Here is a 72,089-nt window from a genome sequence, read left to right as displayed (position 1 = left end):
TTTATTTACTTTTAATTACAATTATAGCTTTTTATTTGCTAATGTTTGTTTACTTATATAGGAGAATTCATATTTAAAGATCGAAAAGGGTTGAAGATTAAGAGGATACGTGAAGCTTGTGTAATTAAGCAAAAAAATATTTTGTAATAAAAGTAGATAAATAGTGTAAAACTCTTCACATTTTGTTATTAATCAAAATACATTGTACTTGAGCTCATTACTTGTCAATAAAATTAAATTTAGGAAATTTTTGAATGTATTGAAAGATTCATGTTTTTTATTTACAGGTTAAATAAATTTATTTATTTATAGTAGGAAAAATAAAAATAAAAATTTAATTTAATTAATGAACAAATTTAGAGGTGGTTATAACCACCTCTAAAAGTATGAACATGTTAGAAAAATAATAGTTTTAAGAGGGGTTATAAACACCTCTAAAACTATTAAGTAAGATCAAATTTATTAGCTATAGAGGCGGTTATAACCGCCTCTAAAAAACTATTAGTGGGAAAAAGAAGAAATTATTAGCTATGGAGGCGGTTATAACCACCTCTAAAATTATTTACTATTGAAGAGGAATAAGAAATTATTAGCTATAGAAGCGGTTATAACCGCCTCTAAAACTATTAAAGAGGAATAAGAAATTATTAGCTATAGAAGCGGTTATAACCACCTCTACTCTTGTTATTAAAAACCGCTTCTATAAACAAAACTTACCCAACGGTTGGTACAAACGGCTCTAAAGTGTAGAGCCGGCTTGATACGAGGCGGTTTAGAGACGGGTAAAAAAACAACACTATAGCTATAGAGGCGGTTAAAACCGCCTCTATAGGACTCGAAAACCGCCTCTAAAACATTCTTTTGGTGTAGTGTGGTACTCCGTCTAAACATCACCACAAAAAACCATTTGAATGGGCAAGGTTGTTACCTTTGACTACATCCTAGAGATCTATCATTTCAATCTGTGATAATGGGGCCTCTATCACATCTCTTCCAAAAGATATTATTCTCCCATAATTGGTAATATTTGGTTGATGATTTGCATTCTCTACCTTGACATCTTGAGAAACAATAGAATCATTACTTCTTTTCCTTTTACAAATATAGCTGTAGCATTCGCAAAGTTTGTAAGCAAGAAAATCATAATCTAAGACACCAGGTGCAATGGCTATGGTGACAGCAACATCTTTGGCCTTTGTAGAGAAAAGTCCAGTAACTTGTCTATGAGGTCTCTTGCATCGTGTGAAACATATTCAGGGAATTCAAGGTTCCTTGCTATGATTCGCTGAAAAATAAGCCACTCGCTAGCATCTTTAAAGGGAGAACATCTGGAAAGCATTTGATATATGGTGCATCCAAGAGCCTATAAATCATTTCCAAAAGTTGCTGGAGATGAATTGGGAACTTCAGGTGGAACATATGCGGCTGTTCCAACGAAGGAACAAGCCTTTTTGTTTACACCATTTGGGGGAACAATGATTTGACTATGTTGGCTTCACAATGCCGAAATCAGCAAGCTTGATGTGCTTGTCAAAGGTGAGTAGCAGGTTCTCCGGCTTGACATCTTGATGGATTAATCCAACACCATGCATGTATTCCAAAACATCAATGACTTCTGCAGCATAAAATCGAGCTTGGTCTCTGATGAAGACATCGCCTTTCTCGCAGGTCGACGGCCTTAACTCCGGGGCTTGCACCATGAGCAGACTCTTATATTTGGTGATGACCCGTGGGAAGCAGCTGTTGGGTATGTGGAGCTCGATTGTGTGGCACTCTCGGGGAGGTGCGAGAGCATCGATTTGAGGTTGGAGGTGCGGGGATAACTCCTCGCAAAAGAGGGATACTAAGGGTAATTTATATATGGTTAGGATTATAGTTTGATAATCTTGTAAATTGTATCCTGATAGGATTTGTATCCAGATAGATTTAGGATCTGGATAAATTTAGGATCCAGATAGGGTTAGGATCCAGATATGATTTACCCTCTTCCAGATATGCCTAAGAGTTCTAATCTAGGTATGCCCCAGAGTTCCAATCTAGGTATGCCTCAAAGTCATAATCCGGATATACCTCGATTTTTTTCTATATATAGGTAGTCCCTTTGTAAGATGTATCGTGTCTTGGATATTGAAATAAAACCCTAGTGCGGTCGTGGGACGTAGAGCAATCTTGCACGAACCACGTAAATCTTGTACTCGCTCTTTCTTGTGATTGTTTTCTACTTTTATTTTTCTCTCGATCTTCGGTGGGAATCTGAATTCCCAACAATTGGTATCAGAGCCTAGATTTGAGAAGAAGAGTGGGAGCAATGATGGAAAAAGGAAAGGTTCGAATTGAGAAATGCGATGGCGTGAACTTCGGATTCTGGAAGATGCGAGATAGAGGACTATCTCTACCGGAGGAAGTCGCATGAACCGCTGCATCGTGGGAAGAAGCCAGAGAGGATGGAGCAAGCGGTCTGGGATCTGCTTGATCACCAGGTGCTTGGAGTGGTTCGTTTGACATTGACGAGGAACGTGGCTTCAACATCGCTCAAATAGAGACAGCAAAGTGGATCTAATGGAAGGCGCTATCAAATATGTACGAGAAACCATCTGCCTCGAACAAGGTGTATTTGATGCGTCATATGTTTAACTTGAAGATGGTAGAAGGTGTATCTGTTACAGATCACATTAATGAGTTCAATGTGATTACGACTCAATTGAGTTCTGTGGAGATCACGTTTGAGGATGAGGTAAAGGCACTTATTTTGCTATCATCCTTACTAGAGAGTTGGTCTACGACAGTAACTGCGGTGAGCAGTTTGTCAGGAAGTGCGAAATTGAAGATGGAGGATATCCGAGATTTGATTCTGAGCGAGGATATTCACAGAAAAGAATCAGGAGAATCGTCGGGATTAGCTTTGAGCATACAAAGCAGAGGAAGGAGTCAACAGAAGGGTTAGAAAAAGGATCACAAAGATATTATCTGTTGGAATTACGAAAAGAAGGGCCACTTTAGTAGTCAGTGTAAGGTACCAAAGAAGAATAAGAAGAATCAATCAGAAGATGAGGATTCTGCAAATTCAGCTAGCGAAGATGTTGAGGATGCTCTTGTTTGCTGTGTTGACAGTCCTATTGGGTCGTGGATTCTAGACTCAGGTGCGTCATTTCACTCAACACACTGTAGAGATTTGCTACATAATTATACTGCAGAAAAATATAGAAAGGTATATCTTGATAATAATGAACCTTTGGAGATTGCGGAAAAGGGTGAAGTTCACATAAGGACGCGCCAATGGAACACGATGGAAGCTACAAGAAGTCAGGTATGTCCCAGGCCTGAAAAAGAAACTTGATTTCCATGAGTCGGATTGATAGTGCCGGATACACTACCATGTTTGGAGGAGGATCGTGGAAAGTAACCAAGGGTGCAAGGATTGTGGTGCAGGGGCAAGAAGATGGGAACATTATACATGACTTCAAAAGAGCGAGAGATGCAGATATCGACTATGGATTCTTCATTTGATTCAAAGTTATGGCATCGAAGACTTGGGGGACATGAGCGAGAAAGGGATGAAACTGTTAGCATCAAGAGGAAAGCTGCCAAATTTGAAGGTTAATGTAGGTCTTTGTAAAGACTGTATTTATGGGAAGCATAAAAAAGTCAGTTTCTCAAAGTCTGCAAGAGTATCAATGCGTAGAAAAACTACGATTGGTGTCTGATGATGTATAGGGGCCAGTTCCAGTAAGATCTCTTGGAGGTTCTCGCTACTATGTCAACTTCGTTGATGATTCCGCTCGAAAGAGTCTGAGAATAGACAATGGTGGTGAGCCAAAGTACTATACAGAAGCTATGCAAATGGAAGATTCTGTGAAGTGGGAGTTAGCCATGAAAAAGGAGATGAACTCCCTAGAGACGAATCAGACTTGGGTGTTGACTAAGCTGCCAGAAGGAAAAAAAGCCTCACAGAACAAATGGGTGTACCGTGTCAAGGAAGAGCATGATGACAAGAAAATGTGCAAGGTCAGATTTGTGGTGAAGGGCTTTCAGTGGTTAATTGAGGATGAGACACTAGCACTGAAGAAGATACTTAGTGCAGAGAATCCAACAGACATGTTGACAAAGAGTGTAACCATCCAGAAACTGAGGCTATGCATGGCCTCAGTTGGCCTCCAAGTTGCTTGATGAAGAGGAGGTGCCGCACTAGGAGCATCATCCAAGCTACAGAGATAAGGGCTATAAGAGAGTTGCTTATATTAGAAAATCAGTCTCCAAGTGGGAGATTGTTGGGTATGTGGAGCCTGATTGTGTGACACCCCGGGAGGTGCGGGAGAGCATCGGTTTAGGTTGGAGGTGCGGGGAGAACTCCCCGCAGTAGGATACAAGGGTAATTTATATATGGTTAGGATTATAATTTGATAATCTTGTAAATTGTACCCAGATAGGATTTGTATCCAGATAGGTTTATGATCTGGATAAATTTAGGATCCAGATAGGGTTAGGATCCAGATATGATTTACCCTCTTCCAGATATGCCTCAGAGTTCTAATCTAGGTATGCCTCAGAGTTCCAATCCAGGTATGCCTCAAAGCTGTAATCCAGATATACCTCAGATTCCATCTATATATAGGCAGCCCCTTGTAAGATGTATGTGTGCTTCAGATATTGAAATAAAACCCTAGTGCGGCTGTGAACGTTGGTAATCTTGCCGAACCACGTAAATCTTGTCATGTCTTTCTTGTGATTGTTTTCTACTTTATTTTTGTCTCTCGATCATCGGTGGGAATCCGAATTCCCAACAGATAGATCAAGCTCTTTCTCCTCCTTACTGGCTTCATTATCCGACACCTCTCACTCCTTGAAAGGAATACCACAAGAATGGCGGCCAAGAGATTGGAAGAGATTTGAAGAAAGATGCAAGTCTAGGGTTTTGGTCTTAGAAAGCAGAAAAGTGGGAGGCAATGAAGGCCGGCAAGTAATGACTACAGCAACAATAAAGAACGTGAGATGGTTTAGAACTAAGGATGGAGGCAATTGGTAGGCGAAGATCAGAAGCACCACGAGCAGCGGCTTGGATGAGAGAGGAACCGGAAGCGAATGCTCTCTCTCTTTCTCTATCTCCCTTGGGTGATCGCAGATAGTAACGCCTCTTGTTTTGGATCCTTCTGGTATCTTCGGGGACTGGCGCCAGCTTCCTCAGCAAGTCTTTTTTTTGGTGGCGACATCAGCCCTTCTCTCTTTCTGCAGGTGGTATTGCCTCTTGTGCTGGGTCCTCATGGTGCCTTCAAGGACTGGCGCTAGCTTCCTCAACAGTTCTTTCTCCTGTGACGATAGCGGCAGCAACAACGACAGCAGAGACAATGGTGTCAAGCTGCTTTGGCGGCATTATCTCAGCCACTCAAGCAACAACGGCGATAGTGTCGGTGACTGTGACAGGCAACGACGCACAAAGATAGCAGCATCAATTCTGAGCAGCAGTAACGATGTCAAGCTGCTTGGCGGCATTATCTCAGCCACTTAGGCAGCAGCGGCGATAGTGTTGGTGATGGCGACAGGTGACGGCGAGCGGGCAGAGCTGCAAGCGCAACCATTTCTTTTTTATGTATTATCGATATATATATATATATATGAATATAAATTGAGAGAAAAAGAAACCTTCTTCTTTTCTCATCTTTTTCTCTATAAATTCCTTTTTTAAAAACTTCCTCCACTCGTCCTTGCCAGTTCCCCTTTTAAAAACAAAACCTTATCCTCTCCTCCGTCAAATCATAACCAAGTCAAGATGAGGATAAAACCAAAAAAAATTAAAATTAAAATTTAAAAATTTTAATTAAATTTTTGAAATTTAATTAAATTAATAAAAATTCAATTTCCTTTGGGATATGTGTTTAGGTGCCTCGGGATTTGCATTTTCTAAGGTTGCCTCGAGATCTGTTCTCAGGCTACATGAAATTTAGGATTGCCTCGGGATATGTATTTGGGCTATCCTTAGATTTAAAATTGCCTCGAGATATGTGTTCTCAAGGGCAATCCTGTAATTTGCATTTTGCCTCGAGATACAATCTCAGGGGCAATTTTGTAATTTGCATTTTGTATTTGCCTCGAGATATGATCTCAGGGGCAACTTTGTAATTTGCATCGAGATATGATCTCAGGGGCAACTTTGTCATTTGTATTTTGTATTTACCTCGGGATTTGCATTCTAGTCCAAGACATCCAAATAATCAATCAAGATTAAGATTAGGATGTTTAAATTTAATTCTAAACATATCCATGGTTTAAATTTTATTTAATTTAGGATTTGAGTTCGATTAGGACATATGTTACATTATTTATATATAAACAAAAACAACCTCAAAAAACATAAACTTTTATTAGGTATATTCAAATTATAATTGTTATCTATACGATGCATGCTACTAAGAGGAGATAACTGAATATGATGAGTTTGAATTTTTTGAAAATGTTGTAGAATTGTCTCATTGTTAATAGTTGCAAAAACGTTTTTTCTCGATATAGACAATCATAGTATTGTTCATCCACTCATCTCCCATCTTGTTGCGCAAGTCAGTTCTCAGAACATTCATCACTGAAAATGCCCTTTCAACACTAGCTGGATCGACTGGTAAAACCAATGCCAACTCAAGTATTCAAAGAATAATAGGAAGTTTAAAGTTTGAGATGGATGGATGAGATTTCATCATTTCAATTTGTGTTTTAAGTTCAAGAGAGGTTGTGTTGAATAAAATGAGTTCGGTTTGAGATGGATGGATGAGATTTCATCATCATCTCAATTTGTGTTTAAGTTCAAGGCGAGTGTAATTATGTAGATGGTGGATTGAGTCAACATATATTAAAGTGAGTTTGAGGTATGAGATGGATGGATTAAATATTACTCTTCATCGTCTTCTTCATCCTTTCTTCATGGTCTCCTCCATGTCCAACTCCAAGCTTGACCTTGTCATCAATGGTGACGCTAAAATAGGGGCGTGGAACTGGTGACGCTAAAATAGGGACTAGTTCCACGCCATCCCTATCATTGCTTGCTTGGGGATTTTTGTTTTGGGAGGAGGGGTGTGTTTGTGTGTGGGGAGGTTGTCGGTTGAGGGCCTAGAACTTTTTATTGAGAAAAAGCTAGTTTTGCACCAGTCGGATAAAAAGTTTACATGAGCTAAGAGGGGCTGAAGCCCCTGCTAACCCCCCTTGGTTCTGTCTTGCACATAGATAACATACCCTCATATAAAAAATAAATTTTATAAAAATATAAAAATATGAATTTGAAAAATGATTAAAAATCATAATAATTTTGTGCTAAATAAACGTGTTTTTGTTTTCAGCTTTTTATAATACACAACATTTAGTGTATCCAAACATGTTTTGGTTTTCAAAAAATTGGCAACAAAACAAAAGCAAGGAAAAAAAAATCCAAAACAAAGACAAAAAAATACAAAAACGATGTGAAACAACACCTGTATCAAAACATGCTTTTTTTATTTTTTTAAAAAATTGACAATAAAAACAAAAACACAACAAAAACAAAATAAAAAGTGAAATGGAAACAAAAAAACTATGCCAAATGACCCCTTAGTTTTTTTGTATTTAATGATTTCTTTTTTTATAAAAATGTTTTTATTTAAAAAGCAAAAATTATTGATCCATTATTTATATAATATTTTTTTAAAAATGTAGATAAAACCACATTAGATAAGTGTACATATATGGAGTTCTTTTAATACATTTGTGGTCCTCATAAGGACCTGGTGGACTTAATGGATTGGGACCAATAGACATTGGCTATGCATACAATTTTGTATCATAAAAAATATTATCCATAATTTTGTATAAAGTTTGAGTTATTTTTTTAAATAAATATTTCTTACATTATCTTAAAGATGATTTATTTACAAGGCTTAATGTCTCTTATATTGTAATAGGGATCTCCTATATTCTACCTAGGATGGGCACATGGCGGTGCGGGGACGAGGGATGGGGAGCCTCTCCCACTCACTTCCCTTCCTCAGGGCGAGATTTCCATCCCCGCACGGTTGTGAAACCGGGAGGAGAAAGCCCCTACTCCCCATATATATTATTATATTATATTATATCACACACACACATGGAAATGATTTTGTGAATAGATTAGGTTGATTCTCATTAGATTGGATATTTTGAACTTCTATGACGCCCTTCTTTTGCAGGTCCTGAGTATAAAATTTTTTTGGTGATATATGATTTGTTCTATCACTTTTAATGTAACCTCCTTGTATCTGAGAAATACAAGTACTGTTGTCTTCATAAATTACTGTAGTATTTGTTGTTACTGATGGTAATTTGCATGATAACTTTATATGTCCAATCATAGATCATAGCTACTAGCATTCCTAACTTATTTCATGGAGAGCTAAGATTTCAGCATGATTTGATGAAGTGACAGTGAGAGTTTGCTTTGTAGAACGGCATGAGATATTGGTACCATTATAAAAAAAATATGTACATAGTCTGAGATCACCCTTTGTGAGGATCAGACAGATACCCAGTATCAGCGAAGCCTGTGATGTTGGATGAAGTTTCCTGTGCATAAAATAAGCCTAGATCTGTAGTTCCTCATAAATAACACAACACATCATTTACTCATTTCCAATACCTTTGTGTTAGTGTAAAGTTGTATCTTGCTAGAAGATTTATTGCAAAAGCTATATTTGGTCTTATATTATTTGCAAGATACATTAATGCACCAATTGTACTCATGTATGGAGATTTTGGACCAAAAATAATTTCTCATTTTTTAGGTGGACGAAATGAATCTTTCTGAAATCAACTGTCTAGACGACCATTAGTGTACTTAATGGATAAGCCTTCTCCATATTGAATCTCTTCAGCACCTTTAAAGTATAGGTTGACTTATGTACAAATATTCCTGAGGGTAAGTGCTTGATTTGTATACCAAGACAGAATCTGGTATTTCCCAGATCTTTCATTTAAATTTTTTTTTTGTCAGATATGATGCTGCAATTGCAATTTCATGAGGGGTACCTACAAGATTTAAATCATCTACATATACTGCTATCACAACAAAACTGTTAGTAAAACTTTTCATAAATACACATGGACATATATTATCATTTTGGTATCTTTCTTTTATAAGATAATCACGAAGATGGTTATACCACATCCGTATAGATTGTTTTAATCCATAAATAGATCTCTGTAATTTAATAGAATATAAATGTTGTTGATTTGTAATGTCTGTTATTTTATATCCTTCAGGGATTTTCATATATATGTCATTTCAAGTAATCTATATAGATATGTTGTGACAACATCCATCAACTACATATCTAATTTATTACTTGCTACCATGACAATTAAAAATCGAAAGCACCAGGCATTTGAGAAAAACCTTGAGTAACCAGTCTTGCTTTATACGTTACAATTTTATTATTTTTATTTCTTTTTCTCATGAACATCCATTTATAACCAACAGGGTATATCCCTTTTGGTGTTGGCACTATTGGCCCAAACACATCTGGTTTTGATAGGGAATTTAGCTCAGTTGGATAGCTTCTTTCTATTTTGGTCAATTATTTCTTTGTCGACATTCATTAATAGATCATGGCTCTCAATTATTATATGTACTTATTTCTATATTTGTAGCCACACTGTAGATGAATATGTTATTTATTTCAGTTTTATGCCAATTTATTATTTTACCATCATCTACATAAAAAATTGAATTTTCAGTATTTTCAGAGATATCATTCCCCATTGAGTCTTTTTCATTATCATGCTTTGAGGGTATCATATTTTCCTCTCCCTTCTCACATGGGGGATCCCCCTCTTCATAAGCTTTATTTTTTTGCTTCCCTTTTCTAGGAGCCGAATCTTTGGTGCTTATTGGTCTTCCATGTTTTTGTCATGGTTTATTTTCTATTTGTTTTTATTTTAATGGGGTCTTAGGAATCTCAATTCTTTTAGGAGCATTGGCAGCTGGTATATATGGCTTGGTTACTCTTTTAGTATCAATGAATACATCAGATATTTCATTTGCAATATTTTGCAATTTAATGATCTTTTGAACTTTCAGTTCACATTCATTGGTGTGAGGATCATATGTATGTAATTGTAATACATTCCAATCAATTTCTTTCAACTCATTTTAAGTAATCATTTCTCCCTCTAATGAAGGGAAGATATATTCATCAAAATGGCAATATGCAAATCTTATAGTAAATATATCCCCCCGTTAGTAGTTCTAAATGTCGTATAATTGAAAGGGAATCACAACCAACATATATACCAACCCTATGTTGTGGACCCATTTTTGTACGATTTAGTGGTGCTATTGGCACATATACTACACAACCAAATATTCTTATATCTGAAGATCATGCTCTTTACTAATAACAAGCTGGTGTGGTGAATATGAATTTCATGTAGTGGGTAAGATTCGTATTAAAGCTGCAACATGCAAAATAGCATGACCTCTCACACTTGTAGGCAGTTTGGTCCTTAATAATATTATGCGCGCAATAATCTAGTGTCTTTTAATTAATGGCTTTGCCAACCCATTTTGGGTATGTACATGAGATGTTGGATGCTAAACATGTATTCCGACTGTCATACAATAATCATAAAATGATTTTTATATAAATTCACCAGCATTATCAAGATGAATTATCTTTATGAAATAATATGCAAATTGTGCTTTAAGCCTGATAATTTGTTCCAATAACCTCACAAAAGCTACATTTCTTGTAGGCAAATGTAAGACATGGGACCATCTAGTCCATGCATCGATTAAAACCATAAAATACCTAGATGGTCCGCTTGATGGCTATATTGGTCCACATATGTCTCCTTGTATTCTTTCTAAAAATTTAGGAGATTTACCAACCACCTTTGTTGTACAAGGTTTGGTTATCAGCTTTCCCATTGAGCACGTTGAACATGCATATTCATTATTTGTTGGGATTTTATAATCCTTCACTGGGTGCTCATGAGAGTTACTAATAATGCGGCGCATCATAATAACACCCGGATGTCCAAGTCTTTCATGGCATATTTTAAATATCTCTGGGTCATTAACCTTTCGGTTAAAAACGTACATGGTTCCATCACTTTAATATGTGTAAAATATAATCTTGAGGATATACAAAGAAAGCTTTAAAGTACACATTTTTGGCATGAAATAACTTGTGTAATATAAAGAAATTTTTTTTCCTTTCTTATCAACCATCTCTAAATGTCTCTAAATGATATCCATTGAGACTTATATCTTTAAAGCTGAGAAGGTTGCTCCTAGACTTAGAGAATATAGAGCATTTTTTATCTGCAAAGGTATCCCATTTGGTAACACCAATGGTGCTTTTCCTGAACCTTCAAATTAAGTCTGATGACCCTACTATTGTGGCTATGCATGCCTTTCTCATTGATAAGGAGAAAAAAATATATATATTTCTTGTTAAAATGGTATGCATTGCCCCATGATCAATAATGCATTCATCCATATTTTCTAACAAAAGAAAAGAAAACATAATTTTAACATAATAAATAAAACATACTATATATATAAAGGTAAGTTACAAATTTAGTCAATTAGAAAATCTGATATATCTAAAAATGTATTTTGGGATATATCATTAGTAGAATTATTCTCTGGTTAATTTTTCAGTTAGTCACCCACCTATAACTAATTATCACTTCGGTCACCCAACTTCAAAACGTATCAAAATGGTCACCCAACTAATAATATCTTTCACCGGTCGATCACCAGAGAGAATCCGGCAAATAAAATCCTGTGTGGCAGCCGGAATAGCTGAGTCAGCATTATTTAACCATGTCAGCAGTCTAATTTGGCTTGTCCACGTCAGAGAAACTTGCTAACTCGGCTTAAGACCCTCCACATCATCATCTTTGTTCTTCGTTCTTCGTCCTCAATTCAGAAGGAGCGAGGCGACGATGTCTTGTGCGGAATATAGCATAGTTTTCGGTGATGGCGAAGTCGTGGAGGAAGGATGGCTCACGAACGGAGAAGATGGGAACGTCAGCGAGCTTGTTGCCGTCCTTGTCGAACCGAAAGTAGGTGACGAATGGAGGGATGGGGCCGTAAAGGAAGGCGAAGAGCTCGCCGGTGGTAGGATCTTTCTTGGGATGAGCGGTCATGCCCATGAAGAGTTTGCCGGAGAAGTCTTCACGGCAGAGAATGGAGATGTCGCCATCGTTGGTGGAAAGGTGGAGGGAGTAAGGTGTTGGAGAATGATTTGATCTGGAAATTAACAACAGTTTCAGAGACATAAAGCTGAATACAGTGAAGCATGGGAAATACAAAAGTTTGATTAGTCTTTATTTTGACTGTCTTTGGGACTAGTTAATCGATGTTTTTGTTGTTTATGTTTGATGTTTAAGTATGTCTAAATGATGCTATATGAACTCTATATATTCTAAATTATGTTATGGTATGAAGCATTAAGTAATTAATATCAGTGTGTTCTTTATTCACTGAAACATCTGAGTTCTTGTGCCTTGTTCTTCTTCTGATATTTCTCTTGAGTGTGTTTCAGATCCTATCATAAGGGAGGTCCCGACTCGCTCGAGAGCATAGAGGCGGCCGGCGAAGAAACTTAGAGCGGTGTTAGCTAAGCCGGGTTCCACGAGTCACGCTCATTTGACCCGATGAGGAAGTCGGCGGGCAGTGACGGCATGCCAGCAACTCCGGCATAGTCGGGAGGCCGGGAGAAGGCGTTGGGAAGGGACGGGAGGCGTAGGGTGCGGACAAAGCGGGAGAAGAGAAGAGATGGCGAAGAGGAGGATGAGGAGGAGGGAGTGGAGCATGCTGTCGCCGTCGAAGAGATGGTGAGGGACTGCGAGGGAGATATTGAGGGTTGGGGCGTTGCGGATGTAGAGCAGCCGTCGGCGAGACAAGGTGGTATACGACCGTGAATGATGGGGCATGGGGTCGGGGAGCTCGGGAGACCGGGGCGAGTTAGCCGGAAAAAGATGTTGCGGGGGATCGACGGAGGGCCGGAGGAGAGGTAGGTCAATGAAGTTGTTTATGATATCATCCAAAGCGTTGCAGAAGGTGGCGGCCAGTGAAGGGGATGTTGACGTTCTTAACCCTAGTCGACAGTTTCTCTTTACGTGGACAAGCCAAGTCGAGACTCATCGACATGGTTAAATAATCTTGACTCGACTATTCCGGTTGTCACGCAAGATTTTATTTGCCGGAATCTCTCTGGTGACTGACCGGTGAAAGACATTATTAATTGGGTGACCATTTTGATATGTTTTGAAGTTAGGTGACCGAAGTGATAATTAGTTATAGTTGGGTGACTAACTGAAAAATTAACCCAATTATTCTCAATAGGGTTAATAATAGGGTTGTCAGCAAAATTTATCTCAAAATCTTTATCTTTTTTATTTTGAGTGATTCTTGGTAAAGATGGACAAAATGCTTATTGGTCCTGCAAATTCTAGACCAATGATCTTCCATTGCACAGCGATGGCAGGTATTCCTTTTTGTCTTTGACCCCATGTTGTGGCTTTGTTGTTTTTGTCAATATACATCAATTTTGCTATTACATGGTCCAATATAATTTCAGCCCCCATCATGACAACGTCGTCCTCAACCACGACAATATCTTCATCCACCACAGTATTTATAATCGTTACCATGACCACGCCATTTGCTTTGCCCATAATTAATTTCAGCCACAAGGAGATAAGAAATTAGTTCAGAGAATTTTGTGAAATTATTTTCTCTATATTGCTGTTGCAATATAATATTTCGAGCATGAAATGTTGTAATTGTTTCTTGAACATCATTTGTCTTGTTACTGTTTCTCCACATAGACGTAGCAGCGAGACTATTTTAAATAGCTCGGAGTTATATTCTTGCACGCTCTTAAAATTTTGGAACTTGAGATTTGACCAATATTCATTGCATGCTTTAGGTTTTGACCAAATTTTGTGAACTTTAGATTTTATTCTAAGATATTGATGCAGCGGTATACTTGAACCCGTTGATTCACCTTCGAATGCCAGAAACAAGTTGTCCAAACCCTATTGATTAAAGATAGCCAGGAATTGGGAAGAGTAAAATCTTATTACTCAAGAAAATGATGATCACAAAACTGATTTTCTCTTACCCGTAGGCTTACATTAAATAGGCGAAAATAGCACTAAGAAAGGAGATAATTCAAAAATTTACCAAAAATAGTAAATCCTCAAATTTCAGCAAGAAATAAAAAGATCTAACAAAATAAGGACTATTGCCACAAACGGCTCACAAATCAGAGATTTCTATCCTAAGATATAACGAAATCGATTATTATTAAAAACGACAAAATTAGGGTTTTCGAGGCCTAAACGATGGAATTTGGCCAAATTTGGGTATGACTCACGAGTTTGTGGGACACAAACTGTGACTTTTGTTCCTTGACCCGTTTCCCATCAAATAGACCGGGTCCAACCATAAAATCCCGTCACTCGCCAAATTATTGGATCTCCTCGATAGTGGTCAGCCAATCAAGGAAATCTTCTGCTTGTAGTCCACCATGGAATTCTGAAATATCGACCCGTATACTAGATTCCCAACGCCTATCTTCATCGCGGTAGTGTCGATTGTCACCCCCACTATCTTGCCCTCCTCGTCGCCCTGCCAGGGCAATGTCAACAAAGTAGCCATTGTGTTCCTCAATGGTGCCTTCGCTTCCACTTTCGGAGACACGCCCTTGATTGATGTTACCCATCATGTAGGTAATCCGTTCAGTCAGCTCCTCCATCATCCGCTCCATCCGACGGTCTAAGAGGCGGCCAACTCGTTGCTCAAATCTAGCATCGTCCTCACGATCGTAGATCTCCTCCATCTTTTGCGTAGGGCGACCCGTACCTCGTCCTCTCAGTGGCATGATCGATTTGGCTCTGTTACCAAACTGATGCAACGGTATATTTGAACCCGTTGATTCACCTTCGAATGCCAGAAACAAGTTGTCCAAACCCTATTGATTAAAGATAGCCAGGAATTGGGAAGAGTAAAATCTTATTACTCAAGAAAATGATGATCACAAAACTGATTTTCTCTTACCCGTAGGCTTACATTAAATAGGCGAAAATAGCACTAAGAAAGGAGATAATTCGAAAATTTACAAAAATAGTAAATCCTCAAATTTCAGCAAGAAATAAAAGATCTAACAAAATAAGGACATTTGCCACAAACGGCTCACAAATCAGAGATTTTTATCCTAAGATATAACGAAATCGATTATTACTAAAAACGACAAAATTAGGGTTTTGGAGGCCTAAACGATGGAATTTGGCCAAATTTGGGTATGACTCACGAGTTTGTGGGACACAAACTGTGACTTTTGTTCCTTGACTCATTTCCCATCAAATATACCCGGTCCAACCATAAAATCCCGTCGTCCACCAAATTACCGAAATGCCCTTGCCTCGTACTTCTCCATGTATGCACATGCCACGTTATCTATACGCCCGTTATCAGATATTCAAATCTCTCTTTCGTAAATAACTCATCGTTAGGTCCAAGACTTGGATTGACATTATGTGATAAGCCAATACATGACATGCCAAAGGGAGATGATGTGACAAATGATGACTTGACAAAAAGAAGTGGTGACAAGGATGAGGATGTGGCTAACGTATGGTGACATGGCACATGAAGATATGAGGGATAGAAGATCATGATGGGAGACTATGTTTAGAGAAATTCATCCCAATAGTTCATATAAAAAATAACTAGTTTTTGGAAAGAGCATCAAGATAAAAGGATCTCTCTAAGAGCAAGTTTAGTAACAATATTTTTTTGAATCTATTGAAGATCATTAATTGAAGACCAAACTTGGAGCAAGTTTAGAAGGGAAGATCGGGAGATCTTTGGAGGCCATCTTTGGTGAGATGTTTGAGTGGCTTTAGTAGGTGCGACCCTCGAAGAGGGGCTTCATCAAAATGACGTTAGTAAGAAAGTGGTTGCAAGCGTAAGGAGCTTCGAAGAGTCAACTCGCTATGAAGTGAACTCAAGGAACCTGGGAATGTCGAAGGTGTTGCAGAGTTCGGTTAGAATCAGGGCTAGAACTCAGCCATGTTCAAGAAGGTGGGTAGTATTAGAATCGGGTGTTGCAACATCTAACTTTGGAAGGTGTCCAAATTAGGTAGCTGCGAAGAAGTCTAAAAGAGAAAAATCTATTGGGACGTAGGTGCATTTATATAAGATACCTTTTTTGAAGATTTAGGATGAGCTACGAGTGAGAGAACCTTTGGTGAGGGTAAAGGAGAGTGGGCATTGGGCAATCTTAAGAGGGTGTTGTTTGTTATTGTGTGAGTGCGAGAGTGTGTTGTACTCTTCATTCCTTTGTCTCTTTTAGTGGATTGTTTCTCCAGGCTTGACCCCTCAAATGTTGGCAAGGTTGTGCCGAACTAGGTAACCAACTTGTGTGTCTTCTTTCTCTTGCATGGTTGTTTGTGTGTGTGTTTTTTTTCTTGTGAGATTGAAAGTTTACTTTATACTTATCTACCCCTATGAAACTAACAACTACAATTCCTATTTATCCTCAATGGTCAAATATTCATTTTTCAGACCATCATCAAGATGATGCCATATAAATATTAAGGTTTTTGACTTATTATCATTAGGCTCATTATTATTAGTATCAATGGTTTTGCATAGGTTCCTTGCTTTTAAATGAAGCTTGACACTGAGGCTCCATGAAATATAATTGCTCCTAGAAATGTGAAGAGCCTCAAATTCTTTTCTTGCGATGTTTGCCATAAAATTCAAAGTCAATAAAATATAATAAATGATTAGAAGGAACGCTTAAAGGAAAAATACAAATACTTGATATAAAGTTACATTAAAGTTAAATGGAAATGTAGAATAATATCAAGAGCAGATTCGTGCTGATGACGTATTTGTATATGCAACTAGTAATTCATTCTCAATATATATGTATATATATATAGATTTCCATGAATATAAGATAAGTGAAAAGAAAACATAAAAAGAAACAGAAAGAGAAAGAATATATGTACCAAATTAATACCCTCAATTATACTTCACCTCCTCCTTCCTTTCTCTTATTTTTCTCTCTTTTATCATAAAGCGAAAGAGAAATAAAATATGTACCAAATACCCTCGATTATACATACTGGTAGGTGAAATAGTAACAGTGATGGCAGTTGCTACAAAACCACGTGAGGCGGTTGCTGCAGTAATATTGAATGTGAAATGCATCCACTATTTGTTATAATATTCATAACATTATTAAATTAATAAAAAATTAGTAATTTAAAAAAATAAAAATAATGCCACTTTCGTAGTTTTTAAACTCAAGTTTTAATTTTAAAAACATTGCGGGAATTTATAAATGATAATAAAAATTTATAAAAAAAATTTAAAAATGTTAATAAATTTTTATTAAATTTAGAAATAATTTTAGTAATTAAAAAAATTAAGTTAGCGATGTAACAAATGTACAACCGTTGTTATAATATAATAATAATATTGATGTCAAAGTGCATTAATGATAGTTTGATAGTTTATATCATGAGAGATTGATTATATAGTATTTTCAGAAAATGGAAACTAGTGGGATGCACTAGCTTCTTTTAATAATATACTTTGTTTGACGCACTGCTAATGGCAAATTGTCAATAATTCAAATTGTAGTTTATGTTCAATATTATAGAGTATAATTCATTCGCTATTCATTAAATTTCAGTGTAGGTATTCTATGGGAGGAATCTTATTTTCCACTCCTCCAAGATTACTTGACAGATTTAATATTGTAGGAATATGGTTCCTAATATATCATCTTGGGTAACCTTCATTATCCCAGTATATTAGCTGCCTTATATGGTGAATCCATAGGATTTATGAATAGTAACATAGTGAAAAGTGTGATGCATAATATTCTATTTCTATGAGACATACAGTTAAATTATAAAAACCAAACAGAACCAACCAATCACCCGTTCGTTGTTGATAAAATGGTTTGGCTATTGTTCACACTACTGCTGCTCTATCTCCACACCTACCTTCTCTCAACCTTTTTATTCCCCTATGGGGAATATGGGGATAGAATGGGAATGGGAATGAGATAGGGATGGGGATGTGATAAAAAAATAGGGATGGGGATTGGAGATAGAACAAAAGAATGTCTGGTTGGAGGGAACGTGGATAGGGGTAGGAGAGGATATAGGAAAATTTTTTAGTAAAATTACTTTTGTACCCTCTCATAATTTAATTAAATAATATGTTTTAATTGTAAAAAAATATTAAATGGCTCCAATTTTTATAAATTATTTTAAATAAGTTATTGATTTATTTATTTTCTAAATAAAATTTTAAATTTATACATTTTAGACCAATACAATTTAATTATTTTATTTAAAATAAACAAATGTCCAAAATTAATTATTTTTAAATCACTAAAACTTTAATAAATCTAATATTTCAAAGAAAAATGAGATTTTTAATTTTCATCCAAAACATTATTTAAAAATTAAAAAATATCAATTTGAGAGGCATAAAGGTAAACACATTATCTATAAAGGGGTATAAAAGCAAATTATTTATCATGGCATACTTAATCTCACCCCAAATGAGGGGACTCCCCGAGCTCGAACGAGTTAATTGATATGTTTAGGTTTTTTTATAAATTTTTCTGAGGTGTTAGCAGGGACTGTTAGAATTGCTTTTAGTTATTGTGACCATCATGATCTAAAGGTTTAGATGAAAAGTTTTGTGTATCCAACTTTTCGTTGTGTTAGTGTTTATAAACACAGTAATTTTCATCCTACTTTACTGTTAATGAGAGTTACTATAGATCTGAATATAGATAGATAGATACATTATATATATATATATATAATCAGAATAATCTACTACCATTTGTTCATCAATGGGAAATTTTTGGTTCCAAAACTTATTTATCTAAAAAATATAAAATAGAGAAATTTTATGAAATATTAAATTATATATATAACATCATAAATTTAAATAAATAATTAATGATAATATTAATAATGATAACTATTTTATTTAATAATCTTATCATATCATTTTTAAATTAATAATTCAAAAAAAAAGAAATAAAAATTAATAAATTTTAAAAATACTTAGATTAGGTATATTATTTTTGAAAGTTTGAATTACAATCTTTTATCTTTTATGGAATATGGTTAATTTATTTAGTATCCCACTACTTGATTTAGTTATACTAATGAACGGTCTAAAATTATTATTAAAATCACTCCTTGTGATTGTGATTGTGATTGTGATTGTGATTTTGTTACCATGCATTTCACATGCTAAAACTAGTATATATATATATATATATTTTATATATTTGAAATATGATTTTTGAAAATAAAATAATTATATATTGTTCAGAATAATTTTGCATATTTGAAAGTTTTATTTCTATAAATATTTATAATGGCATTCCATGAAAAATACAATTAGAATCAAAATTTTAATTTATTCCTAAATTGAATTATACCAAATTTCAACATCCTTAAAATATTTTAGGTTATTATTTTTTACGAAAAATATAACTATGAAGTGTTCTATTTATAATTAAATTTCTGGTCCTAATTATTATTTACTAAAATTTTACACAATGATAGTATTAAAAATATTTATAAAATCATAACATATAAATTGAGAAAGCATGCCAAAAAATAAATAAACAATAATTATAAATATTTATAGATTTAGAATTATTTATAAATATTTTAAATAATTTTAAAATGAAATATTTTTTCTCTGAGAAATAGGTTTAGAAAATGGATTTGGACTTCTGTCCGTTTCCAATAATTAGGACCAGAAATTTAATTTTTTTTCTAAATTAAAAAATATTTCAATTTTGAGAAAAAAAAACTTACAAGTGTAATTTATTTCGGCTTCTGATTATGTTTTTCTTGCAATAATTTTAATTTAAAATAAATTTATATAATTATAGCATTAAAAATATTTATGAAATTATATTCTGCGTAATTAACATGTTTATAAATAGAATTATCTTTCAGAGTTTCCATAAATTATTACATTAAATATTTATCAATTTAAAATTGTTTGTAAATTTTTAAAATAACTTCAAATTTAAAAAAAATTTAAAAAATGGAACGTGATTCAATTCCTAATTATAAAATATGAAAACACTAAAAATGGAATTAACTAAATTTTATTTATTTGTAAGATATTAGATAATGACAATATTATAAATATGATCAATCTCTCTCTCTCTCTCTCTCTCTCTCTCTCTCACACACACAACAATCCTGCTCATTACAATCACATCTAAGGCTGTTCACCAAAAATCAAAACTCATCATGTTTTCCCTCCTAACAAAGTGTGTGCAACGTCAGAAGTTTGTTAAAACGCCAGATATGAAGTTAGTAGTCAAACAAAGCAGGGAAGATCTCATGAGATGGAGAAACGAATATAACTGCATCTTAAGAGAAGGGCTAGAGAAAACCGAAGCCAACTTGATCTTAGAATATGGGCATCAGAAGATGGAAGCCAAGGTAATATTTGGAAAAGGGCGAGAAAAAGCAAAAGCCAACTTCATATATATAGGTTTTACAGAGAGAAGCAAACGAAAGTGGAAAATTATTTATATCGTAGTTGGATAAAAGCAATTGAAAGTTTGTCTCGTGCCAAATAACATGGAGGAGAGTACGCTGCCGCATCGAGAATAATGAAGAAAATGACGTGGAACTCGGCATGAAGATTAGTATTTAGTAATTAACCAGTTCAAATTGGATTGTGAAACTTTAGTTTTTGTGTTTGGTAATGACTTGTTATAATAAAACTTTTTTATTTAAAAAAAATTAGAGCAAGATGTATGTAGTTTGTATTGCGCGCGTTCCGTAATTTTCTAGGTTGAATTAAAATTATGTTGTGATGGAAATTGCAAAGGTTGTGTTGTTCTACTAGTTCTTTCAATTGTTGTTGGTGTTACTATTGTTCTAGTATTTGAACTTTCTGCTCTTTGATTATCTGAAACATTACTTGCTCTTGATTCAACATTCATCATTATTTCTTCTATATTATAAATTTGATACACATTTTCTACATAATGATAAGTCACATTTTAAGCATGTTACTCTATGTTTTGTTATATGAAATTTATAACATTTATCACATTTTGTTTTATAATTAACTTTGAATGGTTCAAATTTATGTTCACATTTTTCAAAATTTTCAATCTGATTGTATTGTTCTAATAGATACTTTGGATTTATATCTAGGTTGTAAGTTTGTTTATTCATTTTCTTTAATCATAGCAAATATTTATAGAATCATATTCATTTTTTAATCTTGATCTGTAATTCCATAATCTATTTTGTTCTTTCAAATATTCATCTTGATGAAATTCTTTATATTTTATTTGTGTAGGTTTCCATATAGATTTTCCATTTTCATCTTTTTCTTTTGATTTGAATTTTACTTCTATTAATGATTCCGCTTGATGGTTAATTTGGTCTCTTAGAGTTATATATCTTTTAACTCCTTTTAACCACATACATTGTTTTGCTTTTAATTCTTCTTTTAAGCTTCTGTTTTCTTTTATTGTATATTTAATTGAATTATTTATTAAATCATATATTAAATTTATATCTGTTGAGTCTATTAATTCTTTCATATATAACAGCTTTCAATTGATCTAAATTGTTCTTCTAGAAATTCTTTCCATTTCTTTATTTTAATTATTCTTTGTTGGTGTTCTAATGGATATAGTTCTTTTCTGGGTATATATTCTATATTCCATTTCCAATTTCCATATTTATCATATTTTGCTGTTGCTATTTCCATTAATGTTTCTGAGCTTATTTTATAAAATTCTTTTCTTATTATATAATCTTTGACACATAATAACCATAAAGCTTTTCTATGTTTTATTTGGTCTGTTAAATTGGTGGGTAAATAACTTATATATTTTCTTACTGGTTTTAATTGTTGGTTAATTATTTCTGGATCTGTTTCATTTATTAATTCCATGTTATTCTTGAAGTTCTTCAATTTTTATGCTTTTATTTCTATTTATCATTCTTATACTTGTACTTCCATCGATATTTTCATAAAATTCTGCATTACTTGGTCTGGTTGATGTTATTGCGATTTTTATTGGTTGAATATTCCATTCACTTTCTTCTAATATTTCTGATGGATAGGTTTTTCCTTCTATTCCTTTTAATCCTTGATTTTCTAATAATAATTTTGCTTTTTTAGGTGTTAAAATATAGTTGATTCTACAGCTATTTGTTAATTGTCCTATGAATGTTTTTGTTATTATTAAATTTGCTTTATTTGAAGTCATGGTATATCCTTTTGAATTTATTATTAATTTTATATGTTTATAAAATGTTTCAAGTGGTACTAAAAAGTTTGGGGTCATATATATGATTTCTGGATTATCAATGTTTAGATCTACTTCCATGGATTCTATTGTTGCTTTAGTCATATTTTGAATTTGTCTTGTGTCCACTAAGCTTAATAAAATTCTTGTGCCTAATCCTTTTCTATGTAATCTTATCACTCCTAACATTAAGAGGCCTAAATGTATTATTGTATATCCTGAATATAATAGTTTGTTGTATGATTCTTCTGTTATTAAATCTAATATGATTTGTTTTTCATTACTTGTACAGCATATTTCTATTTCATCATAATGTTCATAAATTTTTGTTTTTGTTTCGAATATTCCATATTTATATAATTCTTCTCCTGTGATTAATTTAATATTTATTTCTCTTGCTTTATTTTGATGTTCTTCAATTGTATAAGTTACTTCTTTTCTTTTTTGATGTTTATTAATTTGGTTTGTAAATTTAAAATGATTAAACACAGAAAATCTTCTAATATGATCTATATTTTTTACTATAGTTTTTTCATCTAAATTTTCTAAATTAGACATAATTTGCTTCTATTTTGTCAAATTTTTGTATTAATTTTAATTTCCAATTTTTCAATTGTTTTTGTTCTTCTTCTGTTCCATTTTCTATGATTCTTAATTTTTCTGTTAAATATTGTTCTACTTCATTAAGCCATATATATTTTTGATATTTAATTTTTTCTTTTAAGTTATATTGATTTAGTTCTTCTAAAGGATAATACCTTATTTTAATTAATTCAATTTTATAATATTCTGTTGTTTCAAGTAGATGTTTCATTTCTTGGGAATTTTAATCTATATTCTGGTGGTTTTAATAATTCTTCTTTAGTCCAGATTTTAAATGGTGTTATTGGTTTTCTTATTTTTTGATTTGTTCCAATTTGAATATTTTTAACTTGATTGCATAGGTTGTCTATTTCAATTTTATGATTTTCTTTTTCTTTTATGCTATTTTTCACATAATCTAGATTTGATAAGATGATTTCTAATTTTAATAATTGTGTTTCTAGGTTGTTTAATTTTTTAATAATTAGATCCATTTTTGCATCCATTTTTAGTTTTTATGAGTCTGTTAATATTAAACTTTCTATTACGTTTTTGATAATTTGTATTGATACTTTTAATACCATTAATATTTTAGTTATTATTTTTATCTTTTGATTAATATTCTTTTTAGTTTTTATTTTAATATTCTTTTTAGTTTTCATTTTACGATATATAAATTTCTTAATATTGCCATGATATTTATCATAATTAATATTATTATTGTAATACATATTGCTTGTATTATGATTATTTTTTCCAATATTTCTTTAAGAATCTGATTCATTGTTTCTTTAGTTTGATTTATTTTATAATATCTTTCTTTTTAATATTTTTGTTGATATTATTTGTTTGATATATTGATAAGTTGATTTTCTTTTGTTGATTTAAGATAATAGTTGTTATACTTTGATTAATTTTTGTTTTTAGATTGAACTGAAATAAGATTTGCAGAAAATATAAAATTACTACTACTTTGCAGTAAAATAAAATTTTAATTTTAATACTACTTTGGAATAACTTGAAATAAATAAGAGAGAATACTTATGCAGTAACAAGATCCACAACATGTAATATGATAGAAGTTAAACTTGGTAAATAACCCTATTTGATCCATAATTATTGTAAGTAAAAACATGTTTTTGGTTTTTGTTGGTTTTTTAGTTTTTTGTGGGTTTTTAAAATTAAACTCCTTTTCACCATGGACATTCTCATGTCGGCTCATTCAACCTTACCGTCTTAGGACCTACTGACCTTTTCCCTCTAGTACTTGGGCGATCCTTGTAGAGTCTCCAGTTTCCAAAGCCTGAGTGTTCCACTTTGCATAATTACTCGGAAGTATAATTTTTTGAGATCATCTTGATTATCTTTTAATATATGAGAGTTCATCTTTCCAACTTTCAGAGTCCAGACTTACCTCCACACTCCTTTTCCCCTAAACGGACCTCCTGTCCTCTGGCGGGTACTGTTTGGTGCTCTACAGTTTGTCTTACTCTTAGATTAGTTAGAAAAACTCTTTATATAAAAGATACATCTTTTAAGCTCAAAAATATTTTTCGAAGATCTGTACAAAACTCATTTTTTAGATTTTTAGATATGGGTTCATGGATCAAATAAAAGCTATAATACCAAGGTAAAACTTACTATCTACATGTTGGGGACCCTGTTAAGGGTTTTACCCCTGCATGGTAAACATTACCTTGAGGTTTTCGAGGAAGGTTACTGTAGCTCTGATACCACTAGATCCTACAGCAGCAGCGCCGTCGTCTGGATGACGATGAGGATGTTGGGGATGCCGTTCAACTTACTCCGGGGGGTTCATCCGGGGTGAAGTAACGGTTAGTGCGGAAGCTTACTAAAGAGAGTTTAGAGAGGAGGGAGCATGAGAGATGGAGGCAAGAGGGAAGAGACAAGAGATGTATTCAAATGAGGGACTTCTTTATTGCATAATACTTAGGATGGGTGGATACAAGGATGAGGATGATGCTAGGACTATAATGCCCAAGAGGTGATTCCTCTCCTTACAACACAAGGGTGCCTTATATAGGCTCCAAGAGACTTAACCCTCAAGCAACTAAACTCATGGTTAGCTAACTTAACCATGGTTGGACACTATTACAGACAAGACACATACCTAATTGTCATGTAGCTAACATGACAATTACCAAACTTATTAAGTACAAGCATGCTCTTCAACAGTAAAACTACTGTTGCTACAGTTGACCTCGGTTCTATATTTTGACTCGTTTTTGCATCGGACAAAAAAATAGGTTAATTAGGCCCGCCGACCGGTTTACTTGGGAATTGGTTGACTCAGCCGATTTTAAAGGGTTAAAAAAGTAATTTTCTTTCAAGAGAACAGAGAATAAATTAAGGTAATTAAAACATGGGAGGAGAGGAAGTGAAAAGGATAAATGCAGCGGTGAGAATGCCTGGCTAGAGGAAGTGAGGGTAGAGAAAATGAGGGAGGAGCACAAGAAAAAGAGAAAAAGAGAAAAAGAGAGAGATAAGGAGAAAGTGTGTGAGCCGCGTCCTAGGAGAAGTGTTGGGCGAGGAGCATGATAACCCCTATGCTTTTTGTCTAATATATTTTATATTTTTAAAAATCAATGACAGTAAAAATTTAAATATTAAATTTAATTATATTTCAGATATTTTAAAAATTAAAAAATATATAAAATTAAAATTTTAAATATCACATATATATATATATATATATATATAACTAATTGTGTTTTTCAATTATTGACATAGGTTATATTATTTTATTATTATTGTTATTAATTATAATAAATTTTTTAATATTTTATTATTAATCTCAGTTCAACCTCGGTTGAACCCATCGACCCTGAGTTTGACCGAGTCAATGCTTGAGCTGGGTTTAACTGCCTTAGTATTTTCTATGCTAGTAATTAAAGATATCATGTATTATGTTAGGAAATATCATATTAGAGATGATTTATTTCTATTTTAAATCAAGCCAAAAGAACAATTAATTGATGAATATATGACATAAGTAAACCACCAATCGTGGCCAAATCTCAAAAACAACATATAACTAGAGAGGGCACATGCTGACATATGGCCCGAGCCAGAACTGTCCTAGCAAAACCCGCTGGGTTGCATGCAACTCATAACCGCCTAGCATCTCTAGGGGTTTAAACTCGTGACCTCTCCATGTTTAAAGTGATGCTCTAACCAACTCATTCAATGATTCATAGTGGCTTGTTATAATACATAAATAAGATATATACATGTATAGGTGTTGGATGTTAATTAATTATAACAAAATATTTTTGTGTATTTTGTGCCTGCAATAAAGTTCTCAATAGACATTTAATATTAAGTAAAACACGTTAGTCTTAACCAGTTCTCAATTGTCATTATTAAATATTGAAATGTAGTTTACATAAATGATTGGAAGCGCGCTTTAGTTTAATAACAAAAAATATAGACAAGAAGCCATGAACTTGTGACTTTTTCATGACAAACATAATGAGCATAAAATTAACGCCTTAAAGTTTGAGACCAAAAGGTAATGCTTAGGTACGTCTCAATGGTTATAAATAAATGAGTGAACGACAACTCCAATAAAAAAAATTAAAAAATTACACAGGTATTTATTTATTACATTAAAAAAAATATAAATAGCATAAATAGATAGATAAATGAATTTAATGCAAGACATTTTTTTCAAAATTATTTTGAATTTTTTTTAGTTGCCTTTAGAACCGGACCGGAAAGTGAACCAGACAAACAACCGGGTCATGGGTCAATTGGTTGGACCGAATGACCCGGTTTGGTCGAATTGGATGACGTAATATATATATATATATACAAGTATCAATTATCCAAACCCACTAAGGCTAATTCAAACATGATATGCCAACATGTTACTTAACATGAGCATGATATGTAAAATTATCATCCCACCAATTCACATGTGAAATATATACATTATATAAAGTTGATCCCCTAAGAGCCTTGACATGCCATTTGGAGCAATATGATTGGGTCTGGGTTTTTTTTCAAAAAAAAAATTATATATTTGGAAGACCAAGTTGAGAAATTGATTTTAATTTATATCTTCAATTACTTTTTAGCCCAGTTTAACTTATCTAACACGAAAAAAATGAATGATAAGGTTTTCACCAATCCAAGCACCAAAAGAGCTTCCAAGTTGTCTCTCCGGCCACAATTTTGAAAAAAAATAATGTACTCCTTCATGTCAATAAATCATAAATTATCAACTCACATAAACTGGCCAACTTTACGGCTTTTCATTGCTGCACAAAAACTTTCACAACTGCAAATAAATAAATAAATAAATATATATATATAAATATATGTATTCATAATGCAATTAGCTTAATGCTATGAATAATCAATGACATTACCAGGCACGTAACATTTTCAGATCATGAAGAGATGTAAAAGATGTTGAAGCGATATATGCAACGATTTCTTCAATAATATATTGAGGGATAACTCCAAGAAAATAGTTACAAGACTTCTCTCCCATTCTAACATAATAAAAATAATGATCATTAAGAATTTGAGAAAGCAAATTGAAGACAAAGGAAAAGCAATAAACATTGGAGAAAAATACATAAAGAAAACAAAAAAAAATAAACCTAAATAATGAAAAAAAAAATGTTGTAACAAACTAGAGAAGAAAGATTGCCACAATTCCAAACTCCCAACCTAAGTTATTAGAAATGGATGTATATATATATATATATATATATATAAACAAAAAAAAACATAGAATAATTTATTGAGAGAATCAAAAATCAAAATCAAATCTTAGCAAAAGGAAAAAATAAATAAAGGAAAAAATGCATTTACTAAATACACCTCCTGAGAGCGAACATCATAAAAAGAAAAGCATGCCTAAGATTCTGGATAAAGATATCTGAAAAGCATTAATTCAAGTGCATGTCTACACAAATCCAAACAATAACAATATGAATAATTTTGTAAATAATTCTGAAACAAAAACATTCCCTTAAAAAACAAGAAAAGAAATGCAAAAAGCATTACACCATTGTTACCTTAGCACTTGAACCATAAGTATAACAAATTTATCTTTAAATATATTTGTTTGAACTATATAGTAAAGTTTAATAGAAATATGTAAATAATGAAACCTTAAAAAAAAGAAGGAGATAGAGTGTTAGAAAGAAAGAGAGACAGAGAAGGAAAGTGATATGATAATGATGACAGATAGAGCAGAGAGCACAATTAAGACAACATGGAATGATTATTTCACCATAGTTGATTAACAATGCTCTCTCTCTTCTATCATCTCCTCCATCTTCATCATACCATCATGTTTTATATACATGCATTTGTCAAATCAAAAGCATATATTAATACATACATATATATATATATATATATATATATATATATATATATATGTATGTATCTGAAAATTGGAATAAATAGTGACTCAAAATCACTATTCCTTAAGAGTTTGTCTTTGTTGCACATTTGATCATTCCTTATTGGTTGAGTGTTTTGTCTTTTTAATGAATTTGCTTAAACCAAAGCATGACAATCTCCTCTATCATCAATACCTCTGCTGGACCACTTTAACATCCTTCCCGATTCCCCATTATTAGTCAACGCGCCAATGAGAAGCCGACAACAATATAATATGAGGAACACCCCTCGAGTGAGCATACCCGGGCATTACTTTGCATTAATTTATCCCGCCAGATTATTTTAGGTTTTGCAAAGAAAGTAAAACCATTCTTCCCGATTCCCCGTTGTTAGTCAATTGGCCAATTAAAAGCCGACAGCAATATAATGTTAGGAACACTGCCTGACACCTATTTCTCTATTCTTGAGGATCAGTATACCATCAAATCGAGAGGGTTTTATCAGTGATTGTTTTTTTTGTAACCCTAACCCTACCCCTCAATGACGCTGCCTCCTCCGCCCCCTACGCTCTCAAGCGTGCCACCGATCCCGCCGTTTGAATAATATTCCCCTTCTGCTTCATATGTAGTTGTGTCTAGCTGTCTCTAGATTTGTAACATAATTGGCAAGAGATCTTTGCTTGGATTTTGTTTTCCCTTCCTACCAAAAAATCCAGATCATCATTTACATATTATGATAACATATTAATGTCCTAGGTGTTTTTTTTTTTTGGATAGGGGCTGGCTTGCATGAGAGTATAATTAAGCCACAATTGTTGATCCTTCTCTTCTAGAATCGTACATTTATGTGAAATTCATTGAACTTTACAACCTGTAAAGTAGATTTTGTGTGATTTATCTTTGACTTTTCGCACCCTTATACAGGAGAAAAAACATAAGATTTTTTTAATACAAGTAATATAGAAATCTTTTGTGCAGCATTATAGTTATACATTATATAAAGTTGATCCCCTTAAATCCCTTCCATGCCATTTGGAACTATTTGATTGGGTTTGGGGTTTTTTTTAAAAAATATAAACTTCATGAAAACAAGTAGGTGCACATAAGCAGTTTTTAGTTGTTCTTCTCTTTTGTCATTTTCTTTATTCATTACAATTTGTAATTTCTAATATTTATCTTTTAATAAATAAAATTTATTTATTTATTATTAACAAAATTCAGAAATAAATGAGAAAAGCACTTGATAGAATATGGAGATAAATAATGGAGATCAATAAATAGACAAATAAATAAAGCAAGCATAAGAGCAGTAGTTTTATTTATCATGGATAGTACATAATGATACTCACATAATATTATTACACAACCAGTGCTCAAACATAGATATATCAATCCATGGAGCTGCTCATCCTCACTCTAGTGTTTTTCCTCATCCATGGATCTACTCATCCTTCCTCTAAGGATGTCCATGTCCACCCCCATGTCCACCCCCACCTCCACCTCCATGTCCTCCTCCACCACCCTGTCCATATCCTCCATGTCCTCCGCCACCATGTCCATATCCTCCACCTCCTCCGCCACCATGTCCATATCCTCCACCACCACCTCCACCATGTCCATGTCCACCTCCACCTCCACCTCCACCTCCCTTTCCATATCCTCCACCACCATGTCCACCTTTACCTCCGCCTCCCTTCCCATATCCTCCACCACCACCTACGCCACCTCCCTTCCCATATCCACCTCCACCCCCACCTCCCTTCCCATATCCTCCACCACCATGTCCTTCTCCACCACCTCCATATCCTCCGCCATATTCCTCATTCAAGGTCCTCGCCGCCGAGGACAGACTTATGGCTACGAGAAGCATGAAGCCAAGAACCAAAAGCTTTGTGTTCTTAGCCATTGTGGATGTAGTAGTAGTAGCTAGCACAAGTAGAAGCAAGGGATGTGGAGCTGCAGAGTGGAAGGGAGGGCTATTTATAAGGGTTTTCTTGCATGGGACGTGGCTTTGTTGGATGTTACATTTTAACTACTCCCCATGTTTGATATGCGGACTTTTAAAACGCGCCAAAACCAATTTCTATGCTTTTGACGATTTCTCACATAGTAACACATAATTTTTTATTTTTAATTTTTGTTTATTTTTCAAATAATTTTAGTTTATGTTTCAAACTTTCAAATAAGGATTTCAGGTTATATAAATATAAAATAATTATTATTATTTTTTAAAACCGTCAATAAGGGGACTTTTAAACGCTTTGAACTTGTGATTAATGATATACTAAATTAAATACCCGAGCTAATGCTGCGGGTTGAATATATTCAAAACAAAATATTACAAAGATAATATCAATTTTGAGAGAAAAAATATCATTGTTCATGTCAATTTTTTTAAATTATTTTCAGTATGAGAAGTATATCTGCAAGATATTAAGAATATGTTGATTTTCATACCAAAATAATTAAGTTTTTAAAAATATTTATTAACTTTAAAAATGGAATTGAAATTATAATTCTATTTGATATTAATTAAGCTAAACATAATCCATTGATAAAAAAGATTTTCTTTAAAACTATTTTTAAAAAAAAATCTTTTAAGCATGTATTTTTATTAAAAAAAAAGGTTGAAACTTTCCTTATTGATCAATTCCATAGCAAAATAATTCTTAAAATTATTTTTTTATACTTTTTTTTAATACTTAAGCCCTTTTAAAATATGGAAATTATGTTGGGAAAAAAGGGATGTTCTCTACCATCCTATCATTGATTTATATTATATTACTTAGTATTGCAAGAGATATGGAAAGTTTTATTTAAAAACATACATAATTTCCAATTCGTAAAAGTGAATTGTTCCCATTTAAACATGAAAGGAAAATAAATAGGTTTTTTAGTAAATAAATAAAACAACTATCCAACTTTTCCTAATTTTATTCTTTTCTTTTTTTTCACTTAAATCTAAATCTAATATGTGGGAAAAAACAACCTTAGATCATATCTCTATTTCAAGTCTTAATAAACAATTTGGAAATTACTAATGAAATTAAACACTACATGTTGTTCATTTGACCGTATTTAGTCATTATAATTCTATTAAGTTATTATTGTGAATTTAAATTGGTCTCAATACTATAAAACAAACATAATGAAATAAATATCAAGTAATTTATTTAAATTAAAAGAAATCTATAATGCAAGACATATGAAAGTTTGTAAGTATAAAATATACTTGATTGCAGATAATCTCAATCTATCAACCTATACGTAAATTTTATTTTAGAGTAAAAAGATGGATCTTGTTACACAATGCATCATATACTTACATACTTTTATAACCAAAGGATAATTTTTTTTTTATCTAATTTACTGTATAAGAGTACATAAAAAGTTAATATAAATCCAATGAATATGGAAATGCTAACAGATGGCAGTGTAGCATCAATTCTATAGTCCCAAAGTCAATAATTGTGTCTTATCTTCATCCAAAAGTGAGACCTGCACACATGAATTCAAATAAAAATGACTGGATTTTCAAATATGCTTAAACTAAGCTATCATTTTATATCTTATCTGTTCAAAAGGATTGGATTTTCAAAGATGCTCAACTGATTTTTTTATCAAATGAGTACTAACCTATCATTTTATATCTTGTCATTTAGATATTAGTTATCATTTATTTGCAATATGTATTATTCCAAACTTGATTATTGTTATAAGTTCATAAGCTCACTATCTCTCTCTCTCTGTTTTTTTTTTAACCTCATAAGCTCATTTCTCTGCTAGGCCATAACACTGCAACTACCTTTTTATAGAACACCCTAAATTGAAAAGGAAAAAAAATCATGATTGTATAACATCACTAACCTATAGGAACCGGACTCATTTTGATTCATTCACACATCACGTCCAGGCAATAATATAAAAATAATTTTTAGTATTTAATTTCAAACCATTTAACCTTACTCCTTAAATAAGATTTATTTTTTTAAAAAAAGGACAAACAAGAAAAACCACAAACAAATCCTCTCTATTTTATATGCAAAAACAACAGAAATCATCCCCAAGATTGGCATTCAATACTGAGAATACATTTATTTCCAGGAATTTGCAAGAGGACACAAAAAAAAATATATCATTAAGTTCCTACATTTATTAAAATATTTTTTAAACATAAAAAAGAAAAACCCCCAAATCATGAAGAAAGAAAGGCCATAACTTTGTTAGTCAACACAGCAGGTTGATCACAACCAGGTTCATCCAAATGGAAGACATGATCCATACCATGAGACATAACCAACTCAACACCATCCACCCACTTCTCCTTCAACTTTTCATAATAAGCCATTGCTCTCACGCTCAGCAAGTCCTTCTCGGCCACACGCACCATGATTTTCAAGAACGGCATCCGACCAAGATCCGGCGCTGTCTTGGCCAACGGATTGATCATAGGATCATCCACTCCGGCACTCGCCGGACACACCAGCATCCATAGCTCATCCAACCTCTTCTTCAGTGCATCTCCCACCTCCTCTCCCTCCATCTTTGACCCCCAAAAATATGGGGCATCATCATCATTCCTTTTATTTTCACACCTTACCAAAAATAATAATAATAGTAATAAATAAATAAATAACTAAAATGGGTTAAAAAAAAAAGGTAAATATCATATTACATCTAACACTAAAGAATCATAGTAATTTCAGCTAAAAATTTTGCAATCTAACGTCTAAGTGAAATTACCTTCTGAGCCTTTGGCTCCAGCACGCATGGCCATATGGTGTGCTATGTTAGCGCCGGCACTATCTCCGGCCAAGAACTGCCTACTCGAATCACCAAAATTCACCAACCATGGTTCCGGCACAGCTGTGCCACTGTCCAACTGATGCACCACCCACTTCAATGCTTTCCAACAGTCATCATACGCGGCCGGGGAAAAGAAAAGGAAGAAGACGGATCTGCAAGAGAGCTTTTTTATTAGGGCTTCATTTATTTGTTTGGGCTGAAAATTTTTTGAGTTTGGATTGGAGAAAAATTACCTGCGCCTCCTTCGCACTCCACTCCACCCTCATCCTCATCCTCCTCTCCTCCGCTGGCCTCTCTTGGATCCGCCTCCTATGCTTTATCCTCTGCTCGATCGCTATCACCTAGGAAATCCGCTATAAAGCGGCTTCTCGAACGGGATCACGAGGATGGGATGCTGCTCGCGCGGTGTGTGGCCGAGTTGAAGAAGAAGGCTGAGCGGCTTCTCGCAAGGGATCGGCAGGATGGCTCGGGAAGAGAGGCATTGTTAGATCTAGGGTTAGAAGAAGAGGGCAACAATTATTTAGATCTAGATAAACCAATCATAGTAAATTAAATGTCACACAAAGAAAAACTTAGATCTAAATCAACCAATCAAAGTAGGCCAAACGTCCACTCAGGAAAAAACTTAGATAAATAGTGAATTTGGGGGATAGGATTAATATGAAGTATATATATAACTTACGTTATAACTTATTATTATTAATTTAATACTCTTTTGTTGTAATTTTTTGTGTGTGTGCGGGCCCGCTTGCATGGAGTATGATCAAGCCACAATTGTTGACTCTTCTATGTTAAATGTAAAATCCATTGACTTTTACAATCTATGAACTAGATTTTGTGTGTTTGCCTTTAAATTTTCACACCCTTATACAGGAGAATTTTTTTTAAAAAAAAAAACACTACTTCAATTTTTAGAAAAAGATGTTATTGCACAATTATTTTACAATAACGTTAGTAGTTTGTTTTGTCTTAAGTATGGTGTATTGAACCTATTTCCCATTAAACTTTATATTTTTTTCATAATGATAATAAATAAAATTGATTCGTAATCCAAAGATGTCCCTAAATTTTAAATATAAGGACGTCTATAGTGACCACTGTATGACATCCTGACAACACCTATTTTCTAATTCAATTCTTTCTCTAAATATATATATATATATATATATATATATAAAATTCAATTCAACTATATATATAGAGATAGGATACTAAACAATCTTGCAGCAATTAACATTGCACATCTATGGACATGCTTGTCTTACAATGCATCATCTTACCCCGTCATTAGAGAAGACGATGTAGAGCATCGACAGGGTACTTAGGAGTACGAAGGAGACCATGGGAACGTTATGCGGCGGAGATTAGAAACCCTTTTACTAAGAAAGACATTGGTTAGGCACATTTGATACACTAGAAGAAGCAACAGTGGCTTATGACATGTCGTCAATCACCTTTAGAGGTATCGATAAAGCTCAGACTAATTTTTGCTATAAGTTTCTCACTATGCCTTCTCCACCTCCTCCATCGCTGCCTCCGTTACCTCTTCCTTTGGAGAAAGAGAAGAAATATTGTTTAGAATATAACTTGGAGATTAATGATGATCATGATCATTTGGTTGATAGAGATGATGATTGGATCAATATTACCACCATTTTGCAGAGTTTTTGTCAATCGAATGCATTACTTTCGTCTTTAATACTGTAACGAACATGTTGTTCATCACTTTGAATGATGTATTGCAAGATGAAAGCTTTTCTATTAAGAAGAATAAAATAATTAATGTGAATTTTGTTATGAATGAAATGAGTTTTTTTTTATAATAGAAATATAGTTTGATCATCAAGACCTCTGTGAAAGTCATCAATATATATATATATATATATATATATAAACAAGTAGCATTAATTCTCAAATGGGTTATTAGGTAGCATATTCTTTCATATATGATCAATTAATATATGTAATTAAAGTAATTAATACAATAAGTTGACAATTGGTGGTTGTATACTATAATGCCTTTTAAAAAAAATATCAAATGAATTTCTTCCATAATAAATATTAATCAACCAATATAATAATATCTTTTACATATACATGGATTTATATATATATATATATATATATATATATATATATATATATCTTAACTAATAGTACTCCCTAGGCTCTCCAATTGGCATTTGGACTTTCAAGATTGGTTAAACAAACCAAATAAAATTACTCAATAGCCCTTACACTCTCATTTAAACCTTTCCAAATGAGATTTCGGAATACATATATACATACATATACATACTATAAAGTTTATCCCCTTAAAAGCCTTTACACTCCATTTGGTGTATGTTGATTGGTAGATTTTGAATTTTTTAAATTTGGAAATTTTATTATGATAGATTGCATTGGAATGGATTGATGAGTCTTGAAGGGATGGGAGCCCAACTTTGTTTTTGGTCTAACCTTTTAAAAAAAAACTTAACTAATAGTCCTCCCTAGCCTCTCCAATTGACATTTGGACTTTCAAGATTGGTTAAACAAACCAAATGAAATTACTCAATAACCCTTACAATCTCATTTAAACCTTTCCAAATGAGATTTTGGATATATATATATATATATATATATACACATATACATACTATAAAGTTTATCCCCTTAAAGCCTTTACACTCCATTTGGTGCATGCTAATTGGTGGATTTTGAATTTTTTTTATTTGAAAATTTTATTATGATAGATTGCATTGGAATAGATTGATGAGTCTTGAAGGGATAGCAGCCTAACTTTGTTTTTGGTCTAATCTTTTAAAAAAAATTATTATGTTAAAATTGATTGATGAAATTTGAGCCTAACTCCTTGCCATTTGGAGCATGTTGATTGGTTTTTTTTTTCAATTTTTTTAGAATTATTGTTATTATGTTAAATACATAGAATAAAACTCCATGCAAAAAACATGATGAATTTAGTCATTTTTTACAACCATCATATAATTCCAAACAAAAAAGAATTTAAGAAAAGATAATTTATCATCTCCATCACATTATGTTAAAAAAATCATCATAACTATTTTATCAATAAAAGACTAAAAATTAGAAGAATCCATCATCAATCAGAAATTTGAGAAAGATTTGGAAGTCAAAATTTTAACATAATTCTAACAACTTCAACAATAAGATAAAATAAGAGTTTAAATCAATAAATATTGAAAAATTAGTTGAGTAGTAAAAATTTCATATGTTTTTTGTCAAAGGTTTATATGAAAACTAATACAAAAATAAATATCAAGTTCTTGACAATTATTGTTGATTGCCTACAGTTTCATTGTGATAACAGGATTACATTTCATCTGATGGAGTTGCAACAAAATTGAATTGGGAGTGTTAGCAGCTTCAATACTCCTAGAACAATGAAATGTATGCGAAAAGACAAAGACATGAAGAACAATGTTATGAACATGTTTTCAACACTCAAATGAAAAACATCATGAAGAACTTGTTAGCCTAAGTCCAAACTTATTTTTCAATAAATAAATAAATTACTAAACAAATAAATGAATGAAAACAATGAAATTTTAAACATTGCTTCAAAATTCCATTACAGATAATGTTGTACCCGGTCCAAATTTGGACCTATGATCTTCTCTTATTTTTGTGAATACATTAGGGTAAAATAGTCATTTTGCATTTGTAGATTTTTACTGGATTGCATAGTAGGATATGTGCGAAAATCCTGCCAAAATCCGGGGGCAATTCCGTCATTTGGATCCATTCTCTATTATTTTTCTATTAGGGAGGGCAATTAGGTCATTTCCTATTAGAGAGAGAAAAATGAATGAGTGAAACAAACCACCTGGAACCTTCTTCTTTCATTTTCCTTCTCCTTGCTTCTTTGTTCAGCCGATCCTTAACCCTAGAAGATTTCCGCGTAGAATTTCCGCAAACTTAAATACCAAACTTATTCCTCTCTCACTCCCTAATCCGGTAAGCCTAAGATTCAATGTTTTTGTTTTGTATTTCTTCCGTATTTCTTTTTTTTTAGAATTGTATAAAAACTTTGATTTCTTCATGGATATGATGATTCATAGGCTTAAATTGAAGCCAATGATTTTATAATGCATGTATGAGAATGTTGTAGAAGAAAATTTTTGATTTAGAGTTGTAAATTGGGAGAAAACCATAGTATAAGGTTCAGGCTTTCATCGTAGCAATTCGGAAGTTACTGTAGCACCGAAAATTTTGAGTCTTTTCTGGTATTTCTTTGGTTCACATTGAAGCTCTTCATACCCTGAACTCATTGGAACTAGTTTTACTCCATTCTGAGATCGTTTGGATCCAAAATGACGATGTTTTGCCCTAAAACCCTAATGTTTTGTATTAGACATGTATAATTGTATTTTTATACATTTTCTTGTGATTATCATTATTATGTTCATTAGAATTTGGATTCCCTGCTTGTATCTAGGTGGCGAAGCGTCCTCCAAGGGGAAGGAAACCGCCAATCAGTGTGCGCGTCTCCACGCGAGGCAACATGTTCTGTGAGTGGGTTATGTTGAGTGCACAATTCTAATTGAGTATCGAAAATATTTTATTTGTTTTTCTGAAATGATTTCCATGGCTTTATCATGTTTTCAAATCACTGGCTATAGGAGAAAAAGAAAGTGTAGATGACTACTAGAGACTATGGTTTTATTTAAAATGACTTGTGGTTTACTCTCCGAAAAAAATCATGAGAAAAGCTTGTTAATGTTGTACTTACGTTAGTTGAGATTGAACTTGAGGATATACATGCTTGGTGGATGAATGGAAATTGCTGATTATTACAACAAGTTCATGGAGCTTATGGGTTATAAGTAAAATTGATTATGTATGTTCAATGGATGATTTAATCTCCCTAATGATGCATAATTTCAAGTTTTGAGGCATGATGTGATAAACATAGTACATGGAACCTGATGAAGTCTTGAATGCTAAGGTACATGACTACACTAGTATATTGGAATTGGAATAACTTGTGGAACCTTATATATGATTTTGGCTAGTCAGTGAGATTTATGCTAATATATTCTTTTGTAATATCCGAGAACCATGGGTGACATAATTACACTTTATGTAGTAGGATTCTCACAAATTGATGAGGTTTGTTCTTGTGAGCATAGTGTAGGGTGCTTAATTGTAGTTTGATCATATCGGGATATACATATGTATATATATATATATATATATATATCGGGTGGATGCCAATGATTATGATTATTATTCTAAATGGAATTTATTTAGAAGGTTGATGATGAATAGCTTGAGCTATATATGTGACAAGTGTTGAATTGCAAAGACTGAATATTCCTGTGAATTTTTAATAATAGTTTGATTTAATACATCCTTAGAGGAGATAGTCAACTTGTGAGTATTTTGACAATGAAATTATTATAGATGAAGTAAATATTAATGTTGAGGTAGTGGCACTATGATAAGGATCTAAGACATTGTTGAGTATAAGAGGCTCGAATAGTAAAGGCTTGTGAAAGTAAATACCCTAATGATGTAAAGTAGGATTTAATTAATGTATATTGGTAGGTGTAAATATATGTGATGAGATGAACATATTTTTCATGACTTGTAAAAGTATTTAGAGGTTGTGATAGACTAGACCTTGGGGATTAATCTTGTATTTGGAGGAAAACTTAGTGAGTCAAGAAAGAGAAAAGCTAGAATGATCCTAAGTAACTTGAGGTTTAACTAGAACAAAAGCTATGCTTGTTTTGATGCCTTTTATTGTATTTCTAAAAACTTAATGTTTATTTTCACACTCTAGGCATCAACTTTTAGAAATGGTTTGTAAAACCTTTCACTTGTATAAGCATGCTTTTGATATTTATGGTTATGAAAACAAAAGGGTTTTTATTTCTGAATGGCATGTTCTTCTAGATTGTGGATATTATAATGCGTTTAATATCGACTAGTTTTATCGTCTCAAAGCAATGCTTCGAGCTTCTGTGATATTATTGTGTTATTCTTGACATTTTGGACGTAAATGTTTTTGAAATGTATTAGCACATCGGGATTGGAATACTTTTTGAAAGTTTACATGCATTACTATGCTTTGGCTTTGGATTTGTGGAAATAATGTTTATTCCCGATATGTGAATGCTTGTCCCGGATAAGGACCTTGTGACATGAGTGATTCGGGATTGTATTATTGCTCATGACTACATGTTGGTTTGATGGTGACGGGCGGGCTAAGGCCTCACTCATCGCGAGAGTGGGTCCCAACGGGCCAGCCTTTAGAGGTGTGCGTAGGGACTGGTGCTGATTTGTCAGCATCAGTGGGAGCGTAGAGCCCCGATTGATGATACATCGATCCCGGTCACCACACTGGGACTCGTGGGCCAACGCTAAGGCGTGTAAGACTTTGACGGCTCTCAACTTAGTCGTGATGTGACGAGCTAAAGTTAGAGAGAGTGTTTTTAGGCCATTGTTTATTTGATCGAGATGAAATTTCAATATTTGAGGAAAAATTCTATTTTCTTTGCAATCGTATATTCGAGTGTGATCTTTCACATAGCATGTTTGACATCTTAATGCTTTTTCGAACATGTATCATGCGAATTGAGGGTTTTGTGATTATCGAGGACTTTTTATTTGTTTAAGTTGGTTTTTCTACTCATTTTGGGAAATTATATCAGTGCATTTGTTTTTATACATGTTGATGTTTTTGTCTATACTGTGAGAATTAATGTTTTGGTTTTTAAATACCAAGGTTTCGTATCCTCGTATTTTTCATTGTGTTGCAAATGTGAACGTTCTAGTTCATTTATGTTATTGTGAAAATGTGTTTATTGAATTTCTCGATTTGTTTTGATATTCTGTTAGATTTGTGCTAACCCATTCATCGAGTGACTATGGTTACTCACCCTCCTCCTCTTCCGTGTTTTAGTGGTTTTGGTCGATGCATGGCGCAGTGCTTGGCAATTTGTATCCCGAGTCAGGTTGCATTGTATGAGTGCAGTGGATCCACTAGTGTTATTAACTCTGTAATGTGATTTGTATATCTTTCACTTTACTATTGATTCTTCGAGTGAAAGTTTTGTTTTTGGTACCTTTATTATTGCGGTGTTGTTTAGCAGGAGTTTGTGAGCCTTGCGATGACTCGAGGGTTGAGTGGTGTGTGTCCCTCCTCGGGATTGTCGCGGCGGTTGTCACGTGGCGGGCCCGCGGGTCGGGACGTGACAGATAAGATCCATTACAGAAGTTCTGTAAACAAATTAAATTCATATTTCCATCTACAAACTTGACTACAAAACTCTCTCACTAATCCATCTTCACCTAACCATTCATTACAACGGATATCATCTACTTCTCGACCACACAAATGGCTCTCACACTCCCATCAATTTTTTTCTATCCATTTACATTCTATACTCCATATGATATCTCTAAATAATTTTGCTGTAGAATATATGCAATTATTTATCCTATAATTACCAGATTTTTTGCTTTCAAATGGTTTTGAGGCATGATCAACTTTTCCAGTAGTAACCATGTTGAGCATTGTCATGCCAGAAGGACGTGTTTCCTGATTTTTGTACAAAATAATTCCCCCTACATACCCAGCAAGTAAATGACATTTAAAAGCCGCATTTGTTAGATATTGGATACCTAAATCCATTTTCAACTTCATACAGTCGATCTGAAAAACAATGTTAAAAATATATTGTCAATATTAGTACTATAACTTATCTACCATGGAAAAAAAATGAATGATAAGTTTTGTACCAATCCAAGCACCGAACTAGCTTCCAAATTGTCTTGCCGAGTACAATTTTGAAGAAAACTAATATACTCCTTCATGTCAAGATACCATAAATTATCAACCCGCATTAACTCCCCAACTTTCCGACTTTTTGATGCTACATAAAAACTCTTACAACTACAAAAGATATATGTATATATATACTCATAATTCAAAGAAGCAACTATGGATTTTATGCTATGAGTAATTAATAAAATTACCAGCCACGTAATATCTTGAGATCATGAAGAGATCTAGAAGATGTTGAAGCAATATATGCAACGATTTCTTCGATCAATTCTTAAGGGATGATGTCAATAAAAGACTTGCAATACTTCTCTCCCATACTAACAAAATGAGAAAAATTATCATTAGTAATGTGAGAAAGAAAATTGAAGACAAACAAAAATAAAAACAAGCAATGAAGGAAATACATAGAGGTAAAAAAAATATAGACCTAGATAAGGAACGAAAAAGGTTCTAACAAACTAGAGAATAATGATCACCACAAATGCACACTCCTAAACAAAGTTGTGATAGATGGATGTGTGTGTATATATATATAGAAAAACAAAGGAAATAACACATAATAAATGTATGTAAATATATACATAGAGAAAGAAGAGAGAGAGAGAGAGAGAGAGAGAGAGAGAGAGAGATTGTGTGTATGTGTGTGTGTTTTTTTTCTTCTCATCTTGCTGGCATGGTTTTCCAGACGCAACTTTTTTATATTATTTGTTTGCATATGTTATTAGAGGTATCAAGGATTTTGTTGTCAATTCTTTGTCTAAGGAGGTAAGATTTGATTTTGATTTTCACAATTTTTTATCAATTCATATATTTTTCTTTGAGCTTATTTGGCAAAAAACTTTTTGTAGCTATTAGATGGTTATATCATTTGTCATAAGATTTTGCTGTTATAGGGCATCTGTATTTTACTTTTCTTTGTGTCAATTTAACAGTTGATGGTCATTGTTTTTCAAACATGGTTTTTTTTCTGTAATTTGTTTGCATCTTTCGACAAAGATATTAAGGATTCTGTTCTCAATGCGTTGTCCAAGAAGATAAGATTTGCTAAAAAATGGGTATGGATGTCAAGATCGACAACTAATCATTTAAGCATGGTATGAAATAGCTAGATTCATTTTTGGTATTTGAGCTTGACTTCTTGGTCTTTGCCCATTATATGTTATAACACTATATGTTGTTCATTGCTCCCATCCAATCAAGAAGACAATTCAGTGCAGATCTACACATTAATCATCGGGATCCAAAATTTAAAGGTTTGCTAGCTTATGGCAAGATTGGAATGTAATTTTTTTTTATCATCGGGATCCAAAATTCTAGGGTTTGCTAGCTTTTGGCTGGATTGGTATAAAAAATCTACTCTTCTTTTAAAAAACATCTACTCTTCTTTTGGTTTTTATCATAATTTTAATATTTTAAATTATATATATATTGTATGCAATTTAAAACAAATCTACTCTCAGGAAAAACCCGACAAAAACATGATGAATATCTTTGACTAAACATACAAAAATTTAATTTAAAAATAACCAAAGAAGAACAAGGTAACCATCTCTATATATGCATTTCTAATGTAGAGTGGCTATCCCAAAACAAACATATATATATATATAGTATATATATATATATATATATATATATATATATATATATATATATATATATATATATATATATATATATATATATATATATATATATGTATAATACCTGATAGAAATATTGTACTCTTCCCACACAATCATCAGTCTCCTAGATTAGACGTGGTAAGATTCCAACAAAAAATACATATCATCAGCCTAATTTTCCTGCGGTTCCAAGATCCTCTTTTGCTCATCCTTCCTTATTATTATTATTCAATTGTCAACAAGTTTGTTTTATTTATAGCAATAAAAAAACATATCATACTTGCAGCTTGAACTTATATTTCCGTATTATAATTTAAGGCAATTTTCAGTGTTAGTAAAGTAAAACAAAAGAAAGAGAATGAGTACATCCAAATTCAAGACAATTTGTGTTTTTTGCAGTAGCAACGTAGGAAAGCAAAAGAGTTATCAAGATGTTGTTATTGATCTTGGCAAAGAACTGGTTTGGCTTCTTACATTTACTTAATTTAATTGTCATCACTCTCTCTTCCGCTCCATTGTTCTTTCTCTCTGTTATTGTTCTTATAATCATATAGCTTACTCATTTGTGTATGCTCAACTACAAACATATGAAATAACCCTTGCAAAAATCCCTTCAGGTGATGAAAAACATTAATTTAGTATATGGAGGAGGCAATATTGGATTGATGGACTTGATATCTCAAATCTGTCTTTGACGGTGGAAGACAAGTTCTGGGTATGGTTTATTTTTATATTTAAAAACGCCATTTATTTGAAAAAAACTTAAGTTATTAACATTTTTTCTCCATATACTCAGTATCATTCCCAAAGCTCTAATGGATAAAGAGGTATGACAAAAATTTATTAATTTTATGACAAGCTATTCCAGAGAAAAATTAAACCACAAATATCAATGGCTATTCAATAATATATTGTTTTTAAAATTGGTCAGATCACTGGCATCACTAAAGGAGAAGTAAAACCAGATGGGTCGATGATCGCACGAAAAAAGCAGAGATGACTCACATCCTGATGCTTCTTATCAAGCTATGCGCCTGTTAGTACACAACCTACATTTCATATTTATTATATATTCATTAACATTGATTTTTATTTTGGTATCATTCTATTATCATTCATTATACATCCTACTCACAAGTCATTATCTCTTGAAATAAAAAGACTAATTAATCTCAATTGAAATTATTATGCAGGAGGTTATGGTACTCTTGATGAACTTTTTAAAGTGATTACGTGGGCACAATTAGATATACATAACAAGCCGGTAATTCAATGACAATTTTAGACATACATAATGGAAATTATGAACAAATTATGACAAACTTACTCATTATTTTAGGTTGGATTATTGAATATTAACAGCTACTACAACTCATTGCTTTTTTTTATTGACCAAGCTGTAGAAGAAGGCTTCATCAACCCAAGTGCAAAACATATCATTGTTTGCACTTCAAATGCAAAGCAGCTTAATGAGAAACTCGAAGTAAATTTTTACAAATGTTTTTGAAAAATTTTTCCAAAATATGAATGTGTCAATAGTTATTACTAATGTGTGAAAAATTCTACTGAAATGATAGGACTACTACCCATGCCATGAACAAGTGTCATCATAACTAAATTGGAACTATGAGCAACTAGAACAATCCCAAAAAAATGTAAGTTCAATTTAATTATGTGAAAATATCAAGTTAACTACAAATGCATCTTAGGCTAACCATGATTTATAAAAAAAAACACATAATAATAATACTTGCATATCAATTAAAAAATATAAGACAAAATGCATAACTAATCGATTTACTCTAATTATTATGAAAAACAAATGTAACAATAAACGATCCATGCATTAGTAACTATAGCATCTTTTTTTAGTATAGCATCCCAATGAACAACTTCACATTACTTAACGAAAAAATTTGAACTAATACATTATTGTTTTTTTTTTCAGGTTGACTCAATAACAACAACGCCAAAAAACCTCTCAAATCCAATTCATCTCCCAAAAACCCACCAGAAATTACTCTGATCGATGTCAACCTTCCAGCTACCATGGATAACAATGTTAAACATACAAGCATTTCTGATGCACATCCATAATGAAAACCATGAATGAAATGAAAATATTTTATTTTGTACCCTTTTATGTTGCTATTTTGAATGGACAATATAAACTTGAACTTTTGCCTATATTTAATGCATGAAGAAATGCTTACAAAGTAGATGTTTTTCCCCCAAAAATTACTGCAACACTTCTAATAAACAACAATTATCATTAAATAAAATATTCATTATATTTAGAGTTTTTCGCCAAAATAACAAACACTGAATATATATAAAGAATAAATAAATTGAAAAAAAAAGGGGAAAAAACGTTATAGATAACCCCGTAGCGTCAGCGGGTCGACCACACTAGTATATATAACTATATATTAATGTTAACTAACAGTACATAAATCCCTCTCATGATGACATTTGACATCTTCTAATTGGGGTTTTTTAGCTTAGTGGGTCCCACACCAACCCACCAACCCCCTCTCAATATATATATATATATATATATATATATATATATTATTAATATATGATATTAATAATATATATATATATAACACTATATTATATACTTATCTTTTTGTTTTTAAATTTTGTTTTAATTGTTTTTTATTATTTTTCATATCTATATAGACATAAACATGATTTTGTATATTTTAATGTTTTTTTAGATATATTGTGTTTTTATTTTAATTTTGTTTTTATTATTTTTCATCCATATATACGATTTTTATAATTATTATTTGTATTTGTTTTATTTAATTTATCAAATAATATTGGTGTTTGTGGTTTCTTTTTTTATATTTTGTTAAGTGATTTTTTTAAAAAAATAATTTGTATTATTAGATGAAACCCATAGTGCAAGCAGGCATTCATACTAGTATATATAAAATAATATCTTTACACACTGTAAGATATATATATATATATATATATATATATATATATGGACATCGTATATACCCTTCTACCCTACCTCATATGTCATTAAAATATATTATTGCATATCCCTACATTTTTTAATGATTATTAAATTAATATTTTTGCATATATATATACTCAACAAATTTTAAGCTATTTTATTCATTACTATATAAAAATTAACATTATTGGGTGCAGTTTAGAATTTTAAATAAAATTCTATTTTATTAATTTAAAAAAGTCAATATTTTATAATTTATAATACATTTTAAAAGTATATTTGGGTAGAGCCAATATATATTTATATATATAAACAAATCAAAATTTAGGAATTATATACCGCATATGTTTATTAAAGAGGGTGCACAATTAGAAAAATTTTCATCCTTAGACAAGTATTTTGTTTCTAATTATTTTTGAAAAAATAATTATAATTTAAAATAATACTCCATATGTTTCTTTTTTATTTGTCACGTTTTAGAGCTCTTTATTGTTCTTTTTTATTTATCACAATAAAAATTTTGTGCAGCATTAAATAACCTCTTTTTTTCAAATTTACTTTTTAATTTAATATATTTGTACAATTTTCAATAAATGACAATCAACTAAATATTAAATCATATACTCTATTTAGTGGAATTTTAAAATAGGGGTAGTTTTTTATAAAATTTAAATTGTTAATTGACTTCAACAGATTTTCTTAATGGGTGTGAAGTAGATAAATTTGACCAGTAAAAAAATGGAGGGAGTGTTATGCACTTACTTAAATTTCACATAATGATAGCATTATAAATATTTTTAAAATCAGAATCTGTATTTTTAGAAAGGCATCCATAAATAAATGTCTTTATATATTTTTGAATAATTATTATAAATTTCATAAAAAGAGAAATTGAGTTTGTTTTCTAAATTTAAAAATAGCCTTCATTCTGTTTCTAAATATTATTTTTTTGAAAAATTGCAATTTAAAGCAACCTTTATAACCATAAGATTATAAATATTTATGAAATCATATTCTATATAATTAGACTTGTAATTAGGAGGCAATATATATATATATATATATATATGTAAACAAATTAATTTTTAAGAATTATACATGGCATGTGTTTATTAAACAGTGCACACAATTAGAAGAATTTTCAAACTTAGACAAGTATTATGTTTCTATCTATTTTTGAAAAATAATTATAACTTAAAATAATATTATGCGCTTACTTCACATAATGATAGCATTATAAATATTTATAAAATCAGAATCCGTATATTTAGAAAGGCATCCATAAATAAATATGTCTTTATATATTTTGAATAATTATTATAAATTTCATAAAAAGGGAAATTGAGATTGTTTCTAAATTTAAAAATAGAAATATTATTTTTTGAACAATAATAATTTAAAATAATTCTTTATAACTATATAATTATAAATATTTATGAAATCATAGTCCATATAATTAGACCTGTAATTATGAATAAATCTCATAGTTTCATAAACTAATAGATTACATATATATAGATTTATGTAAATTTTTAAAATAACTTTCAATAAAATTAATTTCATATCTTTATAAAATACCATACTATAAATATTATAATTAGATATCTATCTATAAATAAGTAGTCAATATCTATATATATTTTTTCACAATCCTCATTTGATCACCTATAATCAAAACCCATGAACATGCTTAGTCTTATCTTCAAGTTTCAGCACCATCAAGAAAGGCAATGGGTAGGGTGTCTTACCAAGTCTGTATTAACATACAAGATAGAAGAAGGGACAACGACAGGGGAAATCAATCTAATATTAGAAAAACGGCAAGAGAAACGAGAAGTTAAGTTAATAGTAGAAGAAGGACAAGAGAAAATGGAAGCCAATTTAATATTTGAAGAAGGACGAGAGAAAGTGGAAGCCAACTTAATATTAGAAGGCTATGGCGAAGATAAGCGAGAGGAAATGAGAAAAGATTTTGAAAACTTGGTATTCAAATGCTCTGATGATGTGCAAGAAGAGCTTGGATCAAAATAACATGAAGGAGGATATGTTGCTGCATTAAGAATAAAGGCGAGGACAACTTATGTATTTAGGCGTTTTTGACTTTGGAATTTTTGTTTGCTTTTAGAAATTAAAAATTTTATGGGTCATTTGGCAATGTTGCTAGTTATTTATTTATTTTTTATTTTTTTATAAATGCTAGTTTTTTTATTTTGCTTTTAATTTCATGTTTTGAAAACAAAACTAATAAAAATATGTTTCACAATTTATTTTTATTTTAAAAAATTTGACAATAATACTCATGTTTCCAAAAATTAAGAAGCAACATTTTGATATATTCAATTTTTTTGAAAATATTTTGAAAACCCCTCTCCCTTTTATGTGAGGCTCCTCTTCTACTCCTCTCTCTCTCTCTCTCTCTCTCTCTCTCTCTCTCTCTCTCTCTCTCTTGTGGATTGTTTTATGACTACGTCTCCATAGCCATCTTCCCTCTTTATTTTTTTTTAAAAATTGGATGGATCCAATTTGAATATATATATAAAAAAAATTTTAAGGTGAACCCCCAAAATATGTTTTTAGTTATTCGAGACTTGAGTCAGCTAACCTTACATCTTCTTTTTGGTTCTCCACGATACCAAATAAACTACAACAAATGACTCATATTAGTAATGGAATTGCAACTAAGTTATTGGAAGATTATTAACATGTATAAATTTTTCAGTTTCAAATAGTTCAATTTTTCTAAGATATTTTTTACTCATATAATACTAATCTCATGTTATTAATTTTTTTAATAACACAATCAACTATACTAATATGAAAAATAAATTTTATAAAAAATATAAAAAAAATACTAATTTTGAAAAAAAAAATGATAAAAAAATACCATAATAATTTTGTGCTAACCAAAAGTGTTTTGTATTTTCAATTGCTTAAAATGCACAACATTTATTTGTTTGGCATTATTGCCAAATTTTAAGGAAAATATTAAATTTATTATTTTGCTAGTTGATATTTGATAAATTAGTTTATATAGTAAAAAAAATTATATTTTTAAAAATTATTGTTTCACCTTTTGTTTTTTATAAACTAGGATATAACTTATAAAGGGTATATATATATTGAAAAAATATTTGTAAAAGTCTTCTGTTTGAGCTGTTATCTTTTACTTGATTTCCCAAAAAAAAAAAATTATGACTATGTGCCTATTGCACCTTCCCCCTCCTATTTTGTTATTTAAAATTGGATGGGTTTGGTTTCAAATGGTGCATTTTTAATGAGATGTTTTTCACCCCTACATTATCAGTCTCATGTTATTAATTTTATTTAATAATATAATTAAGTAAGCTAATATAAAAAGACATTAAGTCAAAAAGTCAAACGACATTAAAAAGCATGAGGGGGAAAAATGAATGAGAGAGATAAAGAGAGTTGGAATAGTAATAGAAGAATGAAAAGTAGTCATTCGGGCATACTTAGTCTCTAAACAAATAGTTGAGTTATGCTTTAGTTTTTTTAGTTCTCTCTGTATAGATGTGATTGATTATTGTTAGTGCAACCGCACTATTTATTGGCATGATTTAACACCAAGGCATGATAACGTGACAACCATGGTGACAAGGCATAATTGATGGCGTGGCAAGCATGGTGACATGGCATGGAGACTTGGAGTGCAAGGCAAATATCTTGAAGATCATAGTGGAGATATTTTTAGTAAGTCTACAACATGTGGCCAAATATCTTGAAGATCATGGTGAAGCTATTTTAAAGATCTTGGTGGAATTATTCTTGGAAACATGAAGACAAGATCATATCAAGACCATACTTAGAGAGATATGATTGAAGACTAAATATGGTGGAGCTTAATTAAAGAAAGATCTATTCATGGTGTGAATGAAGATTAATTGAAGATATAATTTGAAGAATCCTTGATGAAGATTGATTAAAGTCTATTGAAGGCAAGATTTGAGGACCAAACTTGGGTGAATTGAAGATCAAGTTTGGAGAATCTTTGAAAACCAAATTTAGGTGGATTGAAGACTAAGTTTGGTAAGTTTCGTGAAGACGCACAAGGACGTGCGCCCCTTGCGAGGGGACTGCGTGATGAGGAACTGAGGAGGTAGGCTAGTTCTCGGCGATCGGGATCGGGAGATTTGGGCTGCATCGACTCGGACTAAGCATGAGCGGGAGGTTGATGAGTCTTGAGGTCGTCCGCAACGTAACCGAACTCGACTCAAGTCGCGATCGAGGGCCTATGTTGCAATTCATGTTACAACAGGGAGTTGCAACAACTAATTTCAGCGGGGTTTTTAAATTAGTAGTCATGAGATTCTAAAAGAGGTATGTGCTATATTTGGGACGTTGAGGCGTCTATATAAGCTACCGTGCTCATAAATTGTAAGGTGTGACTCTTGAGTGACTCTTGGAGGAGAGTGTGTGAGCACCAGACAATCTAGAGAAGGTAGTGATCTTTATTGTTGAGAGTATGAGTGACAAGTGTTTGTACTCATCTATTTTTACCTCTTTTAGTGGATTGTTTATCTCCGGGCTTGGCCCCCAGACGTAGGCGAGTGGACGCCGAACTGGGTTACCAATGTTGTGTGTCTCCTTGTGTTTGTTTGTGTGCTCTTTCTTTATTGGTTTGTGTGAGACTTCTATGAGTGCTTGAGTGTTACCTAATACCCACAAACCACACCGGAGGAACTAACAATTATATTACTGTATAAGTATGATTGAATGGTTCGAATTAAAATACTGTATATCCTACTTTTCACTTTACTATGATTCATAAGCACAATAGCCAAATGAAAAAAACATTTTTCACGAAAGATGATGCAATCAATTGGATTTCCATCCAACAATTAAGGATCATCATGCGTCAGAATTTGAATCTACGAATGAGCGTGAGATAGGGGATGGAACTAAGATTTATTGGTAGGGGGTTGAGGGAAAAAAATGTCATTTAACATAACAATTGTTTCCAATACAAAATAATGCGATCCTTGGGATATGGGCTTGTTGAAATGATGTTAGGAAGGAAATGGTTGCAGGCAGAAGGAGCTTGGGAAGAGTCAACCGCTATGAAGTGAACTGAAGGAACCAGGAAGGTTGAAGTTGTTGCAAATTCGGTTGTAACTGAGCTAAAACTCAGTGATATTCAGTAAGGTGAGTAGTGTTGCAACATCTAACTTTGGAAGATGTCCAAATTAGGAAGTTGCGAAAAAGAGTAAAAGAGGAAGATCTATTGGGACGTAGGTGCGTCTATATAAGATACCTTTCTTGAAGATTTAGGATAAACTACGAGTGAGAGAACCTTTGGTGATGGTTGAGGAGAGTGGGCATCGGACAATCTTAAGAGGGCGTTGTTTGTTATTGTGTGAGTGAGAAAGTATGTTGTACTCTTCATTCCTTTGCCTCTTTTAGTGGATTGTTTCTCCAGACTTGACCGCTCAAATATTGGCAAAGTTGTGCCGAACTTGGTAACCAACTTATGTGTGTGTGTGTGTGTGTGTGTGTTTTCTTGTGAGATTGAACGTTTACTTTACACTTATCTACCCCTCTGTAACTAACAACTACAATTCCTATTTATCCTCGATGGTCAAATATTCATTTTTCAAACCATCATCAAGATGATGCCGTATAAATATTAAAGCTTTTGACTTATTATCATTAGGCTCATTATTATTAGTATCAATGGTTTCGCATAGGTTCCTTGCTTTTAAATGAAACTTGACACCAAGGCTCCATGAAATATAATTGCTCCTATAAATGTGAAAAGCATCAAATTCTTTTCTTGCGATGTTTGCCATAAAATTCAAAGTCTATAAAATATAATAGATGATTAGAAGGAACGCTTAAAGGAAAAATACAAATACTTGATATAAAGTTACATTAAAGTTAAATTGAAATGTAGAATAATATCAAGAGCATATTCGTGCTGATGACGTATTTGTATATGCAACTAGTAATTCATTCTCAATATATATATAGATTTTCATGAATATAAGATAAGTGAAAAGAAAACATAAAGAGAAAGAAAATATATACCAAATACCCTCAATTATACTTTACCTTCTCCTTCCTTTCTCTTATTTTTCTCTCTTTTATCATAAAACAAAAGAGAAAGAAGATTTGTACCAAATACCCTTGATTATATACACTGGTAGGTGAAATAGTAACAGTGATGACCGTTGCTGCAGAATCACGTGAGGAGGTTGTTACAGTAATATTGAATGTGAAATAGGCATCCACTATTTATTATAATATTCATAACATTATTAAATTAATAAAAAATTAGTGTAAAAAAATAAAAATAATGCCACTTTCGTAGTTTTTAAGCTCCAGTTTTAATTTTAAAAGCATTGCGGGAATTTATAAATGATAATAAAAATTTATAAATTTTTTTAAAAATGTTAAAAAAAAATTATTAAATTTAGAAATAATTTTAGTAATTAAAAAAATTAAGTTAGCGATGTAACAAATGTACAAGAGTTGTTATAATATAATAATATTGATGTTAAAGTGCATTAATGATAGTTTGATAGTTTATATCATGAGAGATTGATTATATAGTATTTTCAGAAAATAGAAACTAGTGGGATGCACTGGCTTCTTTTAATAATATACGTTGTTTGACCAGCACTGGTAATGGCAAATTGTCAATAGTTCAAATTGTAGTTTAGTGGAGGTATTCTATGGGAGGAATCTTATTTTCCACTCCTCGAAGATTACTTGATAGATTTAACATTGTAGGAATATGGTTCCTAATATATCATCTTGGGTAATCTTCATTACCCCAGTATATATATTAGTTGCATTATATGGTGAATCCATAGGACTTATGAATAGTAAGATAGTGAAAAGTGTGATGCATAGTATTCTATTTCTACGAGACATGTTAAACTATAAAAACCAAATAGAACCAATCAATCACCCGTTCATTGCTGGTAAAATGGTTTGGCTATTGTTCACACTACTGCTGCTCTCTCTCCACACCTACCTTCTCTCAATCTTTTTTTTTTTATTCCCTATGGGTCTGTTAGGTTGGAGGGCATGGAAATATGGGGATAGAAATGGGAATGGGGAAGAGAAAGGGGATGGGGATGGGGATAAAAATAGGGATGGGGGATTGGAGATGAAAACAAAAGTAATGTTTGGTTGGAGGGAATGTAAATAGGGATAAGAGAGGATATAGGAAAAATTTTTAGTAAAATTACTTTTGTACCCTCTCATATTTTAATTAAATAATATGTTTTAATTGTAAAAAAATTATTAAATGGCTCCAATTTCTTTAATTTTTTAAAAATAAGTTATTGATGTATTTATTTTCTAAATAAAATTTTAAATTTATAACCAATACAATTTAATTATTTTATTTAAAATAAACAAATTCCCAAGATTAATTATTTTTAAATCACTAGAATTTTAATAAATCTAATATTTCAAAAATAAATGAGATTTTAATTTTTATCGAAAATATTATTCAAAAATTAAAAAAATATCAATTTGAGAGGCATAAAGGTAAATACATTATCTATAAAGGGATATGAAAGTAAATTACTTATCAAGGCATACTCAATCTCCCCCAAAATGAAGGGGATGAGCATGAAATTAAGGTTTGAGGTATGCACTCATCCCTCATTCCCTTCCCATGCTCTTTGGTGCATGTCCAAACATGGGTATGCACATACCATAAGGGTTGATCCCTAATCCTCGAGGATTAACCCTTGCATTCAAACACACACTATATGTATTCAGATGACTTATTTTATGTCTAGATATGTATGTGTGGATACGTCAACTGTGGACGCTCATAGAACATTCTCCATTGAGAATAGTTGATAGAAAGAGATAGAGAGGAATGAGTTCATTGATATGTTTAGGTTGTTATAAATTTTTCTGAGGTGTTAGTAGGACTGTTAGGATTGCTTCAGTTACTGTGACCATCATGATGTAAAGGTTTAGATGAAAGTATTGTGTATCCAACTTTTTGTTGTGTTAGTGTTTATAAACACAGTAATTTTCATCCCACTTTACTGTTAATGAGCTTTACTATAGATCAGAATATAGATAGATAGATACATTATATATATATATATATATATATATATATATATATATATATATATATATATATATATATATATAATCAGAAAAATCTACTACCATTTGCTCATCAATGGGAAATTTTTGGCTCCGAAACTTATTTATCTTAAAAATATAAAATAGAGAAATTTTATAAAATACTAAATTATATATATATATATATATATATATATATATAACATCATAAATTTAATTAAATAATTAATGATAATATTAATAATGATAACTATTTTATTTAATAATCTTATCATATCATTTTTCAAATTAATAATTCAAAAAAAATTAAAATTAATAATTAAAAAAAATAGATTAGGTATATTATTTTTGAAAGTTTGAATTACAATCTTTCATAGAATATGGTTAATTTATTCAGTAGCCCACTACTTGATTTAGTTATACTTAGAGGTGGGCACGGGCCGTCCGGCAACCCGGCCCGGCCCACCGGACTGGTTCATTGACCCGTAACCGGCCCGTACTGTAGATGGGTCTGTCAGTTGACCCGCCGGGTTAAAACCCGGTTTGGATTTTTTTTTCCCATGTTGGTTATAGAATTTGAACCCATGACCTTAAATTTGAATAGCAAAAACCCAAGCACTTAAGCTACAATTTGTTTTTAACATTTATTAGCAACACTTATATATAGATGGATGTAGGATATGGATCAAAATATTTTACATATATATTTAATTTATAAAAAATTAAGAGACCATATAATAAATTAAAAAATTATATAAATCAATCTGTAAAATATCAAAGTATCAAACAATAAATTTTCATAAATATTTTTTTAAAAAAATAATTATTTTGTTAATTGTCTTTTGGCTCATAAACACTAAGTTCCTACACATGCACATTGTTAAATTCTCTTAAATAAGAGCACTCTTATTTGTCACATTTATATTAGATTATTTTGTTTTAATTTATAAAATAAAAAATAAAATTACAAATTTTTTTTTTTAAATTATGTATATCAATTTATAAAAAATATATTAGTAAAAAAAATATCTTTGAATAATAGGTGACCGGTTACACAATGTAAAAGAACTACGTGGGCTTTGATTCCTCTCACACCCAGGAGGATACATAGGTAACTTGATTATTTAAAAACTTGTGGTCTTAATTTTTGGGGTTTTAATTGATTTTTTTTATAGAAAATTTTCTGAAATTTTTTTGAATTTTTTAAATTTTTTTTGAGGTGGGCCAACCGGCCGGCCCCCCGGGTCAATGTGGAAGCCGGGCCGGTTCCGGGCCCGACTTCCTGTGACCCGGATCCGCCGGGTCCGACAGGCCAACCCGGCCTGGAGGGTTCTACACCCAGCCGGGCCAGGACCGGGTTGATGGGCCGGTGAACCGGACCCGACGGGTTGGGCTTGCCGGGCCCGGTTAACCGGCCCGCGCCCACCTTTAGTTACACTAATGAACGGTCCAAAATTATTATTAAAATTACTCATTGCTTTAGTGATTGTGATCGAGATTTTGTTACCATGCATCTCACATGCTAAAACTAGTATATATGTATATATATATATTTGAAATATGATTTTTCAAAATAAAATAATTATATATTGTTCAGAATAACTTTGCATATTTGAAAGTTTTATTACTATAAATATTTATAATGGCATTCCATGAAAAATACAATTAGAATCAAAATTTTAATTTATTCCTAAATTGAATTATACCAAATTTCAACATCCTTAAAATATTTTAGGTTATTATTTTTTACGAAAAATATAACTATGAAGTGTTCTATTTATAATTATTTGATATAGTATATATTTACTAAAATTTTACACAATGATAGTATTATAAATATTTATGAAATCATAACATATAAATTGAGAAGCATGCCCAAAAATAAATAAACAATAATTATAAATATTTATAAATTTAGAATTATTTATAAATATATATTTAAAATAATTTTAAAATAAAATATTTTTTCTTTGAGAAATAGGTTTTGAAAATGGATTTGGATTTCTGTCCGTTTCCAATAATTAGGACCAGAAATTTAATTTTTTTCTAAATGAAAAAATATTTCAATTTTGAGAAAAAAAACTTAGAAGTGTAATTTATTTCGGCTTCTAATTATGTTTTTCTTGCAATAATTTTAATTTAAAATAAATTTATATAATTATAGCATTAAAAATATTTATGAAATTATATTCTACGTAATTAACATGTTTATAAATAGAATTATCTTTCAGAGTTTCCATAAATTATTACATTAAATATTTATGGATTTAAAATTGTTTGTAAATTTTTAAAATAACTTCAAATTTTAAAATATAAAAAATGGAACATGATTCAATTCTTAATTATAAAATATGAAAACACTAAAAATGGAATTAACTAAATTTTATATATTTGTAAGATATTATATAATGACGACATTATAAATATGATCGATATCTCTCTCTATATATAAACACACAACAATCCTGCTCATTACAATCACATCTAAGGCTGTTCACCAAAAATCAATACTCATCATGTTTTCCCTCCTGGTTAAGTGTGTGCAACGTCAGAAGTTTGTTGAAAGGCCTAGTATAAAGTTAGTAGTCAAAGAAAGCACGGAAGAACTCATGAGATGGAGAATCGAATATAACTACATCTTAGGAGTAGGGCTAGAGAAAAGCGAAGCCAACTTGATCTTAGAAGATGGGCGTCAGAAGATGGAAGCCAAGGTAATATTTGAAAAAGGACGAGAAAAAGCAAAAGCCAACTTAATATATAAAGGTTTTACAAAAGAGAAGCAAACGAAAGTGGGAAATTATTTATTTCATAGTTGGATAAAAGCAATTGAAAGTTTGTCTTGTGCAAATAACATGGAGGGAGAATAATGAAGAAAATGACATGGAACTCGGCATGAAGATTAGTATTTAGGAATTAACTAGTTCAAATTGGATTGTGAAACTTTAGTTTTTGTGTTTGGTAATGACTTGTTATAATAAAACTTTTTTATTTAAAAAGAATTAGAGCAAGATGTATGTAGTTTGTATTGCGTTCCGTAATTTTCTATATAAACATCTTGGAAATGTTTTTTATATAAATATTTCTTATGTTTTGCAAGGGATGATGTATTTTCCAATGTTTTCAAATCCGGATCGGTCCGGTGGTTTCATTCTTTAACTCGGTTTTGAAAAAAAATTAGACAAAAAATAGGTTAACTAGGCCCGCCAACTAGTTTACTTGAAACCAGTTGACTCAGCCGGTTTTAACGGGTTAAAAAAATAAATTTTTCAAGAGAACAAAGAATAAGTTAAGGTAAAATATGGGAGGAGAGGAAGTGAAAAGGATAAATGCAGCGGTGACGGTGAGAATGCCCTGGCTAGAGGAAGTGAGGGTAGAGAAAATGAGGGAGGAGCACAAGAAAAAGAGAAAAAGAGAGATAAGGAGAAAGTGTGTGAGCCGCGTCCAAGGAAAAGCGTTGGGCGAGGAGTATGATAACCCTTTGCTTTTGTCTTTTTTTTTTCTTAATATATTTTTATATTTTTGAAAATCAATGACAGTAAAATTTAAATATTAAATCTAATTATATTTCAGATTTTTTAAAAATTAAAAAATATATATAATTAAAATTTTATCATATATATATATATATATATTTGTGTTTTTTAACTGTTGACATAGGTTATATTATTATTATTATTTATAATAATTTTTTTAATATTTTATTATTGATCTCGGTTCAATTCAAGTCGAACCTATCAACCCTGAGTTTGACCGGGTCAATGCCTGGGCTGGGTGTAACTAAGTATTTTCTATGCTAGTAATTAAAGATATCATGTATTATGTTAGGAAACATCATATTAGAGATGATTTATTTCTATTTTAAATCAAGCCAAAAGAACAATTAACTGATGAATACAAAAATAGTCATGACATAAGTAAACCACCAATCGTGGCCAAATCTCAAAAACAACATATAACTAGAGAGGGGCACATGCTGATATATGGCCCCGCCCAGGACTGTCCTAGCAAAACCCGCTGGGTTGCATGCAACTCGTAACCACCGAGCATCTCTAGTGGTTTAAACTCGCAACCTCTCCATGTTTAAAGTGATGCTCTAACCGACTCATCCAAAGATTCGTAGTGGCTTGTTATAATACGTAAATAAGATATATACATGTATAGGTGTTGGATGTTAATTAATTATAACAAAATATTTTTGTGTATTTTGTGCCTGCAATAAAGTCTCAATAGACATTTAATATTAAGTAAAAACACGTTAGACTTAACCAGTTCTCAATTGTCATTATTAAATATATTGAAATGTAGTTTACATAAATAATTGGAAGCGTGTTTTCATGACAAACATAATGAGCATAAAATTAACGCCTTAAAGTTTGAGACCAAAAGGTAATGCTTAGGTATGTCTCAATAGTTATAAATAAATGAGTGAATGACAACTCCAATAAAAAAATTAAAAAATTACATGGGCATTTATTTATCACATTAAAAAAATATAAACAGCATAAATAGATAGATAAATGAATTTAATGCAAGACATTTTTTCAAAATTATTTTGAATTTTTTTTAGTTGCCTTCATAACCGGACCGGAAAGTGAACCGGCCAAACATCCAGGTCATGGGTCAATTGGTTAGACCGAATGACCCGATTTGGTCAAACCGGATGACGTAATATATATACATATATATATATATATATATATATATTACTACAAATATCAATTATCCAAACCACTAAGGCTAATTCAAACATGATATGCCAACACACTACTTAACATGAACATGATATGCAAAATTATCATCCCACCAATTCACATGTGAAATATATATAACTATATATTAATGTTAACTAGCAGTACATAAATCCCTCTCACGCTGACATTTGACATCTTCTAATTGGATTTTTTTAGCTGAGTGGATCCCACACCAACCCACCAACCCCTCTCAATATATATATATATATGAATAATAATATATATATAACATTATATTATATACTTATCTTTTTGTTTTTAAATTTTGTTTTAATTGTTTTTTTCATTATTTTTCATATATATATATATAGACATAAACATGATTTTGTATATTTTAGGGAAAAATTTACATGCTCACCCTCGTAATTTTTCAAAACTTCCCAAAACCCCTCCTACTTTTTCAGCACACCCCGGACAGTTTCTTCCGTTAGTGTTTAACTTCCCTTTTACCCCCACCGCTCACTTCAAATGGGTCCATGTTGTGAAATCCCATTTTTTGGCCCTCGAAAAATGGTGGGAAAGGAAAAGCAGTAATCACATCATGTTCAACCTTTTCGAAGGGCTTTTCTGCTTGGTTTAACGTTTAAATATTTTACTAACATGTTTAATAATTATCATATCCGTGTAATACTTCCCATCTCCGCTTTAACGTTGTCTTTACATGTATAACTATTCATATTAACGTGTAAAATTCTCAAAGTCTCGCGTAAAAGCGGTGATCTTTTTCGCTTTGATCTGAATTCGTTTGGCGGTGGCACGTGGCGGGTGGCAAGGTTATGGTATCCCGTGCATAAGAATTAATGACGGCATTAAAATTTATGCACGGTAACATAATTTTCCGAACACCCGTTCGTTCTCATCAGTCAATGTCGGCCACTGTCGTTTAACTTTTTTTCTCCGGATATGAAGAGTCGACTCGCTTGTGGAATTCACACCATAAATAACCGAGAAAGAACCCTCCCGATGGACAACCACTCGCTCGTCCTCATCATCCTCCTCCTCCTCCTCCTCCTCGCTCCCTCCTCTTCCCATGGACAGACCACTCTATCTCGAAAGGATGTTTCGTGAACCTTCTTCCTTATCTTGAGAATCATTTAGCCGCAATCACGCAACAAGTTAAACTATCTTTTTCGCCCTGAGTCGAAATGCTCTCATAATTGCTCGAATCGCAGAGGATTCTTGAGTGGATGACGAGGCAAGCAATTAAGCTGAGCATTTCGACTTGGGTAAGAAAAGAAATTTTTCACGTATTTCGTGATTGCGGAGGATTCTCAGAGGAGGAAGATCGGGAAAACATCCTTTAAGACTGAGGGTTGATATTTATCACTTGAGACTTTTCAGTTACCATTTAAGAACATTACGTCGAGTGTCAACTATTACGTTCTGTGTTTAACTATCAGTATCTTCGTTTAAGTCCGACCATGACACATCGCCCAATAGTCGTTTTCATGAATGTGTGTTGTTTAACCTTTTTTTAATGTTGTACGTTGTGCAGGTTCAAGTTGATGCGCATGTTATGCAGACCGTGTGAGCATTCGAATGTCTGAGACACTTGTTTCAGATTATCGAGGGTCGAGTCGTGAGTGTCCAAAGTCCGAGCGGACGTTGTAAATGTTGTAAATGTTGTAAATCTTTTATAAATAAAACGAAACAAGCTTATTTGACTGTGAACTTCTGAAATTTAAACATAGACCTAGTAAAAACAAACAATGTGGGAAACAAAAGAACGTCATTGTAAACAATAGAAAATACGTAAATATGTTTAAACAGCGACAACGGTGTTTAAGAAAAAGTTACTCTTTAAACAATGACAACGGTGTAAACAATAGAAAAAGTTAAACACTACTCAAGTTACTCTTTAAACAATGACAGCGGTGTTTAAGAAAAATACGTAAAGATGTTTTAAAGCGAGTGACCCGAGGAGGTACCCATCTTCAACGCGATGTCGGTGAAAAGCATTCAATTTAAACAATAACATATTATTTAAATGATATAGACTTTAGTTTAACAATTAACCGTTTTTTTAAACACTATATGTATCTGTTTAAACATAAAAAGCTTGACGTTTACACAGAGGCTCATATTGAGTTGAGAACTTTCATTCGAACGATGACAATATGTCTTCCTCGCGACAGTGACATATATTTCCCTTTTTGCCCTTGGGATGGAGGGAAAAAAATACCGCCCAATCACATCACGTCTAGTCTAACCTCTATGCATACAACCCGTGCACTTTTTTTGTTTGCCTTTTACATTGCTTTGTTTGTTCTTTACATCTTCTACTTCTTCTTCTTCGTCTTCTTTTTGTTCTTCATTTCATTTGGTTTTATGCGATTTGGTTTTCGACCGATATATTATGGAGAGTTTTTTTGTGGTATTGCTAGATTCGACGGGGAGGGAAAGAGTGCTAATGTTCACGGCTCAGACTTCTTGGGAGTTGGTGTTAGGTGAGATATGTGAGCGATGGGGTCTCGAAGTTTCTCTTGTCAGGGTTAAGTTCATCACACCAGATGGATATAAAACGGTTTGCCCAATCGAAAACGATGTTGACTTCCAGTGGATGTGTCACGTCCATTCCATCTTCAAATGTCTTTGTAGTTGATCTTGTCGTCGAGGACGGAAAAATGTGCCATTGCTGAATCCTAATGAAAAGCGAGGTTTACTCGTTGTAAGTTCCTTTTTCTTTTTAATTATTCCGGGTTATGCAGGGGTCATTATTGTTTAAATATGTCCGTCATTTGGTTAACATATTATACTAGTCCTTTTACGTTATTAGTTAATTGCTTAAGTATTTAATTTAACGTTTAACTATTGTAATTATCGCTTAAAACATTATACTCTCCGCTAACATATTGATCTTTTCATTTTGGTGAAAGTGTTGGCGGGAATTGATTCTGCGAGTGCTCCCATTCATCCCCATGGTGACCACGGCGGTGTGGGATGTCTTCCTTCCTCGTCGGATCATTACGAAGTGTTGTCGTTGGATATTGGACAACGTTTTTGACGGTGTCGAACATTTTCGAGGGATGTACTTGAAATCATGCAATCAAAAGGAATTTTTGACTTCAAATTCATAAAAGAGCGAAAAAAACATCGAGTGATCGTGGAATGCTGCTGCGATGGTTTGTCGTTAGCGCCTTCATGCATCAAAAGAGTATAACAAAAAAATACTTTCGAGAATCAAGACAATCAACCCGTCACACACTTGCGGTGGTGGCGTAGGTTCGGCGTCACATCCGAAAGCGTCCAAAAATGGGTTAGCGCACGAGTGATTCGAAGCTCGAGGACCGTCCCTTGTACAAGGCCATCGACATTCGAGAAGGACATGTTGCGGGAACATGGTGTCCACATACCATACAAGCGAGGCTTGGTTGGGAAAAAGAGCATGCCGGGTGGTCCTCGACGGCGAGTGACATCTCCGGCTATGATTTGTTTGCTTTGGTATGTGGATAAGGTGGGTTGAGACAAATCCGCGGCGTTGCGATCGTGGAGAGGCGGTGATCGTTTTAAACGTGCATTCTTTTCTTTCGGTAGCGTGTATTGTGGGATTCAAGAGGGCTTGCGGGCGACTGCTGCATTTCTCGATGGTACCCACCTCCTTGGAAAAATATCGGGGTACACTCTTTGGGTGCCACGGGGAAAGATGGTAACAATGGTTTTTCCACGTTGCCTTCGGTATAGTCGACAACCGAGACCGATGCCAATTGGACTTGGTTCATATCTAAGTTAGGGCGATGCCTTATCACGAGGGTGGAGATTATCATGAGATAATTACCTTCGTGTCGAGACGAGTCCAAGGGCCTTGTGAGCGCAATTGCGAGAGTCTTCCCTTCTTCGCCACATGCGTCATGTCTTCGACATTTGGAGGCCAATTTTATGAAAGCCAATGTCAGACTTGGGAAGGCATTGAGGGAGGAGTGCTGGTCTATATGCTTCCGCATTGCGTGGGCATCCACGGCTAAAGATTTCGATGATACCGTGAATGAACTGCAGGCCATATCACCCGAAGCTCATCACTGGTTGATTAATAAATCGGATATGGCACATTGGTCGAATTATCTGTTCGGAGGTGATCGTTGGGGTGAGATGTATTCGAACGTCGCGGAGTCGTTCAATGCTTGGATCAAGGAAGCTCGTCATTTACCGGTGACGAAAATGGTCGACTCCATAAGGTCTGCGAATGTTGGTTTACACTTAACATTTAGTATTACCCTTTAAACATTCTCAATCTTTGTTTCATTACACTTGTCTGACTTTAAATATTAATCATTTCGTTTAAATAATTACAATAATGTTTAAACATGTTGACGACTTATTTAACCATCACTGTCTTTGTTTAACATTATTTGCCAGGTTCAAGTTGATGCGCATGTTATGTAACCGGCGTGAGCAAGCGACCAAATGGGAGAGCTACTTATGCCCAGACATACATTCGAAGTTAGAGATCATTGTTGAGGACAGCCGAAGTCTTCGTGTTGGTCGTTGTGTCGATGATCGTTACGAAGTGATCGACCAATGCAGCAACTCTGTGGATCTCGCCATCAGAACTTGTTCATGTCGAAGGTGGCAAGTTTATGGTATCCCTTGCAAACATGCTTGCGCAGCAATAATGCAGACAGACACCAACGTACATCGATTTATTAGCGGGTACTTCACCGTCGACAATTACAAACTGGCGTACAAGGAAGCTATATTCCCCATACCCGAGCGATGGCGAGGCCTTGAGCGGAAATCGTGAGCTTCGTTCTGCGACCGCTGTGACTAGAAAGGCGACTGGGCGGCCTAGAGCGAAAAAGAGGATCGAGTCGCGAGCGTTTGATGTCCGTGAGTTACATTGCGGCCGCTGCCAGGATCCGGTCACGATCGAGCGATCTTGCAATGAAACTGTCGCCGACTAGGCATTGTTAATAAACCGAGCGATGACAGGGGAAACATTGTGTATTGATGGGAACCTTTCCACATTTAAACTCTTACTCTTTACGATCGAATTGAATGTATTTACGAGAGACATTGTTATTTTTAAAGCGGATACGAGTGTAATTTGAAATATTTCAACCGATGTTTAAACAATGAGTGCATTTATTTAAAGCAGAGACGATGTTATTTTAAAGCGGGTACACCATATTTTTGAAATATTTAAAAGCCCGATGTTTAAAGCGATATATAGTATATTTAAACAATGAAAGTGAAATGTACACAATTACAACGTAAATTAAACAATGAAATAAAAACCGAATGGAATTTAACACGCTTTACAATTCAAAAACAAACAAAAATTTACATTAAGATATACAAGTCATGTTCTTCGAACACGAAAACAATGAATTGAATTTGTCCAGATTTACATTTGAAAAAATTGACAGTCAGATATACAGGACATGTATTCAAAAACAAAATTTAACATTGTGTATTGATGGGAACCTTTCCACATTTAAACTCTTACTCTTTACAACGAATTGAATGTATTTACACAGAGACATTGTTATTTTAAACGGATACAGTGTAATTTGAAATATTTCAACTGATGTTTAAACAATGAGTGCATTTATTTAAACAGAGACAGTGTTATTTTAAACGGGTACACCGTATTTTGAAATATTTAAAACCCGATGTTTTAAGCGATATATAGTATATTTAAACAATGAAAGTGAAATGTACACAATTACAACGTAAATTAAACAATGAAATAAAACCGAATGGAATTTAACACTGCTTTACTAATTCAAAAACAAACAAAATTTACATTAAGATATACAAGTCATGTTCTTGAACACGAAAACAATGAATTGAATTTGTCCAAATTTACATTTGAAAAAAATTGACGATCGGATATCTGAGGACATGTTATTCAAAAACAAAAATTTAACCCGCTTGTGACGACCCCCTTTTGTCATGGGCCAGTTTGCCCTCCCTCCTTAAGTATCACGGGTAACATCACCGTAATCCGAGGTAAGGAGCGTCTGTCTGCGGTAGGCCGTAACTTCTCCCCCACGGTGATTGCTCGATAAACCGCATGGCGTAGAGCGGGCGCGATCGGCGCTTCCTTGTTTTTAGGCGTGGGGTTTTACGTAGTCGTGCGCAGCGGGTACTTTCTTAGTCGCCGACTGGCGAACTCCATATCGACACAAAGGTCGAATAGATTCCATTGTCGAGATATGCAAGTCGAGATTAGAATACCGATTTAAATACCAAAGCAGATATTAATCGGACATAATTAAAGAACTTACCATGTCAGCAGCGTCCTTATCGTACCGGACATGAAGAATAATACATGTATTCTTGTTTATCATTGTCCGGATGACGGCGACATGGAAGTGGCCATTCAGTGATTATCGGGAGGATGACAATTTGAACTTCATGCGAGGTTGCTGCAGCATCCCGATCATAGCCATAATTGTGTCGTATGCGTCGTCACCCTTTTGGCATAAAGCAGTATAAGCGATCACGGTGATGGGCGCGCCTCTTGTAAGGATATGGCTCTTTGCTCGGCGACTTTTTGTATGATGCATCTGAGCGTCCATCACATCATCGATGACCATCTCCTTCCCCTCAGCGGTGTATAATGCATGGCGTGTGGTGCTGCGGCGTCGTTCTTCCACGAGCGAGTCTTTGAGGGTTAAAGCGATATGAGATATAATAAGACCATATTGTAAGTATTTAAATGATATTATCAATTGTTACATGATATTATATATAATTAAAGCGATAAGTAGAAAACTTAAATGATAACATAAAAGGTATTAAACACTATTAGGAAATAGTTAAACACTATAAGAAACCCTTTAAACAATAACATAAAAAGCGTTACACTTACCCGTCCATAGAAGCGGTTGAGGGAAGATCCTCATCAACTCCTGCTAGTATTTGTTAAGACGACTGAGGCCAACCCATTTCTTCTTCTTCGGAATAAAAAGCTTTCCGAGCAGTATCGGTCCAATTTTTGGTTGGCCTTGATCATCTCTCTCGTTGCTCGGTCGGGGTCTTCGTCAGCATCTTCCTTCGATCGCGGGGGACGATAAGCGACGACATCAGCTGCAGACACATCCTTACATGGTTGTTCTTGTTGTGGGATTGTGTACGGCTTGGGATTTGCTGATCTTGTCGGCCACGCGCAGCGGCACATGCAAGGATTCGACGATCTTCTCAACCAGTGGCCATGACAACGATCATCATTGGGAGACACACCCTTAACTTGTTCTTGATCTTGAGGATTGTGTCCATCTTTGATCGCATGATCTCGGCGGCCGGTTCCACGGTCGACGATTTCATCGAGAAGAGTCAACGACCTTCTCAACGCGACAGCAGCCACATCATCTACGATGTCCTCCAGCGTCGTGTCCGTATAGTCATCGACTGACGGACTCGATACTGACATCGAGCCGCCGATGGTGTTGCTATTATTTCATCGTCGGACGTGCGGTGGAGACGAGGCGATATTGTTCTCCTCTTTTTCTGCAAGTCTCTTCGAATGTGGCGCCTTGGGAATGACCTTCCGATGATGTACGTCGTCGTCAAATTCCGACGCCTCGTTCGTCCGGGTGCTTGATTCTTTTCGCGGGATGGCGCAGCCGGTTGTGAAACGTCCTTCCAGCGCCTCCACCACGGCGACAAGCGGGAAACTCGGTCGTCAATATCTGGCATACTGCGTAAGAGTTGCGGTGACATCTTACGCCCAATGTCAGCGGTGGGGCTGCACGGTCGGAGTGCTGCCATGGTCGAGGGGACTATCGTTGTCGTGGTAGGGGGTTGTTGCGATCTGCCGGGGTAGGGGAGGGCTTCTCCGGGCGTCGAGGAATGCGTCTGGCGTGGTGGGGTGGAAGTAGGAGAGCAGGCGTCCAGTAGCGCACGATGAGGGTCGCCCTCTCGTCCCCTTCGAGCAAGTGGTTCGGGAGCGATGGCATCCATCCAGTCGGTTGGCTCAACAAATATTTCTTCTTGACGATTCGAGGAACCATCTCGGGAAACTAACATATGTAAACCCGAAACAATTTTCAGTGAGATCATTCATTTTAAACTATAAAAAAACTATATTTAAGCAGTGTTTATATATTTTAAAGCGTTATAGAATATAATTAAGCGGAGAACAAAAATATTTAAAACGGTTATGAATAATAGTTAAAGCGGTAAATACTAAAGTTAAACGCTAAATAAAAATGTTTAAACATTAAAGACTTATGTTAGAACATTGTCCATGATTTATTACCTCTTTTCCATCGAGCGATGACAAGCTCGTTTCTCTCATCGCTTGCTTAGGTAAGTACTTTCACCGTAGCACGACATCCTTGGGATCTTGCGAAGCGGACTTTCTTCCCGTTCAGGTCATCTCGTAAAACAGGGACGTTAAAGCGCGACCGAGCAACCCTTAATGTACCACTGTGTTGGTCTTCTTCCGGTCGCATCTATCTTGCGCTCGGGCGGCTCGTGGAATATCCTCCATAAGCCACTTGTGCAGTCGCTGCGCCCATGCAGTATCGCCCCATGGGTACGGTAGATCATCGGCGTAATCAGCGATCGATTCGGAGCGAGGCATGATGTATTTGGGAAGAGGATCGTCCCATGAGGTACACAGTCGGGGAGTTTGACAAAATTATCTTCTTCTCCCTACGTCGAACAAGTTGCGCGAGTGCTCTTGATGGAGTCTACATGTCTCTCGTGGGTCTTTGATGAGATCACCGCCCTTGACGAGCGACCGGTTTTCTTCTTACGAAGACCAGCTGCGTCGCCATCCTTAGCCCTTGAGACCAGAGCGAGGGCCCACGTCTTGAGGGTGCGAAACTCGGTGAGGCTTTCCCGATCCTGCAATTTATTGGTGCGACCATCGATACCTTTTGCAAAAGAGAATCAAGAAGGGCCCTCTCTTGGTATATGGCTTCCAGCTCGGGTGAGCAGCTAGACGGTGTCCTTGAATAATCTCCCGAGTGATCGAGGGTCGTGTTAACTTTCAATTGACTAAAGGTCTCCTCAGCCCAGGTGTCAAATAGCAGCGGCCGTTAACTAGGTTGGCCGCCATAGTACATCCCATGACTGCGGTGATTGACAAAAGTTTAAGCGGAAAATATAAGGTTTTAAGCGGTAAACTCTCGATTATTAAAGCAGAGATATAAAAATGTTAAGCAGAGACCCATTTTGTTAAGCGAGGCGAGAATACTTAAGCGAGACAGACAAATGTTAAGCGTAACATCTCGTTTCTTAAGCGTCGACCTCGTTTGTAAAAGCGCAGCAGTATCAAAGCGAAGCGGAAATGTACGTTATAAATATTACACAAATCATAACAATCGAAAAAAACTATTTCGATGAGTGTATACATCTGAAAATGCAAAAACAAAACAAAACCCTAACGAGAAATCTCCTGCGGACTAACAAAAACCCAGTAGAAATCCCCTCGAGACTTGATATCTTCCAACAAAAAGCAGGGAGCACAAAAAGCAAAAAACCGAAAAAAATCTTTCTTTGTATGAGCAGTTAACATAAAACCATACTCAATACCTTAGATTTGCAAAGCGGTGAAATGCCAGACTAGTTGCGCGGGGGACTTCTCCTTGAGATACCGTGGAAAGGGAAAAAGGCGATGAAATGCCGATTCTGAGGCTGTGCAGTGAGAGACAACCGGAGGCGACTTGGAAATGGAAAAGGCGAAGGCGTGAGTTGAGAAAAAAGCAATTAAGCGGCTCCGATAAATTCGTCTCTCGGGGTTACCCTACGGAAAACCGTAGCTTCCTCTCAAAGTCGGCGAGATGGGCTGCGATCCCGACTCCCCATCGAGGGCATTTTAGTCGAAAAATTTTGAAACTCACTCAGATTTGCGTCCAGATTCTGGGTTTGGGGGTTTGAAAAACATAGGCTTTTAAAAGGAGGGGGTTTTGGGGATTCTGAAAGCTAGCAGAGGTGTTTTTAGCGATTTCTGACTTAAAAGGGTTTTTGTGCAATTTCAACTATTATTATTATTTAGACTTATTTTAATTTAATATTTTAGATAGATCATAAAAGGGACAACTTAACTATTTGTTCAGCAATCTGGTCAAATGCATTAAACTCTTTTTTCATTATTTGTAAAATTGACCATTTTTATTTCGATTGATACAATTTTTGAAATGTACAAATCCTGCTTTGAAGAGTATATCCTTACAATTAAAGTGCATTATGGTCTTTACAGTTTAAAAACTCAAGTCTTAGGCTCACGACTCCACCAACTTCAACTAACAAGTCAGCCGATATCATTGCTAATTATTTTTTTCAGTAATTTATCTTGTTTTCCACATCTTCTGACTAGTGGAAGATACTTCTTCCCTCTTTCCTTTTTGTATTTCTTGTGTTCTTTGGAAGCTTTCACTCATGGTGATTGGGTTATTCTTTTGTCAATATCTCATGTCTTGTTATTTATTTGTTTTTGTCTAGATTTTTTTCGTTGATGATTCTTGATTTATTCACTTTATTAAAAAAACAAATTCAATAAATATATATGTAATAATAATAATAATATTCAATTGGATGAGTGGAGCTCCTGCTTTTTCATAATTGTAACACATGAAGTTACATTGCACAATACAAATACAAGTAACACTGGCATTGATGCTCATGTAAATATAATGGAATGGTTTATGAAGAAGACTTGTTATGAAACTATGCAAAAGCAAGTGAGAAACATCAGATAACTTTTAATATAATCTCAATATTTACTAAGATAATCTTTTAGCAAAATGGTTTACGAAGGCTTTGCTATGAATTATCACCATATATCTTAGGCCCAACGGTCCCGAACCCCAAATCATGGATGGAGTCAACTAAGTCTGGCATTAGTCAACTAACAAGGCAACTTCTTTAGTCACAGTCACAGCCGTGCGGTGACCGTATAGCATAACTCTGCCTAGAGATAAGCTCTCATAACAAAACAGAACACACATCTCAAAGCAGATTTTCGTGGCCCTATCAAGCAACAACCATTGCTTGAATATAGAAAAAGTAGAGATGAGTGGTCGTCGTCGTGGTGGTGGTGGTGGTCGTCGTCGTCGTTGTGGTTCGAGCTCGCATCGCAAGGGGAGGACCATCGGCAATGGAAACGAAGATTGTGCAGCGGGGGAAACGATGGGTGCTTCCACTTCTTGCTTCCCTTCTCCTCTCTTGCCTTTTAATCACTGTTTCCCTTCTCTTCTCCTCGTCTCCCCTTCGCCACACCCTCGTTTTCCTATCCTTCTCCCAGATCAGTTCCTCCGCTGCTGACTCCGATGATTCACCGCTTTTTGTCGAGTCCAAGCTTCAGCTACCCCCTCTGCCGCCGGCGAATAACGTCCCCCGTCTAGCTTACCTGATCTCTGGATCCACTGGCGATGGGCGTAGTGATAAGCGCACGCTGCAAGCCTCTACCACCGGGCAACCGCTATGTGCTACACCTTGACCTCGAGTCGCCGCCCGCTGAGCGCCTGGAGCTCGCTGCTGACATTCGCGGAGATCCAGTTTATCAGAGGTATAAGAATGTATGGGTGATTACGCGGGCAAATCTGGTGACTTATCGAGGTCCGACGATGGTTGCGAACACGCTCCACGCTGCGGCCATCTTGCTGAAGGAGGGAGGGATTGGGATTGGTTTATTAATCTCAGCGCGTCTGACTACCCGCTGGTCACCCAGGATGGTGAGGTTTTTCCACTGAAAAATTGTTTTTCCTCTTCTGCTGTGGTTTTTGGAAGTGATTTTGGGCGTGGGACCGAAGAGTTGGGGCTTGCTATTGTTGTTTTGATATGTTCTTATACAGGGGATGGCTATTATCTGAACAATGTTTTGTTTATGTCTACCTGAAGGTGAGAACTGGGGAAATTGTTCTGAAAAATGGTTATTTTATTATTTTATTTTCATCTTCTAGTTAAGTTCTGATGGAGTGGTTCCCCGGTTTATGTGTGATCACTTTTTCTTCTTCTTTCTGTCCATGAGTTCAAACTGCTGAACTGGGTGATGATCCTTTCTTAAATTACATGTCTTTGCCTCAGAACGATTTCACAGATGATAACCAAAGGAAGTAGTCATGTATATATATTAAATGCTCATTCTCCGCTTATATGCGTCTTTTTACATGCTTCCGCAATCAGGTGTGATGACATTAACATTTACGCACCATCAGAGCTATTTTGGTTGGCCTCTTGTTTTGCTCTTTCCCTCGCATTCTGGACTTTTGATTGGTCTCTTGACCTTTGTCTTTATTGCCTGCTACTATAGGAAATATCTGTTTGGAATGCATTGCCTGGATTTATTGCACTCATAAAAGAATGTATTGGTTCTTTAATATGTAGATAGATGTTGTTGTTTTTGATTGATGAATATGGGATGGTGAGTCTTGTCATCATCCTCTATACTAATTGGCTTCAGCTATTTATGATTTTCAACTTTTTCTTTTTTGTGTGTTGGTGATAACAGCTGTTCATTGTCTTTCTTTTATTGAGTAGATCTGCTATACACACTGTCAACTATACCAAGGCAATGGAATTTCATTGAACACACAAGTGACATCGGATGGAAGGAGTAAGCTGATCATATATCTGTTTTTGAAAGGTGTTCTTGTGCTAATTGTTTGCATATGTGTTCGTCTGTGATAATATTTTTGGTCTATGTTCAGGTACCAGAGGGCCAAGCCTGTGATCATAGACCCTGGGCTTTATAGTTTGCACAAATCAGATGTTTTCTGGGCTACTGAGAAAAGGAGCGTACCCACCGCTTTCAAGCTCTTTACAGGTGAACTATTTCTTTCTACTCTATCATGTTATTTCTGTGGTTCTCCATTCTTTCAAGATCCTAATTCGCTTGTTTATGTAGTCAAACAAACTTGCTATGGGTCTCTTCTCTTTGGTCTAGCTTCTTTTGACAATTGAAAACTCTATCTTAAAGAACTTGTACAATGCACATCTTTGTTGTTTTGAATTCGGGGCTTTTAATAAAGACTACTTGCAACATTAAGCGTCTTGCATTCTGAAAACGGTTTTTGTTATGGAAAATCCTTCTTGTAGTAGATATGATGAAAATCTCAACTTGGTATCGAAGTTCGAGTTGATTCTGATGGTGTTGTGGTCTTCATATGAAGAGATCTTCTGCTATGCTTCAGAAGTGAATGCTGAATAGATTTGTTCAAGCATAAGGGAAATAGACTAAGCCATTCATGGATAATTTTGCAGTTAGGAGTCTCGAAGTTCTTAATAATGTGTTACTGTGTTAGCAGTCTCTTTTTGTTGGTTTACTGTTTAGCTGGTTAGCAGCTTAAACTAACCATCTATTATACCGATGTCATCTGCAATTAACTATGCAAATGCAGAAGCATTTCAATTATGAATGTAATCTTGTGCAAGAATTTCAGCAATGGCGTGAACATGAGCCATAAGTTGGAGGATGTTAAGTATGGTTCAATGTCCCTTAGTTTGTTCGTATTGTAGCCACGAGGTCCGAGGGCACCTTCATGAAGCGAAAAAGTTGTTTGAATGCCTTTGACCTTAATGAAGTGCCAAAAAGAGTGCATTAACCATGAGTACCTGAAGGAGAGTCTTATGGAGAATGAGGGGCATATGGAGAAATTATCCTGTTTTCTTCTGAAACCTATATATATATATATATATATATATTTCTAAATGCAAGATCTTGGAGTTAGTCAATATGCATTTCTGGCATTAGCATATCATGCAGAGATGGGAGAGTGTGTTTGTGTCTTTTTAGGATTTGTGTGGACAGTGAAGCAGCACA

The 72,089-nt window shown here is 33.7% G+C and overlaps 1 protein-coding gene and 3 pseudogenes across 1 annotated transcript; 1 reads left to right on the top strand and 3 right to left on the bottom strand.

Moving 5' to 3' along the window:
* Positions 1-11,889: 11,889 nt before the first annotated feature.
* LOC120253829 lies at positions 11,890-13,653 on the bottom strand (annotated as a pseudogene).
* Positions 13,654-29,780: 16,127 nt separating this feature from the next.
* On the bottom strand, positions 29,781-30,230 carry LOC120253828 (glycine-rich cell wall structural protein-like). Its single transcript, XM_039262047.1, has one exon. The coding sequence runs from the start codon at positions 30,228-30,230 to the stop codon at positions 29,781-29,783; it is 450 nt and encodes a 149-aa protein (XP_039117981.1).
* Positions 30,231-32,393: 2,163 nt separating this feature from the next.
* On the bottom strand, positions 32,394-41,005 carry LOC120253826 (annotated as a pseudogene).
* Positions 41,006-69,114: 28,109 nt separating this feature from the next.
* Positions 69,115-72,089, top strand: part of LOC120253825 — a 3,768-nt pseudogene continuing 793 nt past the window's right edge.

This window comes from Dioscorea cayenensis, unplaced genomic scaffold (genome assembly GCF_009730915.1).
Source record: "Dioscorea cayenensis subsp. rotundata cultivar TDr96_F1 unplaced genomic scaffold, TDr96_F1_v2_PseudoChromosome.rev07_lg8_w22 25.fasta BLBR01000219.1, whole genome shotgun sequence".
Classification (NCBI taxonomy): Eukaryota; Viridiplantae; Streptophyta; class Magnoliopsida; order Dioscoreales; family Dioscoreaceae; genus Dioscorea; species Dioscorea cayenensis.
Note: the sequence above shows the minus strand (reverse complement) of the source record. Positions and strands in the feature narration are given on the sequence as shown.

Excerpts from the sequence above, each read along its gene's own strand:
- LOC120253828 (XM_039262047.1), bottom strand. The coding sequence starts at position 30,230 with ATGGCTAAGAACACAAAGCTTTTGGTTCTTGGCTTCATGCTTCTCGTA.